We start from the raw sequence: 72,089 nt of genomic DNA, 5'->3' as shown, positions 1-72,089 counted from the left end.
GCCCCAAGCCTTTTCTGATCATCTGACGATGTCTGGTCGGCCATCCTGCCTCAGCCCCTGCTACAACCAGATCCCGTACGCATACGAATAGCCCCAGGGGGCCGGAGCCCCAAGCCTTTTCTGATCATCTGACGATGTCTGGTCGGCCATCCTGCCTCAGCCCCTGCTACAACCAGATCCCGTACGCATACGAGTACCCCCAGGGGTCCGGAGCCCCAAGCCTTTTCTGATCATCTGACGATGTCTGGTCGGCCATTCTGCCTCAGCCCCTGCTACAACCAGATCCCGTACGCATACGAGTACCCCCAGGGGTCGGAGCCCCAAGCCTTTTCTGATCATCTGACGATGTCAGGTGGGCCATCCTGCCTCAGCCCCTGCTACAACCAGATCCCGTACGCATACGAGTAGCCCCAGGGGTCCGGAGCCCCAAGCCTTTTCTGATCATCTGACGATGTCTGGTCGGCCATCCTGCCTCAGCCCCTGCTACAACCAGATCCCGTACGCATACGAGTAGCCCCAGGGGTCCGGAGCCCCAAGCCTTTTCTGATCATCTGCCGATGACAGGTGGGCCATCCTGCCTCAGCCCCTGCTACAACCAGATCCCGTACGCATACGAGTAGCCCCAGGGGTCCGGAGCCCCAAGCCTTTTCTGATCATCTGACGATGTCTGGTGGGCCATCCTGCCTCAGCCCCTGCTACAACCAGATCCCGTACGCATACGAGTAGCCCCAGGAGCCCGGAGCCTCAAGCCCTTCCTATATCAGCAGCGGAAACCCGTACTTCACCCTAGCCTATTTTTACTATACCATCACTGGTTAACGGATGACATACTTTTAAACCAGGCATGAGCAAGATGTTACCTCGTCACCACCCCTTCACTTCTCCCTCTACAAATATTCTACCTGTCCGCATGTGCCTACAGTAAGCAAAGGTAGTCCAGGTACCATGTCGTTCTAATCAAGGGGGTGTAAAGTGGTGGAATATGGGAAAAAATTATAGGTGTCTTTTCAATTTCCAAGAAGCATGGGAACAAGAGTACTTTGTTATTATGAATAAGTGCAAAGCTCAAAGCCTCAATTGGACGGAGTTACGCAATAATAGACCAACCGACAATTTTAAAGAAAAGAGAGAGAGATATTTGTACAAATCTGTTGATGGCAGGCTAACTTAAGGGGAGGCAGAGGTGAATATTTCAAAATCCACAAAATTTATCCGATTTGTTTGAAATTGATCATAGATACTAAGTATGTTATTAGTAATGGACATACCAAGTTTCAACTTTCTAAGTATAATAGTTCTGTAAATATTAATAATTTTATAAAACTTTATATCGTTTGATATAAAATGCTCCATGCATCATATTGTAAGAGATTTTCAATATTTCCTTTTATTTGTATGTTCAGAGAAGGTATATAAATAATTATAAGTATTAGTTTATTATGGGAATAATATAGTAATACAGTTATCTTGGTTTTAATTTCATACCTTTAAGGGCACAAAATCAAAAACTAACATCGGAATATCAAAATAAAGATAATAAAAATGCAAAAAAAAAACAAATTTTAATTTTTTCTTCAGTTTTGTTCGAAAATTTCACCTCCGCCCCCCCTTAACTCGGAAAAATCAAGAATGCGATATCTGAATTTTGCTGCTATTTATAAGAAAAAATTCGTTTATAGCATAACATTCATTTATTTATTTTGCTCTGAAATATTAATTCAACTGCTGGTCTCTTATTAAAAACCGGTTAAGCTTTATTGGTATTATTTGTGCTATTTTTTTTGTAATAGTATGAATGTTATAATACTTCTTGCATAAAATGTTTTATAAAAAAAACAGATTTATTTCAATAGCCAATATCTCGAAACAGGTTCTATCTATCTGCCTGCGTGCCTGCGTGCCTGTCTGCTTTCATATAACACGCGGAGCAAGTCCCCTGCAATCGGCAAGCAGTAGAGTAGAGCATGAAATTCGAGGAATATTATGGACAGGAAAATGTGGATCATACAGGAATGGGTATTAAGAGTTACTAATTTATTATAAAAATGAATCTGAAAGAACGTTAAAACAAATTAATTTTATATCCTAGAATATATGTATTAAATAAATAAATAAATAGACAGACAGACAGACAGACAGATAGATAGATAGATAGATAGATAGATAGATAGATAGATAGATAGATAGATAGATAGATAGATAGATAGATAGATAGATAGATAGATAGATAGATAGATAGATAGATAGATATTGAATGAATGAATGAATGAATGAATGAATGAATGAATGAATGAATGAATGAATGAATGAATGAATAAATAAATAAGTAAATAAATAAATAAATAAATAATTAAATTAAATATAATTAAAATAAATAAATAAAATAATCAGTATTACCTTAAACGGAAAACGGCTTTAGTGCGTCCAATACCTAAAGTAAACACACCTACATCTCCTAAAGACTATCGGCCAATCTGCATTCTTCCCGTTCTGTCAAAGGCTCTTGAACGTATTCTCCATAAGCAATTAAGCAAATATCTGATTGAATATAATATTATCGACCCCTTCCAATCTGGATTCAGAAGCGGGCATAGCACTTCCACTGCTTTATTGAATTTAACTGAAGATATACGAGAGACTATGGATAAACGACTAGCAACAATATTAATTTTATTGGATTATAGCAAAGCATTTGACTCTGTTGACATGGAGTTACTATTAACTAAACTTCGAGTGTTAAATTTTTCTGACAGCGTTATCACCTGGATGCACTCCTACCTCACTGGCCGCCAGCAGCGTGTTGTCTTTAATAATCGGTTCTCCTTCTGGCAGAGAGTAGAGTCAGGATTTCCCCAGGGTTCGGTATTGGGTCCATTGCTTTTCTGTCTCTATATTAACGATATCGCCAAGTCATTTAAATATTGCAGATATCATATTTATGCAGATGACGTTCAATTATACATTTCCGCCAATCCTGATAGACTAAGTGACTGCATTAATAGACTCAATAAAGATCTCGAATCCGTTTCATCTTGGTCTCAACAATTCGGACTTAACTTAAATACAGATAAATCACAGGCTATCTTATTTTCGAATAAAAGATTAATCCCCGATATTAATAAGCTGAACTTTCCTCCCGTGACTCTGAATAAAGCGATCATTCCATTCAGTTCAACTGTAAAAAACCTGGGAGTTCATTTTGAATCTAACCTTACCTGGGACACTTATATCAAACACACATGCAAGAAAGTATTTTCCACTCTTCTCTCATTAAAAAGATTGTACCACTATGCAGCTAAATTAAAGCAGACGCTTGTACAGACTCTTATTATGCCTCATTTCGATTATTGTGACGCTTTATTCAGTGATCTCGGGGTGGATTTATCCCAGAAACTGCAAAGTGTTCATAATGCGTGTGTTCGTTTCATTTGTAATGTCCGCTACTACGATCACATTTCGCCTTCTTTCGATAAATTATTGTGGCTCAGGTTAAATGAGAGGAGAAAGTTACATTCCCTTTCTCTCTTATACCGAATTTTGCACACCTCTACTCCCTCTTACTTATCTGTCCGATTCCACAATCTTTCTCGGTATCATAACTTAAATACTCGGTCACAATATGACAACACGCTAGAAATACCACTGCACACATCATCTCTTTATTCTTCATCTTTCACTGTTGCTACTTCTCGTCACTGGAATTCTCTGTCGCCTGAAGTCAAGGGCTGCCGAACTTAATTTCCTTTAAATGTAAATTAGAAAAGTATCTTATGATGAGTTGCCAGACCTAACGTGTTGGAAATGTGTTCCACTGTATTTATTATTTTTTTCTTATTTTTATTATCTAAATCGTGTTTATTTATCACTTAATGCCAATATGTATTCCACTGTGTTGTTGTTTTTTATTATCAATCTATTTTTGTGTACATTTTATTCCATTGTCGGTTTCTGATTTAATTATGTAAGTCCCACTTAATTGTAATCTAATATTAATATGTATACTAATGTGTTTATTTTTATTTTTACTGTCTACATTTTTCTTTTTTTATTGAATTATCGGCTTCTGTTTTTATGTGATTCGCATTTGATTGTAACAAATTAATATGTACTTCACTATGTTTATTTTTATTTTATGAGGTAAATTTTATGTAACTACCTCTTTTGATCTCATTATGTAATCAGTATGTAATTACTTAATTCTGATCAAGTTTTATTATCAACTGTGTAAGCAAGTTTTAATCCTGGTTGAGTGTAAGAGAAGGCCTTAAGGCCTTAACTCTGCCAGGTTAAATAAAGCCATTATTATTATTATTATTATTATTATTATTATTATTATTATTAAATTCTCCAGCAATATCCTCAATATATGTGGCATTTTCTAGGCGTTGAGTAATATTTAACTTGTCAAAAATACTTAGGCATGAACGTTTTCTGACATGATGCCTTACCGGTATGCGGGGGTTTGGATTTTCGTCACAACAACATACCACATTGTACTGTTTTGTTGCTTTCTTTAGATTAAACGCATTTTACTAAATCGGCGGAGCAGTGTATGTTTTTCTTGTCATTAATCACTATGTAGAAAGAAGGACAATACTCAAACGATGCTTACTTACGTGTGCCGTATTTTTTTTTTTTTTTTTTTTTTTAGAGGAATGTAAATGTGCCAGATAACTGGGGTGGACGCTTCTGGGCTCGAACTGGCTGCAAATTCGATGGCTCTGGACGAGGACATTGTGTCACTGGAGACTGTGGTGACAAACTGCATTGCACTGTAGGACACATGCCCCCAGCCTCCTTGGCGGAAATCATGTTTCAGCTTGTAAATGGACTCGACTTCTATAGCGTCAGTTTAGCAGAAGGTTTCAACGTTGCCATCCAGGTAAAGTTGTCGTAAGATACAAACTAAGGTTAAGGAATAACTATTAAGTAAACTGGACTGATCGACTAGAATGTGACTTTCCTTTGATCTTAAACCAGCCGTGGCGAAAATGTGACTCACGAGCACATTGTGGCTCGCAATGATAGCTATGAATTTCCCTTGCTTCCTATCTCTCATTACCCCCACCCTCTCACTCACTGGAGTCAAACTCCGTTCCATTTGTATTTGTCTCTGACCTGCGAGTGGCGTATCGTCGCAATGTCTCTCTCGAAACCATGTACCTATACAAAAAGGAAAGTTTTAAGTAGGATGGGAGGACGCATTTTTTGCTGACAATAGGATGAGAATATGAAATGTATGATTTGTTAACAAGTATTACGACGAAAACGGTTGTATAACATAAAACGGCATTATGAGTTACTACATGTTACTGATGAAACATTAAAAGGTTAAGTGTTGTTGTTATTATTATTATTACCTATCATTATTATTATTATTATTATTATTATTATTATTATTATTATTATTATTATTATCATCATCATCATTATTATCATCTCTGTACGTCGATCGTTTTTCAACAGATGTACGAACAATGCGGTTAGATCTTCAATTTAAACTCACAGATATATGGCCGTGTGCACCATTCTCGATCATCTAGCCCGTTTATCAGAAATCATGGAAACATGGTTAATTCTTGACAATGATCAAGTTACAGATGCGGTGCACCGACATTTTCCCTCGATCAACTCAGTCCCGTCAGCTGACGATACGCTCGCTTGAGAAGAATCATCTGAGCGCTAGGTTACCGCGTATAAAACAGCACTCTGTCAATTATCGCTTCGTTTTTGTTTGTCGGAGTGCTTTCAAACATCCTCGCAGTTTTCAAATAACAAGTTTCAATAATCATGGAAGAAAAAAAGAAAATAGTACCGAACTTCTCACAGTTCGAAGTGGAAATTCTTTTAGAACTCGTCAGCAATTATGCATCCATATTACAGAATAAAAGTACTGACGGAAGTTCTCTAAGAGAAAAGAGGCTACTTGGTTGGATTTAACCTCCCAATTCACATGAGTTATACGTGTTTACATAATTCCACATAATTTGTAACGTAATTTATACAGTGGTTATTTCATATTATTGATATTAATTTGGAAAATTTCAGTATACGGATACCGCACTGACAATTATCTTGAAATAGGCTACTAAAAAGAGCAGATTTGTATGTGTTTGTCGAATGCTCATCATATTGCTTAGGAAAATACACATTTCAGTGCCAATAATTTATTTGGGAAAATTTCAGTATACGGATACCTCACTGGCAATTATCTTGAAATAGGCTACCAAAAAGAGCAGATTTGTATGCGTTTGTCGAATTCTCACCATCTTGCTTACGAAAAGACACATTTCAGTGCCAATAATTTATTTGCGAAAATTTCAGTATACGGATACCTCGCTAACAATTATATAAAAAAAAAAAAGCAATTCGTCTGTGTTTGTCGAATACGCATCATCATGCATACGAAAAGGAAGCTTTTAGTGCCAATTTATTTTGTGTGCACAAGGTTGGAATTTTGGAGTAAGAGGGAAAGGAAAGTATCCTTGTTCTGAAATTTATCCATTTATTTTGTGTTCACAAGGTTGGAATTTTGGAGTCAGAGGGAAAGGAAGGTATCTGTGTAATTTCTCTTAATTCAAGCGTAATTAGCCTAATTGTCCAAAACGTCATGTAGGTCCTAATAGTTTCAAACGACAAATCTATAGTTAATAAGTGATAATCTCGCATTCTACAAAATGGTCATTTAGTTTTGCTATATTATTACCGGCATAGAATAACTACTTTATTATTATGTTAACAAAATTGGACAATTAGGCCTATATAATATTTTGTCCTCAAGTAAAGTCCCGATCTTCCAAAGCAGAAACATATATAAAACATTAGTCTATTTTTAGAAAAAAAAACATTTCCATTATTCATCTACAAACTTACTCTTTCTACAATAACACCAATTCTGTTATTTCCGCAGTGATTTGCGTGTTCAAGATGCATCATTTCATCTTCAATTCATCAAGTACGTCAAATCGTGCCGCCATTTTGGTTTTCTCGACTTGACCATGTTCAATTCAAGATAATCAGTGCCACACCCGTGATCAAATTTGATCATCATCAACTCGCTTGTTTAACTTTGATCGAGATTGATACTCCGCAAATTGGCGTTGAAGATGGTCAACTGCCGACTTAACTATGGTCAAATTTTAATCGAGAATGGTGCACACGGGCATTACAATGTGATGTTAAACGAAAGCTAGATATAAGGACTTGACAAATTTTCAAACTTTCAAATCTTTGCCAAAAAATAAATATCCGAAACTTCGTTCTTTCGCTTGCTCTTTTGAAGCCATGTTCGCTGTAACTTACGTTTGTGAAAAATTATTTTCAACAATGAAAATAGTAAAAACCAAATTTAGATCACGACTGACAGACAAATACCTTCGTGATCAACTACGACTGGCAGTAAGTGACATAATTCCTGATTTTGAAACTCTGTCGCAGAAGACAATTACGTTTAGGTTGTGATAATGTGTCCTATGTTTTCTTGTACATTTCGTTCTTCGTTACACGTGCTAAACATTAGTTTGTAAGCTTGTACTGTATAAAATTTTATTCAAGTGCTTGACGTAAAGAAAATGAAAACCCGTTAATAAGTCAGACAGTTGCTTCACTTCTCCTTCGGGTGTCCGCCTTCCTCCATAGGTGCTATGCACGTTGCAGCTTACACAGTGGCTCGGCGCACAATGGCATTTTCGCCACGGCTGTCTTAAACTAATGGCACAAGCGGTGGTGTCCTACTGCGTAGTACCTTAACGGTATAGGACTCCAATATAACACAACACAGGATATCACGTTGACAATGTAAAACACCCCATTATGGATTCGAAATAACGTCCGTGGTTTCTTTTTATTTCGGGTCTACGGCAGCTTAAGTCATAAAAGCAATTATTGTTAATTACGTAGCAAACGTGTAGATGTTGCCTATTGCATTTCCTATTGAAGTAGCCCATATAAATCTGTGTAACATGTCTTCGTATAAGAAAATATTTTTATATGCTCATCCCATAATCAATGTAAGGAGGAAATTCCAATCCACTTTATACGAATCACTATATCTTGGTAAAGTAAATCTCATATGGCTGATAGCAAGCTTGCAGGTCATAATGTCCATCGTAGAAAATTCATTACATTAATGTCCAGTCGATATTAATCTTCTTTCTTAGCGTCGACACCCGCTTAAATAGCAGACAAATTATACCAGATTTTATACTAACACAATTTTTATCGGGTCATGGGAAATTTGGGTCTTATCTAGAACGATTTAAATTACATAAGGACAATGACTATTTATGTATCTATGAGGAACATCAAACTGTGGATCATCTTTTGTTTCATTGTTCAGTGTTCGAAAACAATAGATTTATTTTGGTCGGACATTTAAATTTTTGTAATATATGACAAACCACTATTCAATGTGTTCACAAAAAACGTGCTGTTATAAAGAGTTTTGTAATGTTGTATTTAAGAACTTGTAAATAATTCAAATTATTGTAGTAGATATAAGTGTTAATTGTAAGTAGCAAGACTAGGTTACCCATGTCAATATAATTTTATATGTAATATATTTACGAACTTGTAAATAATTCAAATTAATGTAGTAGATATAAGTGTTAATTTTAAGTAGCAAGAATGGGTTATCCACGTCAATGTAATTTATGTCATATATTTAAGAACTTGTAAATAATTCAAATTAATGTAGTAGATATAAGTGTTAATTTTAAGTAGCAAGACTAGGTTACCCACGTCAATGTAATTTTATATGTAATATATTTAAGAACTTGGAAATAATTCAAATTAATGAAGTAGATATAAGTGGTAATTTTAAGTAGCAAGATTAGATTACTCACGTCAATGTAATTTTATATGTAATATACTTAAGAACTTGTAAATAATTCAAATTAATGAAGTAGATATAAGTGTTAATTTTAAGTAGCAAGACTAGGTTACCCACGTCAATGTAATTTTATATGTAATATATTTAAGAACTTGTCAATAATTCAAATTAATGTAGTAGATATAAGTGTTAATTTTAAGTAGCAAGACTAGGTTACCCACGTCAATGTAATTTTATATGTAATATATTTAAGAACTTCTAAATAATTCAAATTAATGTAGTAGATATAAGTGTTAATTTTAAGTAGCAAGACTAGGTTACCCACATCAATGTAATTTTATATATAATATATTTAAGAACTTGAAAATAATTCAAATTAATGTAGTAGATATAAGTGTTAATTTTGAGTAGCAAGACTAGGTTACCCACATCAGTGTAGTTTTATATGTCATATATTTAAGAACTTGTAAATAATTCAAATTAATGTAGTAGATATAAGTGTTAATTTTAAGAAGCAAAACTAGGTTACCCACGTCATTGTAATTTTATATATAATATATTTAAGAACTTGTAAATAATTCAAATTAATGTAGTAGATATAAGTGTTAATTTTAAGTAGCAAGACTAGGTTACCCACGTCAATGTAATTTTATATATAATATATTTAATAACTTGTAAATAATTGAAATTAATGTCGTAGATATAAGTGTTAATTTTAAGTAGCAAGACTAGGTTACCCATGTCAATGTAATTTTATATGCCATATATTTAAGAACTTGTAAATGATTCAAATTAATACAGTAGATATAAGAGTTAATTTTAAGTATCAAGACTAGGTTACCCACGTCAATGTAATTTTATATGTAATATATTTAACAACTTGTAAATAATTCAAATTAATGTAGTAGATATAAGTGTTAATTTTAAGTAGCAAGACTGGGTTACCCGCGTTAATGTAATTTTATATGTAATATATTTAACAACTTGTAAATTATTCAAATTAATGTAGTAGATATAAGTGTTAATTTCAAGTAGCAAGACTAGGTTACAAACGTCAATGTAATTTTATATGTAATATATTTAAGAACTTCTAAATAATTCAAATTAATGTAGTAGATATAAGTGTTAATTTTAAGTAGCAAGACTAGGTTACCCACGTCAATGTAATTTTATATGTAATATATTTAATAACTTGCAAATAATTCAAATTATTGTAGTAGATATGTGTTAATTTTAAATAGCAAGACTGCGTTACCCACGTCAATGTAATTTTATGTGTAATATATTTAAGAACTTGTAAATAATTCAAATTAATGTAGTAGATATAAGTGTTAATTTTAAGTAGCAAGACTAGGTTACCTACCTCAATGTAATTTTATATGTAATATATTTAAGAACTTGTAAATAATTCAAATTAATGTAGTAGATATAAGTGTTAATTTTAAGAAGCAAAACTAGGTTACCCACGTCAATGTAATTTTATATATAAAATATTTAATAACTTATAAATAATTCAAATTAATGTAGTAGATATAAGTGTTAATTTTAAGTAGCAAGACTAGGTTACCCACATCAATGTAATTTTATATATAATATATTTAAGAACTTGAAAATAATTCAAATTAATGTAGTAGATATAAGTGTTAATTTTGAGTAGCAAGACTAGGTTACCCACATCAGTGTAGTTTTATATGTCATATATTTAAGAACTTGTAAATAATTCAAATTAATGTAGTAGATATAAGTGTTAATTTTAAGATCTAAACTAGGTTACCCACGTCATTGTAATTTTATATATAATATATTTAAGAACTTGTAAATAATTCAAATTAATGTAGTAGATATAAGTGTTAATTTTAAGTAGCAAGACTAGGTTACCCACGTCAATGTAATTTTATATATAATATATTTAATAACTTGTAAATAATTGAAATTAATGTCGTAGATATAAGTGTTAATTTTAAGTAGCAAGACTAGGTTACCCACGTCAATGTAATTTTATATGCCATATATTTAAGAACTTGTAAATGATTCAAATTAATACAGTAGATATAAGTGTTAATTTTAAGTATCAAGACTAGGTTACCCACGTCAATGTAATTTTATATGTAATATATTTAACAACTTGTAAATAATTCAAATTAATGTAGTAGATATAAGTGTTAATTTTAAGTAGCAAGACTGGGTTACCCGCGTTAATGTAATATTATATGTAATATATTTAACAACTTGTAAATTATTCAAATTAATGTAGTAGATATAAGTGTTAATTTCAAGTAGCAAGACTAGGTTACCCACGTCAATGTAATTTTATATATAATATATTTAATAACTTGTAAATAATTGAAATTAATGTCGTAGATGTAAGTGTTAATTTTAAGTAGCAAGACTAGGTTACCCACGTCAATGTAATTTTATATGCCATATATTTAAGAACTTGTAAATGATCCAAATTAATACAGTAGATATAAGTGTTAATTTTAAGTATCAAGACTAGGTTACCCACGTCATTGTAATTTTATATGTAATATATTTAACAACTTGTAAATAATTCAAATTAATGTAGTAGATATAAGTGTTAATTTTAAGTAGCAAGACTGGGTTACCCGCGTTAATGTAATTTTATATGTAATATATTTAACAACTTGTAAATTATTCAAATTAATGTATAGATATAAGTGTTAATTTCAAGTAGCAAGACTAGGTTACCCACGTCAATGTAATTTTATATGTAATATATTTAAGAACTTGTAAATAATTCAAATTAATGTAGTAGATATAAGTGTTAATTTTAAGTAGCAAGACTAGGTTACCCACGTCAATGTAATTTTATATGTAATATATTTAATAACTTGCAAATAATTCAAATTATTGTAGTAGATATGTGTTAATTTTAAATAGCAAGACTGCGTTACCCACGTCAATGTAATTTTATGTGTAATATATTTAAGAACTTGTAAATAATTCAAATTAATGTAGTAGATATAAGTGTTAATTTTAAGTAGCAAGACTAGGTTACCTACCTCAATGTAATTTTATATGTAATATATTTAACAACTTGTAAATAATTCAAATTAATGTAGTAGATATAAGTGTTAATTTTAAGTAGCAAGACTAGGTTACCCACATCAATGTAATTTTATATATAATATATTTAAGAACTTGAAAATAATTCAAATTAATGTAGTAGATATAAGTGTTAATTTTAAGTAGCAAGATTAGGTTACCCACGTCAATGTAGTTTTATATGTCATATATTTAAGAACTTGTAAATAATTCAAATTAATGTAGTAGATATAAGTGTTAATTTTAAGTAGCAAGACTAGGTTACCCACGTCAATGTAATTTTATATATAATATATTTAAGAACTTGTAAATAACTCAAATTAATTTAGTAGATATAAGTGTTAATTTTAAGCAGCAAGACTAGGTTACCCACGTCAATGTAATTTTATATATAATATATTTAATAACTTGTAAATAATTCAAATTAATGTCGTAGATATAAGTGTTAATTTTAAGTAGCAAGACTAGGTTACCCACGTCAATGTAATTTTATATGCCATATATTTAAGAACTTGTAAATGATTCAAATTAATATAGTAGATATAAGTGTTAATTTTAAGTAGCAAGACTAGGTTACCCACGTCAATGTAATTTTATATGTAATATATTTAAGAACGTGTAAATAATTCAAATTAATGTAGTAGATATAAGTGTTACCCGCGTCAAGAGAATTCTCATTATAATAATATAAACTCAGGCTATAACTGTAACCTTAATGTACTTTCGGGTGAAATAGGGTTCAAGAAATTGTATATTCAAATAATATTAGGTCCAATGACAAAAATGTCCACACTAAATATATGTCCAAAGACAAAAATGTCCAAACTAAAAATGTGTCAAAATGTCCACGCAATAATATCCATCAATGTCCATCTGTTGAATCAATTCGATATTAGTACAATTATTAGAAAATTAAATTATTTTAATAGCATGGAATTTTTACTATAAGTATTTAAGAGGTAGCTGCATATTTCTATGCATTTATTTTTTAACGAATTCTACCAGCTTATTTTATTAATTTTTTTTATGAATTATAGGAAAAATAATATTTTAAAAAATTCAAACAATTTTTGCAAAGCGAATAAATTAGATATTTCATAAAATGAATGCATAGAAATGTTTCTCTGTTTTGGGAATGTAACCAAAAAAAAAAAAAAAAAAAACGAAGCTTAAAAATTGAGAGAGAATATCATCGAAATGATAGCCGTCCAAATCTTGGATTTAAAATATCATCCTAATAGCATCCTAATCAATTCAAATGAACAAAAAAGAAAATGTAAATTAATGTTAAAAAATAAATAATGATATTTTAAAAAAGAATATCCTGCGACAAGAGTTTGTAGCTATCAAAACGATAAAAATTTATTGAAAATAAATAATATACATTGAATATTATAAAGATGAATAGAGATGGTGGGTTTGAAAATATTTCTAAAAAGAATACAAAAAATCAAAAGTCAAAAACATTTGAGGGTTCAAAATTTGGATTTTATTAGTCCTTTACATAGTAACCATCTTCTCAAAATTTGGTTGAATAAAATGATTAGGAAAAGCGTTGTCCTTTTTAGTGGAGTATCCTCTTAAGACACGCAACAACTGTACCAATATTAATCTAAAAGCACATACTTCCTACAACCACTTTTGTTAACATTATGTATTAGTCGTAGTGACATAAAAGAAATCGAAATCTTACGAAATTTTGAACACAATAAATAATTCACAAGCCACATAAAAATTTAAGTCGCCATGGCTAGTTGGAATTTGTCTATCCCTTACTTTTACAATAAGTAAAAAGGATTTATACACTTTAGATATAATTAAAGGTTGGAACTAACTAAAAAGATAAACGTCAGCACAAATTTGAAATAAAAGAAAAATGTGTGTATGTATGTATGTATGTATGTATGTATGTATGTATGTATGTATGTATGTATGTATGTATGTATGTATGTATGTATGTATGTATGTATGTATGTATGTATGTATGTATGTATGTATGTATGTATGTATGTATGTATGTATGTATGTATGTATGTATTTATTTATTCACACTGCAATGGGTATATACCCGGCGGCAGTGGTAACTAATTACACTCAATAAAGACAATAATAAACACAATTAATAAAAATACAATTAATAATAATACTAATCATTAATACTAACAATAATAATTAATAATAATAATAATAATAATAATAATAATAATAATAATAACAATAACAGGGAATATCCTAAATTAAATGAAGCACGATCAGTTAAAATAACATTTGAAGTAAATCTAATTTGTACCTTAAACCTATGTTCGAACTAAAACCCACGAATATATGTTCATATCTGCACAAGTACCTTTCAACACTACACTCATTTCGCTGTCAACTCACTCACTGCACTGGAGCTACGACACATTTCACTGATTCTATCCTGATTTCACTAACACTTCAAAAACATTTCACTGTTCAAATACTTTGCACTGCCACTATAAACTATAAAGCTTCACTGACAGGAACACGTTTCACTTACACAACACACTTCACTGACACAACATAATTCTTCACTGATACAACACTTCAATAACAAAATATCAATTACACCCTTTAAATACTGTGTATAATTATCGTCTATTAGTAAAGTCCTTAAGCCTATTTTTAAATACATTTTTGGTTGTTGGTAAAGCCTTTAGTAAGTCTGCAGGTAAAACATTCCAGTCCCTGATAGTACGATTGAGAAAAGAAAACTTTCCAGTGTCCGTCCTCTGTCTTCTTTCCCTCAATTTATAAGAGTGGTCGTTCCTTGAAGAGTAATTTGGCGGCTGCAACCTATTTTTTGTTTCTCTCCAGGCAGGTTCACCTCTGTATGTTTTGAACAGTGCCCATAATCGAATTCGCGTTCTCCTGTCCGTGAGTGTGTCCCATTTTAATGGTGAATTTTTCCGACAATACTTAAGAGCCAGTTTTTGAATCTTTTCCAGTGTCTTAATATGTTCTAATCTGTAAGGATCCCAACATGCAGCACCATATTCCATTACTGGACGTACTAGTGATTTATATGCAATCTTTTTGGATTTATCAGAGCCTTTTCTTAGTACCCTCATCACAAAGTGTAACGCTCTCCATGCTTTTCCCGCTGTGTCTGTAACGTGTTCCCCCCAGCCGAGATCGCTACTAAATGTTATTCCGAGGTATTTACATTTGTTAACTTCCGGAATGGTTTCACCCCCTAACGTATACGATGCGATTATTTTATTTCTTTTCCTTGTAAAGCTGATGGCTTTGCTGCGTGCTTTACGAGTCTCTATACCAGTGGTGGGCAAAATGAACGCAACCCACAAGACAGGATTTAAATGGCAACTATTTACTGTGGGAGGGGTTGCAGTCTACAGTGCAGTGACGGATTTACAGATAGTTGCGCCAATACACTTCTTCCTGCCATATGTAATTAGAAGAGTTCATTCACGTAATATTTAATTAATCATTTTTCAAAGCAATTTCTTCGAAATTGGGATTTATATCTGTGTATGCTATTTTCTGTTGTGCACGGAGATGAGCATCACTTAAGCGGGATCTGTAACTGGACTTCATAAATTTCATTTTAGAAAACAGCTGTTCGCATTGATAGGTTGATGAATACATACTCATTATTTTTTAAGCAAACTATCTGAGCAGTGGATATGTATTATTGGACAGCTTTTTTAAAATTTTAACCCCCAGCAAACCTTCACATTCTGTTTTCAATAAAATATAATTTTGCAAATCCAGTACCGGTACCTCTAACTGAAATTCTGGGATAACATTTTAAATTTCATCATGAAAAGGAGTGACAAAAATATTTAAATCTTTCTCCATCCTTTGAAGATCACTGAATCTGTGTTCTTTGAACTCGTATAACAGGTGATCTATTTTAAGGATGTACTTATTTAAGTTAGCGTCCTGAATATTTGTAGCTGATCCTAAACATGAGAAATGAAAGAACCGCTATTCTTGTAAGTGTGATATCCTCTCGGTTCAGTTGTTTCTGCGAAAGACATTGTATCACTAATGAAGCTCCGAAGTACAGCAGTCCAGTATAATCCGCCACGACATTTTCGTGGGATGGGGAAGGGGGTAAGGTTGATGCTTTGCTGAGATCTGACGTCACTGCGGCAATGCCGCAGGAATGCCCGCCACTGCTCTATACATTACAATCAATGATTGTGAAGTGTTTCAAATGAAAAATTTCTCTTTCTTTCTGATAAAATACATTTTCTTCTTTCCTAATGAAGTGCTTGCTACCAGGTTCTCCTATTATAACACAACACTGATCTCCAGGTGTCTAGCTTTGTTTTATTTTCGCATGTTCGCTGATGCCGCCGGTCTATACTCCGTACATACTACACCAGGGTTGGGCAGAATTATGCACTCTGTGCTTGCACGGTGTACTACGAGAGAAGTGTGCTTATAGAGTGCACGAAAACCGGTTTATTTCAGTTGCGGTACGTACTGTATGTTTCAAAAGAAAATGTTATTCTACCAAACTAAATAAGAACACAAAATAATGAAACACTTTCTTAAACACAAAACAAAACATGTCTGTTGCACATTAATTCATAATACTCAGTTTCTCAAGATTTGGAGAAATTGTATTAGCACAAACTATGCGATGAACTGCCGTTAAAAGCCCATCATTTCTTGTTTGAGATTTGTTTATTTTCGTAATAGAAAATAACTGTTCACATCTATAAGTGGAACCAAATAAACACAAAACTTTCTCACACAGCTTATGCAGATTGGGAAAGCATCCTCTTGGGAATCCGTCATAAAACTGCATAAGACTCGACCTTGAATCATATTTCGCTCGCATCTCTCGATCACATCGCAGGTCAATCAATTCACGCTTTGATGAAGGGGGGACGTTATCAATAATCAGTTGGAATCAGAAAATTTAGCAAAAATACGCAAATCCATTTCTAGACAATCTAAATCATGGAACCTTGATGTAAATTCCTCTAATAGACCGGATAGAATACATGCGTACATTTCTAAATTTTCATTGTTAAAAATTCTATGCGCTTAGATAAGGAAGGGAAATGATATATTTCACCCTTGTGCATTCGACGTATCCATAACAGCAATTTCTCCTTAAAAGCTGCAATTCTATCTGCAAATTGTGTATTAAGAATTTCTTTTCCCTGAAGTCCTAAATTTAGCTCATTTAAAAGCTGTAAGATCTGTTATAGCTGCTGGCACACTACAGCGCTCGCACTTGGAATTCCCCGTGCGCACGGAGGGCAAATGCACTCAAACGCCCATCGCTGCACTACACTGTTTGCGAGTTGCTTGGATGTAACCAAACGCAGGAATGTACTCATAATCTGCGGCAATATGGTTTAATAACACATATTGCTTACTACCGGGAATTCGTTTTATTTTAGTACGCTTTGAATAATATTTTTGAAACCCAGCTTGAGTTTAATTTTCGGAAACCTTAATGATCTGTCACAATTTCGTAGAGAAGAGTTTCTGAAATTTGTGGGAAATGCAAGGAAACGGCTGAAATTGTGAATGGTCTGTCCTCATGAATTTTAGCCTCCAACTAGAGAGCAAGAATTGTGGCCACAAACGGACTCGCCTAATCCGAGACTCATCATAAGAGCCTTTTTGTTTGAAAATTAATTTATGCTCGACCATGCCGAAATGTAGTAATTATACACCTGGTAGCAGTCCTTTAATGCATGTCATTAAAGTACACCTACTCATTAAAGGTCAGGTCTTTCAGCCAACGACGACTCAGGTTACAACTGTTCAGCCAATGACAGGTCAGCTTTCTACCGTTATAAAACCGCAAGTATCGATTATTCTCGGATATGCAATCGAAAGAGAATTAGCGAAAAGTCACGGAGGCTGGAAATCCAATACTGTCGCAGAAGGTTATGTTCTGTTACTATAATAATTAGCGTTAATTGTAAATAATATTCAAATAAATTCAATTTGTCATCTCGTTTTTCAATGTCCAATTCAATAATCAAAGTTATACCAAGTTTAACGGATTACACAAGGTCAATGACATTATTGTTCCTCGGAAAAAATCAATACTTTCGCGTCTGCGCACATCTCACAATTCACGACCTAGAACAAGGACACTTCCGATCTTGTCAGATACAAATAAAATGTATCTGAATAATTTCAAGTTAGAAATATGGTCGAGCATAAAAAGTCGTATGAAACTCGCCTATAATGGTAATTAAGAAGTTCGTATGAAAATTATGAAACTCGCTTGCGCTCGTTTCATAAACATCCATACTCGCTTCTTAATTACTATCATTATAGGCTCGTTGCATAATGTACTATTATGTGTACAGAACTAGCCTATAACTCCAATTGAAACTTTTTATAAGCATGAATTTTAATACATGAAAAGATTTTCTCAAGTCAAGTTTAGCACTATCATTATCCTACTGTAGTAGCTACAGAAATAAAGGGAAGAAATTGGGACACAAATTACATAGGAAAAAATGTCGAATTTTAGGAAATTCCTTCTTTTTTTACCATAAATTAAGCGTTCAGAGTCATAGTGGGCCAAGCGCCATTTATTAAAAACGGAGAAAGTAAGGGTTAAAGTTAAGTGAATACCATAGTTTAACGAAGATTGACATATGATTTAGTTTTAATGTGTATACTTTATATTACTTGCTATATGTTTCCATTGAATTATGGTAATAACTTCATTTTAACCCCTGTTTTCTACGGTTTTAGTAAATGGCGCTTGGCCCACTATGGTTCTGAATCCTTCAATTAATTTAAAATTCAGGCAGTTCTGCATTTGACAAAATAGCGTTCACCCAGAGAGCTGTGAAATAGACTAGTCCATTGTCTTTAGCTCTTGTATGAATCTTATATTTTAGTTGGTTATTTAACGACGTTGTATCAACTACTAGGTTATTTAGCGTCGATGGTATTGATGATAACGAGATGATGTTTGGCTAGATGAGGCCCAGGATTCGCCATACATTACCTGACATTAGCCTAACGACTGGGGTAAAGCTCGGGAAAAAGCCCAAACACGTAATCAACCCAAGTGCAATTCCGGATCGGGAGGCAAGTGCCTTAGCCGACTGAGCTAGACTGGTGACCATGAATCTTACTAATGAAATGACAATTAAGAGAATAGTCATTATTATGAAAATCATTTCGTATATTGGAAGTATTCCAATAAATCAATCCAGCGTTGTGACTGAGGGGTTAGCAAGTCTAACTCCGAACCCAGCGGTCCCGGGTTCGATTGGTTCGATTCCCGGTCAGGACGAGTTGCCTGGGTGAGGTCTTTTCGGGGTTATTCCCTCACTCCTATCGATGAATATCAGGTAACTTTATCAGGCGATTGGAACCCCACTCATCTTCCCCACTTCCTTTCCTCCCCCATCATCCTTTCCTCATCATCCCGTTTCTGGTTTTTCAGATCACTCTACAGGCGGCCTCCCAAAACTACTGGCTCTCTCGACCGGCATCCGTGGAATGTAGCTAATCGACGTTGGATGGCTTCTGCAACGAGCACCCGAGGCGGACCTACTCGGGGGAGGAGTTTCGCCTCGGACCGACAGGGGGGGGTCTTGTGGGAAGTTGCCGAAGCAGGAATGGTATATGGATTTCTGTCGGCTCTAGGGACCGGTCGTTAGACAGTCATGTGGTTGGGTTGGTGCGCGTAGGGGATCTATGGAATGCAACTCATTTCATATCGAGGGTTAGCGCAATAGATCTCAACAGATCGCAGTGCTGGGCCATCCGTGCCCCCCTCAGTTAAATTCCATTTCATCCAGTAAATCATGTAATAATTTGTTTCTTATCTTAACAATATCATATCTGTATGAACCAACCCATCTAGCGATTTATCAGTCATCCTGACGATTTTCTCTTTTCTTGAAGACAACGAAGAACATTTGTATGAACTACTACTGTGCAGGCTCTCAAAAATATTTCTTCAACAATAGTTCCTTGAAGAAAATACATTAACAGCTGATCTCTCTATGAGTAAGTGCTGCAAACTTTAGGGAAACAAAAAGTACCCGTTATCTAGCCAAGACAACTTAGATTCAATGTCCATAAAATTTGTAAAGTATTTTCCTTTTCAAAATAAAACATAATATTTCAATTTAATAATAATAATAATAATAATAATAATAATAATAACAATAATAATAATAATAATAATAATAATAATAATAATAATAATAATAATAATAATAATAATAATAATTTATTTAATGTGGCAGAGCTAAGGCCAGTAGCAGAGCCTTCTTCAGTTACAAGCCGGAGCCATACGTCGGCAACACTGTAATTAACTGTCAACCAGAGACCTACTATCCAGAACACGTGTTTGTGCTAGTGGCGATTTTCAATGTAAATTAATGTTACAATATACTGTAAGTGTGTGTCGATGGAATTATGTTCGCGGTCGTACCAAACGTTAATTGTTGAAGTATTATAAACTAAGTGCGTGTTGGCGATAAAAACAAGACAATAAATGAAAATATGGCTGCAGTCTTTAGCAATTTTTACGGTTATTATTAATGACAAAGTGATTGACAATTCTTTTAAATATTAAAATAATATTGTATAAACTACATTTTTATAGTTTTACTTGTGGTTTGTGGTGTATCAGAATTCTAGCCAAATTTTTGTGCCGCCTGCTATATCAAAAAAAGTTACGCTGTTGATTTTCAAGTTCATTGTAAACAGTTGTTTTATGATCCCATAAATGATGCAATTTTGTTGAAGATTCGGAATGCCTGCTATACGTTAGAACTACCTATAATGTGTAGATGCATACACTCACTTTGTTGTTTTCAAGGTTTTTTTATTAATATTATTTCTTTTGTAATAAATTAGGGTACCTAAATTAGTTATAAATATGTTTCTTTTCACTTCGTATTTAGACTACAGGATTTAAAGTTCACTGAGTTTACGCTGATTGGCACATAGGCTACTTAATAGATAATGATGTGTGTTATTTAAAATTATATTTTAGAAAATTTATAACAAATAATTTAGGATAACAGTATTGTTATGGTGACTGGCGAGGTTCAAACTAAAACTGGCTTCCTGGGCATCTGAATTATTTATAGAAAAGCACGACAGATAATCACATGAAATTAAAATGTATATGATATCGTAGACCTTTCACGTCAGAGGTGAAACAACATAAGGCGGCAAAATATTGTCACTTTACTAGCCACATAATGGTTAATTGATTGGAATAGGGTACTGCGAAAGTACGTCGTTATTTTATTTAGGTTTGGTACAAATAACATTTCTTTAAGTATTTATTTATTTTCCCTTGTACCATCAATAAAAAAAACGTATGCTTTTAATTTTTTAAGTCATAAGTGGCTGTGTATGCAAGTGCTTACGCGGTATTCTGAAACTCAAATAAAATACCTTTTTCGATTCTGTAATAAATTACGTACATCAGTACACTGAATATTGGTCATATGCACATAGTTTTGTATCACTTAATGTCGAAAATGTACATGTGACAACGAAATCAAAGCACTAAAACGTCAAACGTCATGCCTTTATTTTGCCTCCGCCCGCCTCCACTCTGCGTTGCCAAACCTACCCGTGCTCCGGTTGTAATTGAAGATGGCTCTGCCAGTAGTCCTTCTCTTCCGCCCAGCCAGACTCTAATTCTAATTGAAATTCAGAGCGTTAACTATGTCTTACACTATTAATAAACAAATGTTTCTGAAAAAGACTTTTTCATTGGAATTCCCAGTTTGCCTGGACGGTTGCAATATGATGGCATACTGATGGATTTGCGACAGTAGTTTCGCATATTTATTTGAGAAAAATATTATGTAAAATTTGAGCGTAACACGCTTAATGAAGAAGTTTATAAGGTTAGGTTATTTATATGACACCGATTTCCTATACTTGTTTAGAAAACTGAACTTCCTCCTGTTTTCAGATGAAGCCAAGCAATGGACGTGGATACCAGCACAGATGTGGCATAGCCGGTTGTGTGAAGAACTTGAATCCTTCATGTCCTAACAACTTGCAAGTCCGTAAAGGCAAAGAAATAGTGGCTTGCGATAACGCATGCAACGCTTTCAATACTGATGCAGATTGTTGTCGAGGAGATTTCAACTCTAATGAAAAGTGCCAACCTAGTGATACTACCAAATTCTTCAAGAGCAAGTGTCCCAATGCTTACAGTTATGCCTATGACGACACGAGCTGCGTTTTCGATTGCGAGAACACAGATTATGACATTATCTTCGGATAACTACTGGGTGTTCATTTCAAAGTGTGTCATGACGTCATTGTTGTGAGTCAGGGATTTGAAGCGAGTTTTAGCTTTTATGTCAGAGAAGGTGCCTATTATTCAAGGCGTTCAATTTGAACTTGAGAACATGTACAGTTGAACGTCGTAGCAACAGATGGCGGTCTGTACGGTCTGTGTGCTACCATAACCTCTTTCGAACTGTGTTTTGCGCCGGCAAGTCGTACGCAGGGTATTTGTTATCATCGGTTGCGTACGGAAACATTCCACAACAAAAATCAAATGCTCCGTGTCAATGTTGACCGTCGAAGTTAATGTCAACAAATACGTAAGTAATCGTCTTAACCCTCTCCCCATAAAGAAAAAACTCACCTCAGTACGTGTTTCCAAACAGTTCACATTCCTGCCACTACTGGCGTTACCGTACGTTTTGGTAAGTACTCTTCAGAATGAACGCTGTACTTGCTAGGCAACTTCTCTGGCACATAGGTAATACGCCTCTGCGGAAGTGTAGGAAGATTTAATTCTCTAGGCTCATCGGCTAGCCACATGACGGTATACAGCGAGCCATGACACACTTTCAACTGAACACTCAGTATAAGAATTGCTGATAATATAGTGCGGATAAGAAATAAGTGTAGTAGTATATACCCACTTATTTTTTCTTTAGTTTTATATTTTATTTATAGTCGGTTTAACTCCTAGGTCTTATCGCAGCGGTGACCAAACTGAGTATCGTGATTACATCGTGTAATCAAAGACATTCATACTGGTAAGAGACATTGCTCTCTGTGTCGCTCACGTACTGAAGGTAAGCAGTGTCGATACCTTGCCGCTCTACAAACCCTCTGTCTCTAGCAGGAACAGAAGGTTTCGTACAGTATGGGAAAAGGAATTTATTCGCTGTTCTGTCGGAGATAATGTAATATGTTGCTTTGCTCAACGGTTCAATTGGTAGTAGTAAGTTAATATAGAAACGACATTACAGGGCATTACGCTGAACACACAGGCATAACAGGTATTATTATTATTTTTTATTTTTATTTTTATTAGTATTATTCATCAGCAAGGGTTATCATAATTCTTATATACGTGCCTGATTATATAAGCCGTTCAGAGCAAAAGTGTGTAAATCAAAATTGGATAATGAGGTTTTAAGTAAAAATTCTGTAAAATGCAGCGCAAAGTAGCAATTAATATGGCCTTTTTGCTATCCACTGACTACTAATAGTTTAAATAAATTGAATATTAATGACTATTTTGCGCTGTATTTTACAGAATGTTTACTTTAACCCTCATTGCCCATTTTTGACTTACACCAATTCTGTTCTGAACGGCTCATATAGGCCTACATCTTCCCAATTACTAGATTACGCTATATCTCCATTTTAATTTTTTTTAATCTTTTGATTGTTATTATTATCAGTTATTTACTAGTTATTGATTTAATAATAATAATAATAATAATAATAATAATAATAATAATAATAATAATAATGGTATTGCTAATAACAATACTGATAGAATTACCAGTAGCAGTAGTAGTAATAATTAATCAATTTATTTATTTATTTACTAATATTTAATGTGCTGTACAACAGCCTGGGGGCAATAACAGTTCAGCACAAGATAAAAGTTAGCACAAGATTTACAGTGTACAAGGAATAACAAATAATTACTAAAATTACAGACAAATACAAATAAACAATAGTGACAAAATGAATAGATAACAAAAATCAGTGCATACAAATAAGTATTAAAATTAGTACAATGAGATAATTAAAATAATGGCAATTAAATAAAATGAATTACAAATGAATTAATGAAATCATATAAATTAATAATAATAATAATAATAATAATAATAATAACAATAATAATAATACTTTCTTACAAATGGCTTTTAAGGAATCCGCAGGTTCATTGCCGCCCTCACATAAGCCCTCCATCGGTCCCTATCCTATGCAAGATTAATCCAGTCTCTATCATTACATCCCACCTCCCTCAAATGCATTTTTCTATTATCCTTCCATCTACGTCTCGGCCTCCAAAAAGGTCTTTTTCCCTCCGGCCTCCCAACTAACACTCTATATGCATTTCTGGATTCGCTCATACGTGCTACATGCCCTGCCCATCTCAAACGTTTGGATTTAATGTTCCTAATTATGTCAGTCGAAGAATATAATGTGTGCGGTTCTTCGTTGTGTGACTTTCTCCATTCTCCTGTAACTTCATCCCTCTTAGCCCCAAATATTTTCCTAAGAACCTTATTCTCAAACACCCTTAATCTCTCTTCCTCTCTCAAAGTGAGAGTCCAAGTTTCACAACCATACAGAACAACCGATAATATAACTGTTTTATAATTCCTAACTTTCAGATTTTTTGACAGCAGACTAATAATAATAATAATAATAATAATAATAATAATAATAATAATAATAATAATATAGAGAAACTGATTGAATATTACGTGCTAGTGTAGTAAGTAATGAGACGAGCTATGAAACTTCAAGAATTGAAGTCCGCCATAAATCATTGTCATGAAGAGAAAGATGACATAAATAAAATGTAAGGAAGCCAGCTATCTATTGGCGAACGATATAGCTCGTTCTTTTAAGCCTTCCACCGGAGGAGAGTTTTTTAAAAGCGTAATGATCAAGTTGACTAAAATAATTTGTCCAATGAAAGTTGTTAATTAATTTTGAAGAACTGCGCTTTTTCGACTAAATATCCAGAAGAGAATTCAGGAGATTTCTGATTGTGTTCATGAGGAATATTTAAAAAAAAAAAAGCAAGACAATTTGTATATAGGCCTATATTTTATTGGTTGTTGATGACAGTGGTGACATTACTGATACAGCAAAGCTTTCGATTTTTATTAGTGCACGAACCACCACTGGTTGTAGTTTTCATACCAAGTACCTCTCCCCCCTCTCTTACCTTTATAGACTGTCTCTGGCGTGTAATCACTGCCGTTCGAGTTTTGGTCATCGCTGCCATACCACAACTGTCTGTAGTTTTACTCTTGCTGTTGCACTGTCTATTATTTCTTGCTAATTGGGGTCCAATCATTTTTATTTAACTGAAATTTTGCTACGTTTAATCGATGTAAACCACGAAAGAAACATTCGACCAGGTTGATGGCACTGGAGATTGAACCCAGGACCTCCCGGGTGCGAGTGGTAATTGAGCCATCTCACTAGGTAAGTTCTTGTTCTCTAGACGACTAGGCATCAACCAAAGACTTAATAGTGCTATATTACTTCGTCCCATAGACTTTGTGATCTAATCGTCACAAACATTTTAAATATATATTTGACTATTACACTCTTATTACGTCATACTACTTTTGACCAATAAAACGGTACGAAAGGACGTATTTCAACCAATCATGGCTGCTTATCGCACAGTTTTATCGCGTCCCTAGCATTTGTTTAATTTTATCGCGTCCCTAGCATTTGTTTCTTTGTTTGCCAACATTTGAAACTGCGCTGGTCTGGACGTCAAAAATATATATAAAATGACAAACCACTCCAGTCGATGCACAGCAGTTTCAAATATGACTCGCATTGGCATTCAAGAACAAGAATTAATAAAAATCACTGATCATACCTATGCATCTTCTGAAATCCGATTTACAAATAAATGAAGAGCACCATTCGGAAATCCTGAATAAGTTGAATACACCATGTAGGCCTAAATCAACGAGTTCCACTTCTATTATGCACACGTTCAATATAACATCAATTGAACCACCAACCACATTCAAATTTGAAAATTGTACATTCAATAATTATTCCTTTTAAAATTATTCATGTTTATTTTTTATGTCATCGTCGTTAATTAAAACTTTTCTAACACTTGTGTATATTAGTTAGGTTATGTTATAGCTTCTGCTCTGAGAGGATAAAAAGAACTTCTGCTATATGATATTATGGATAGTCACGTATCAGAGATTGTTTAATATTAAGATTTATTGAATAGTAATCATTACAGTGTCTGTATAAAGACACTACTGCCATCTAGCATGCATCTAGCGTAATATTTGTAATGTTGAGATGGTACAATAATACATTTGAAGACAGTTGTGTTTTCGTAAGTCAATTAATATTTTATTGTATTGGAGTACCTACTTCGTTACTTCTAATCTTTATATACTTTCTTCTAATCGTGTAGTAGTCAATTAAATCCCACTCGAGTTTTGATTTTCTCTAGATAAATCAAAACGTCTAGTGAGATTACTGTTGATAAAAGCTAAGTTCCATATAACGTTTTCTTATTACCTCTTATCGGCGTTTTCCTCCCATGGGAGAGAGAGCAGTCGGAATTCCCCACTAAACACGTATTCTACGGCTTGTTATAATGCCGGTAAGCCGGTAAGTTGTAAGTTGCGCACTTAAATAAATAAACAAACATAAAATAAATAAATAAATAAATAAATAAATAAATAAATAAATAAATAAATACATAGAAACTTTCACGCTAGTAATAATAACTTCTACATATATTCAAATAAGTTACATAGTATTTCTTCAAGGTGAGTAATTTAATAATTATATATAATACCTAATAACATAAATTATACAGGATAATTCACGAGGATTTACCGTCACTTACGGAGCTTATTTCCGAAAACAGCCTGAACAAAAATGTCATATAAACATTTGTCCTAATCGCAGTATTTTTAAAGTTACGTTAATTTGAAATTGTTAGTAAAAAGCATTTTTCTTTAGTTTTACTGGTAAAAGAATATTACAAAAAAGAGAATAAACTATCCTGAAGTATTATTTCTTTAATTGGCTAGTATTCTGAAGCTAAAAATATGTTGCTAATTGCCTTATACAGATTTTACTTTTCAATTTTTAACTAAAATGACATCATTCTTTCGCAATTATCACAAAAATTGTCACAAATCATACGACTTTAGGAACTTGATTCTTTACAGTTTAATTATGCATCCTAATGTACAGTCTTAAAGAATGTATAAGAATGGCATGATTTGTAACAATTGTTGTGATAAATCTGCAAGAAAGTGTAATTTTGTATTTCAAAAAATTCTGTACGAAGCAACTATGGAATTCACAACGCATTTTTACCTTCAGAATATTAGCTAATTAAATAAATGATACTCCTGAATAGTTCATTCTTTATCTTTAATATTCTTTTACCCTTAAACTTAAGAATAATGGTATTTTACAAACAACTTCCAGTTAGTGTAATTCTGAAAATATTGAGATTAGGGCAAATGTTTACATGACATTTTTTGCTCAGAATGTCTTCGGAAATAAGCTCCATAAGGGATAGTAAATCCTCGCGAATTACTCTGTATAATAATCACGCCTCATGTATTGATGTTAATTGTTGCTCTGCCTTCATGTAATCGGAAGATAAAAGTTATTGTTAAAGATAGGTCCTAAGAAAGAAAGTAATTTTTTTCCGAAAATACTATTATGTTCTATAATATAATATATTGTAAACATGATACACATTAACTGTAAATACTCTATATATATATATATATATATATATATATATATATATAATTCGTGGCGCTACAGCCCGTGAAGGGCCTAGACCGACCAGCCGGCTGCTGGCCTCACGCCCACATGCCGAAGCAGAGGTGGACGATCATCCACAGAATGGAGTTATCGTGTGGTTAGCACGATGATCCCCCCAGCCGTTATAGCTGGTATTCGCAACCGGATTTCGCTACCTATCGTAGCTCCCCAAGTGCATCACTATGTGGGTGAGCACCGGTCCCATACACTGGCCGAAATTTCATGAGAAAATTTCTTCCCCCATGAGGACTTGAACCAGCGCGCATTCCGTAACACGAGTCCTAGGCAGGTTGCCTTAGACCGCGACGCCACGGCGCGGGACATATATATATATATATATATATATATAATATATTCAACTAATTCATTTAACAAAATCAACTCCGTTACGGTGAACAAAAGCATTATATTCTGAGCTTATGAAATTCATATCTTTTACTACAATTGCAAGTAATTTTTTTTTAAGCTAAGAAAATATTCTTCCTACCTCACATGACGTTACAGGTACAAAATAATAATAATAATAACAAAAATCAATACAGAAATTGTCAATACTTATTTTTACGCAATATATACAAATAATTCGTTTATCAAAACCTATCCCGTTTCAGTGAACGAAAACATATATTCTGAGGTTACGAAATGCAGAACTTTTACGAACATCACATAAAATTTGTTTAAACTAAGAGAATGTTTTTTTCTACGTCATATGACGTATTTATAATACATTACATCATTATTATTTAATGACCCCATGCGTACCTGCTTGCAATTCGACCTTGCTTACGCATCCACGTGACGTAATTGATGTAGCTACCAGAAGAAACTACTCGATCCGCTGTACGTTTGCGAAGGAAAATGCGCTGCCTGGTAATAACATACAATTATATTAAGACTGCAAAATATAATCGTCATTATCATTACCATCTTCATTACCTGTTTTAAAGATTTGAACCTGCAGGCTCTCACCGCCCATTGAAAGTTAAAAAATAACGCTTAAAAGATCCCAGGTGAAATTAAAGTAGTCCATGGAGATTGATTATATTGCGAAATTCATTTCGAAACTCACAAGGAGCAATCCCTTCCTCTTTCCATGTAGTACAAAGGTAAAAGGGAATGAAGCTGAGAAGGAAGAGCTGGTTACTAGAAAAGCGTAGTGGCAGTAGGGTAGAAAGGGGTGGAAAATCTGTGGTGCGAGATGCAGGGGTTGGACCGATTAAGGCAATCTAATTTCACGATCTCATTATTAAATTTGAGAAACGAAAATTCAATTTTCACACACGAACTCGCGCCGTTTCCCACTCGCCCGGCCGCTACTATATTGCTGATGGCATGTAACATTATAACATCGGACCATGGGTAGCGTTCCTGGGGTTAAATGGACCGCTTAAGTGCACCAGCGTTCCTAGTTCACCGCATATAGTTCCAATACAGACACTCGGATTTCAAGCATACAGGGTGTTGCTAAATATTGCTTCATTGTCTTGTATCTGCACATGATTGAACATAGTGAAGTTATTCAAATTGAGATTATAAGTATGGTGTTTGTTTTTCTACTATATTTCAACCCTGGAAGTGCTCTGGCTCTCAGCAAAAATGTTTTCCCCCTGGAACTAAAACTCAGACAAACATAATAATAACATCATTGTTTCAGAATAACATCATTGTATAGAGCACATCTAGGTCAGAAAGCATGGGTAGACATAACGGCTCGGTTAGAAAAGCCAACGTACTATGGTAGGAACGATCATGATTTTAAAATCAAATGTAGGAAACAGAAAACGGATGTAGGTAAATTCTCATTTTTAAATAGAACTATAAATGATTGGAATGACCTACCTGCAGCGGTCTTTGAGGGCTGTCCTTCCTTAAGGAGATTCAAGAATAATTTAAAAAGTTGTGTATAAAGTGCAAATTAAAATTAAGGTGACATTCAACATTTAATGTTTTAAGGTGACATGTATTTATCTAGCCTGACGAGTTTACTTCCTTGGTTTGAATTGTAAATTATTTAAAAATAGAGTGTAAGAAGGCCTTAGACTAGAAATGTTTAGTTTAAATGTAGTTCTGTTTATAAGTATGCATAAGGATGTAATTATTTGATTTATTTGAACTGTTGTATCAGTGAAGCGAGGTGAGTCAGTGAAGTTATGGTTTTACAGTGCAGTGAACAGTTCCGATCAGTGATAATTTATAGCGTCAATGAAATATGTTCTATAGTGTCAGTGAAATGTGTTACAGAGTGTTAGTGAAATGTGTGCTAAAGTGTCAGTGAAATGCATCATAGTGCCACTACAGGGAATGAGATGAGAGTAAAGTGAAAGACTATTGAAACTTATGTAGGGCCTATACATAATTATGTAGGTTGTATTGTAAAATTAGGTATTTTATTTTATGTTTTATTATTATTGTGTTAAATTGTATTGTGTATTATTATTGTATTGTGTATAAAATTGTATATGTGTTGTAAAATTGTATTATGTATTGTAAATTTTATTGTGTATTGCTTATTTGCTTATCATTTTATTGTGTATTGTTAATATTGTATATACCACTGCCACCGGGTGCTTGCCCACTTGCAGTGTAAATAAATACATACATACAAATAAATATTATGTCCAGACAGTGTATGAGGGATGGCTTAAGCAAAAGTGAAGTTGTTTCGTATTGTCGGACCATCGGATCTGTGCCCCTTGAGCGCTGTCGTCGTTCTTGAAAAAGTTAACGCCTGTACTCACTCCATTCCACCCGCTTTCCTCCCACCACGTCAAACAGCAGACTACGAACCTTGCCGAATAGGGATGTTGCCAAACTTCCGTCAAACGTTGTCATAAATAACTGGTCCTCCATGCTACAATATTATTTATTTCAATAAATACATCTTGTATTTCTACATTTTTTAAACCTAAATCGCATGTCTCGAGTCACTTTCCGTAGCGTTTCTTTCCAACCTTGGAAATTATTGCTTCTCTCGCAACCTTCAATAATTTCAGTAATTTCTTCAATGTCGAACTTCTTTCTGCACGGTATTAAATTCTTGTATCTTTTTTCTTAAAATATACATCGGTTCATATGATCTACAAAAATTAAAGGTTCCCTTGATCTGTTCTTCCCTTGTGATTCTAACTTTTCATCTCCTGCACAGACTCCTTCTCTCCTGATTTTCTTTATTAGGCGCTATGACCTGCCTATATAAATTAAATAACATATTGTATTAGTATTAATTAAGTAAGTAATTTGAATACGTAATCAATTGAAATAAAATAAGCCTCACCAATGATCGCAGCTGCTTTTATCGTTGCCTAATTTATAGGAAAGAACTGTTTGTTTCTCTTCATCGCAAAATGCTATTACTTGCTTATTTTTTTACCACTCCGTCACAGTCTAATACATATTAAGACTGTGACTCCGTGCTGCAGTATTCATGTTGAGTTGACAACATTGGACTGCAAGTGCAAATAAACAGTCCCGCAAGAAGGCTCAAAATTGTGAATAGTGGGGGAGAGAAAGGGAGAGAGATAGAAAAGACAGAGATAGGAATGCAGGGAGAGAAATGAATTACTGAGGCTGAGAAGGAATTAGGGTTCAGTTCGCATATCTTACGGCGGCACAGATCCGATGGTCCGACAATATCAGAGTATGTGGCACGTGCCGCGTCGACCGTCTTTTGTGTACCTGGCGAGTACAGCAGCGTACAGAACGAAGGAACCCCGGTCCGTTCATAGTAATATTGCAACGCAATGTGTACAGTTGTGATATCCATGCTCAATTATTTAGTACGCGTTGAATATGTTGTGCTGATCCATTCATAATGTCGAAGGCAAGACGTTCAATTCGCTCAGAGATACGAAATGCAATTAAGAAGTATGAGAGTGACATTTTATGTATTAACGAAGGCAATATCGTGTGTAATGTATCTAAAATTGAAATAAAAACCAGAACAACTCAGGCGATAGAGAAACATTGCAACAATACATTGCACAGGAAATGCGTTGAAATGAAATCTGAGGAACCATCCACATCATCATCATCATCATCATCATCATCATCATCATCATCATCATCATCATCATCATCATCATCATCATTTAGTTTTACTGGTCTAAACGAAAAGTTTTGTAAAGACATACGCAACATGATGCTCAATGTAAATATTCCTCTAAAGAACTTGAGTGATCCCCATTTTAGAGATTTTCTTCAGAAATTCTCTCGATACAAAAACTGTTAAGCGTTAGGCGAAGACGACTCAACTTCGACAACTTACGAGAATATATCGTCGTTTACTGCAACGCTGGTAATTGCATCAATGATGACGAGGACTGAACGTGCAAGTTATGTACAGTTACGGAAGAAAAAACTGGCCGATGAACAGCAAAACTCGTAATGTTACTTATGCCGGTTTTGTTGTGATTATCACAGTACAGAGTACTGTTTACTCGAAGTTGCTGGACTAGGAGAGAAAGGCTTTCGTACTGTTTCTGTTCACATTCTATAAGGTTGAAACTCTCGTGTTTTTGTCGATGTACAGAAATTTGTTATTTAATTGTTTTTACCAGTACGAAGAATGTTATTGATTTCATTATCAACTCCTCTCTTTACTCTATAGACATACGGTACTTCGTTTATTTATGGTTTATTTTTACTTTAATATCTTCCTGGAAAAACATACGACGAAGAGTAAACAAAATTGAGATAGATACAATATATACGAACTTAATGGTAAGATGATATAGACGTGAACAGTTAGTTAAAGTAGAATAAATATAAATTGATTAAGGTAATCCAATATAAATTATATAAGTGAACATTCAGTTAAATTGAAATAAATAAATACCTATAAATTACTTTCGGTAAACAATTAGTAATGTGGGAAGAGAAACACAAATAGATTTGTTATTTAGAAATAATTTTTGTGCAATTTAGGAAAACCTTTGATTATTATATAAGTGATTCTAGTGTTTACTAGAACCTATTTATTTATTCTATTATTAAAGCTACAGGGTGCTATTCATAGACATTTCGCTAGCCCGGGCTACGAGCGTGCTAAACAGGATTCATATCATATCATATCATATCATATCATATCATATCATATCATATCATATCATATCATATCATATCATATCATATCATATCATATATCATACCATATATCATATCATATCATATCATATCATATCATATCATATCATATCATATCATATCATATCATATCATATCATATCATATCATATCATATAATAAGTTATGTTTTATTTAACGACGCTCGCAACTGCAGAGGTTATATCAGCGTCCCCGGATGTGCCGGAATTTTGTCCCGCAGGAGTTCTTTTACATGCCAGTAAATCTACTGACATGAGCCTGTCGCATTTAAGCACACTTACATGCCATCGACCTGGCCCGGGATCGAACCCGCAACCTTGGGCATAGAAGGCCAGCGCTATACCAACTCGCCAACCAGGTCGACCATATATCATATCATATCATATCATATCATATCATATCATATCATATCATATCATATCATATCATATCATATATCATATCATATCGCTGACATTGGTTTATGAATACGAAAAACGTAAGTTCGCTGATCATCCACCGAAAGCCCGCGCTAAGAATGTCTTTGAATACGGCCCACATTGTTTATTTTTGTTCTAAAAAAGAAAATAAAAATACATTCCTGAAGTAAAATAATTAATACTGAATGTTCTTTATATCACAAATTAAAATGTTCTTCTACCTAGTAGTTCTAGTTATATACAACAGTTTTCTTCTGGACTTTATAACCTGTCCATAAACCGTTGACATTGATCACTGCATCCATTCTTCTACTTACAGAATTAACAAGGCTTTGGATATAGACCTAAACATCTGCAATGAGATTCCACAATTCATCTTCAATCCTAGGACACCGACTCTGTAGTTACACATTAACATTGCGTTGCACTTCCGTACACACACTTTCTATGGAATTTAAGTCAGGACTTCTTGGCACCCATGGAACCTCTCGACATCGTCCCTGTGAATGTTGAACCACCGCTGCACGGCGACGCATGTGTGTACCGAAGACAAGTCATGTTGGAATTTTATTTTGTTTTCGGGCTTAAACACACGAATACTAGGTAGCATCACATTTTCCAGTTTATTGGTGTACTGATGCTCATTCATATGCCCATGAATCCTCCATAGTGCACCGCCACCATAACCAGAAATCCGTACCACACCGACACGGACAAACGACCACTGCGTTGTCTCTGGACCACATATTCAGGGTCAAATCTCTTGGAATGTTTAGGTCGATATAAGTGCACTGGCCTGCTATAGTTCATAAACACATCATCCAAAAAGATGACCTCTTTCCATGGATAGTTGTATGAATTCGACAAAATGTGACACGATCAATTCGATGGTCTTCAGTCAGAACTTCCTTCACCGCTGTTCTTCTCAGCACAACGTTGGCACTATTGAGCCTTTTACTAGCGTTCTGTTGGAAGCAGAAAATTCCCTGCCGGCCACATATTTTAGAAGTATAAAATGAAAGCTCCTCGAACGTTCTATTAACATAAGATCTTGTTGTGGTGTTGATGCCTTGGGTCTTCAACTACCAGCTTTACGAATTATATAACCTCGCTTTTGATAGTGCGCCCACCACCTGGACGCTGTTCTAGTCGCAATAGCGTTCTCCAGCTCGAGCCGTGCTAAATCAGCCTTCCTCGATCAGTGCAATTACTTTGGCTTTGACGTCCATATCTATGGAACTGAAATACTAATGATGATTTTCGTAGTGGTTGTGGCTATTTATAGACAAATTCTGTTAGTAGGCCTGGAAAGGGTCACGTGCCTAGGACTCTAGAAAAAACACGAAATATACAGTAGTCATAAACCATAAACGTAGTATGTCTGTAGAGTGAAGAGAGACGAACAGAGGGGATGCAAATAACATTAACAACATTCCTCATACCCGCAATGGCAAAACCAATGGCAAAACAACTTTCTGTATGTTGACTAAAACACAACAAACGTTGCAAATATACGCATAGGCTCAGTGCCGGACTCAGGCCTAGGTAACTTAGACAGTTGCCTAGGGCGGCAATTTCCAGGGGACGGCATTTTCTCTCTCTCTTTCTCTCCCTTTTTCATTTTTATTTTAGAATGAAATTTATTTTTAAAACACATGTTGGTAAATCTTTTCTGAAGTTTCTTCTTGAACACCTTGTGGAAGTCAGATATTGTTTTGTTATCACATTGTCGCGGCCGTGGCAAGAGTGAAAGGAAAGTGTGCAGCTGCATAGTTATATTGTAATGCCGGTATCACATTATTATACTATGAAACTGCTTAAATTTAACTGCTTGTATGAACAAGAATGCAGTGTTGAAAATCAAATTGCATATTGTTGTTTATTAGCTATTTATCGCTATGAATAGTAACCACAACTCTCAGTTACATTCACAATATAATAGCCTATATCAGCGTTTCTCAAACTATGGTCCTTGGACCACCTGTGTCCCCGAGGTCTGCCCTTATGGTTCTTCAAAAAGGACAGAAGAAAAAATCAAATTCAAACGAATTGCGTATCACACTATAGCTGAAAATCTCAGAGTTTGGAAATGACACATGACAGTCACCTTTCACTTTTACTCCCAGTACTGACATTTTATGAAATTTATTACCCTACCTGTCTACCGAATTCCCACTCTACTCTCAGCAAAAAAGAGGGATTTAAAGCACTATGAACATGATGTTTCTCGCCATCTTTTCCCTGCACATCAGCTGACGACATGTGGCTAAGTACATTGGAATATCTTCCAGATATATTCTCAAAACTAAACGAACTAAATCTCTCTCTACAAGGTAATTCTTTGACTGTATAAGATAAAAGTGTTCGGGAGGATACTTGGTTTGTGGGTCAGATCCGTAAAACAGAGGTTTTTTCACTATTTCCAACCTTAGAGTCTTCTTTGATTGAAAATGATTTCGTTATTGGAAAGAAAATTATGCAATGACATACGTTCGCATCTCGAAACTCTGAGGTCACAATTTGAAACTTATTTTCCATGTAAATATGACGAATTTTCATGGTTTCGCGATCTCTTGATATTGAAAATAACAAACTTTCGTTGAGTGAAAGAGAACAGTTAATTGAACTCTCGACTTAAAATGAAATTCCAAGCAGAAAGTATGGTTAATTTCTGAACCTCAACACAAGTGAAAAGAGAATATATTGAACTGTACAGTGGTGCTTTACAGATTATAATTCAGTTTGCTTTTACGTATCTGTGTGAGAAAGGGTTTTCATCATTAACTCTAATAAAAAACAAAGTACGGAAATCGACTCTATGTATGTAACGATCTCTGGCTTAAGCTTACCAGCATATATCAAAATATAGAACAACTGCGCAAGAATCGGCAGGCTTATCCATCTCATTAATGAGAATACCAACATATATATATATATATATATATATATTTATTTATTTATTTATTTTGTTTAGTTAATAAGTCAAACATTGTCCAAACTCTAATATCTTGATTTATTAAAAATCTAAAATGAATTTTTTTCTATTAACATTAACTTAATTAGTTAATACTAATACATACTAGGTTCAAAAAGTTCCCGGAATTTGCTAATATCATAGAAACAACGTACCTTAAACACTATTCTACAACATTCCCTTCAAAATAGTTGCCTTCCGCAACAACACACTTTTGCCAACGCGTGTAGAGTTCCTGGAAGCAGGCCTGGAAGCCATTTTGTGAAACCGTCTTAGTGCTCTCGTCGCGTTTGCGATAACCTCTTCAGCATTGAATCTCCGTCCTTTCAGATGACTTTTCAGACGGGGAAACAGAAAGTAATCAGGTGGTGAGAGATCAGGAGAGTATGGTGGGTGATCCAAAGCACTTATGTTGTGCCTGGCAAGAAAATTCTTAGAATAATTGCGCGATGAGCAGGTGCATTGTCATGCATAAGGAACCAGTTGTTTTCTACCCACTTTTCTGGACGTTTCCTTCTCACTGCGTCCCGGAGGCGACGGAGGATTTCTACGTATAATTCTTTCGTTACAGTACGACCTTCTGGAATGAACTCATGGTGGATGAGACCCTGAGAGTCGAAGAAAACTTCCAACATAACTTTGCCTTTGGAAGTGTCCCTAGGAAATTTTTGCTTCCGAGGAGATGTTTTCGATTTCCACTCACATGACTGTCGTTTAGGGACTGGGTCGTACAAGTAGCACCAAGTTTCATCACCAGCAATAATTTTGTTTAAGAAATCACCATCTTCATCAGCCATACTAATCATGTCCCCAGCAAGAGTCATTCTTGTTTCTTTCTGTTCTGCCGACAACATTTTCGGAACTAACTTCTGAGACACGTAATGCATGTTGAGATGCTTGTGAAGAACATTGTGTACACTTCCGACTGATATTCCGACCTCTGCTGCTATCTCTTTTATGGTTTTACGTCGGTCGTCCCTCACAACATTACGCACACGCTGAGCGATTGCTTCATTTGTTGCAGTTGTTGGTCGGCCGCTGCGTACGTCATCTTTGATGCTATCGCGGCCACCAGAAAAGCGTTTATGCCAGGCGTACACTTGAGTTTTTTCCATTGCTGCTTCGCCATATGCTCTTCCAACAATCTTATGTCTCTGCAGGAGTTTTGTGTAACAAAACACAGAACTTGATGTTTGTACGTTGCTCTGTGGACATAATTACAAAATGCGACGAACAAACAAAACACTATGATAAACAATTGCCTACAACTCAAAACCAACAATCGCCATTATCAACAAACTTTAAGGAAATGACATCATGAATGTTACCAACAAAACAAATGTATAATATCCCCTGTTATATATTAATATGAAAAATGGTAGTAAAATTCCGGGAACTTTTTGAACCCAGTAGTATAAAGTTAACGAAGTAAATTAATTTTAATTAATTAATTCAGTTTAAAATATACTGATATTAAAATATGCTTTGCTTTCAAAGGGAACAAGAGTAAGGTGGTCCTCGGAACTATTCTGACTTAAAAGTGGTCCCCACTTCAAAAAGGTTTAAGAAACACTGGACTATATCAACAACAATACTATTTAATCACTTTTCAGTATGTTCATTATATAATTCGATTTGAAAGGTTTATTCTGTAAAGAGTTGGAGTTTATTTTTCAATTTATTTTATACTCCTGTCGAAGCAAGAAATACTCGTAAAAATTATGCACCAACAGAAACCATGCTTCAAAAAAACCACAGCCTGCCTTTCAAAAATAAATTTTGTTTCAACATTGAATAAGTTTGAGTATTACGTTTCTTTGGTTCGAGTCTGATATGCTTCGTCAGATCGACTTTGATAATACCATTATTGCTTTCTCTGTGAAGAAAGTCCGAAGAAAGTCTTTATAATTCACAAGTAAGATGCATGTATTTTGATTTCAGTAATTTACTGTTTTCTGAAGTGGACCTGGTTGGCGAGTTGGTATAGCGCTGGCCTTCTATGCCCAAGGTTGCGGGTTCGATCCCGGGCCAGGTCGATGGCATTTAAGTGTGCTTAAATGCGACAGGCTCATGTCATTAGATTTACTGGCATGTAAAAGAACTCCTGCGGGACAAAATTCCGGCACATCCGGCGACGCTGATATAACCTCTGCAGTTGCGAGCGTCGTTAAATAAATCATAACATTTAACATTTTGTTTTCTGAATTGTAACAATTCATTTAAAAATAACTTTAACTGAACGTCACCTGTATAATAGCTGTGCATAAACTGTTTGTGGGATTTGGGGACGGCAAAATCTAGCACAGCCTAAGAGCGGCACTATAGGTCTACCTAACTCCGGCTCTGCATAACCTACAGAATACTGTGGAATATAAATAACACCATTCCGAAAGCCAGTCTCTCTAAGGGACGAAGTGAAAAGCGTTAATGTATCCCATGAAGTTATATCTATTCACTACATTATACACCAACAGAAATCATGTGCAAAACAAATCAAAATGGTGTTACAGAAGTAGTCCAGTTGGAAAAACCACCAACACAATTATATCGAAAAGTCTCGCTCATTGTCAGTTTAAGTCTTTCTTGATGAATGCAATAGCGAGTAAGGCGATCTGTCATATTAGGGGAGAGTCGGGTAGTATCGGACATCGGGTAGTATCGGACAGTGCGTTTCTTTCATCTACCGCCATATGGTAGAACCTGAATGACATGGTTATGCTTCTCTATGCGACATCACAGAAATGTAACCATGTCAATCAGGTACTATCATCGTGTAGTAGATGAAAGAAACTCACTGTCCGGTATTACCCGATGTCCGATACTACCCGACTCTCCCCTATAGTAAAGTACGGTGACTTAGTCGTGGCAAATTATTGAATAGGTTCTTTGAACTGAGGGAGGAAACATCATCGTTCACGGAGGAAGAAGAAAAGTCTGTATCATAAGTGAAGAATGAAAAAATGGATTTGTGAACTTGCCTTCTTAATGGAATTATCTGAATGCTTTAAATTGTTTTCTACATGGTAACAACAAGATTATTACACAGTTATATGACAGAGTGAAGGCGTTTAATATAAACCACCTTTAATTATGGAACGTTAGCTTAACTAAAAGGATGAGTTACAACACATTTTTCAATATTAACAACGATATGGGCATACTAGTTTCTTAAGACTTTGGATTTCGAAGAATATATTCACACATCATGACGATCTGCACCAGAAATTTGATTCGAGATTTAAAGACTAGGAAAATTATCAATTTGATTATCAATTAGTATTTGTAATTAGAACTTATTGCTTTATTTTACGGTAGTGAATTGAAGGATAAAAATCAAAACAAAAGAAGTTATCTGACTTTTATATGAACTTTCCATGTCTTAGATTTCCCCGATTGTACAGACATCCTTTTTCGGATTCACGTAGGTCATCTGTGCGAACAGTAATTTTTTTCCTACGATGAAGATAAACAAGCCATGTCATGGAAGCCAATTATCGGAACACAACTTAAAATGTGCTGTCACATTATGCACTATACAAGCAATAGTTCCAATCGTTGAGAAATTGCTGAGGAAAAAGAGAATTAAACAAATCCCGAAAAATCAGTGCTAATGCCAGTGTTGAGTGGACTGAATGGAGTTAAATTTCTGCATTATTATTCCTAGGATTTTTATGTGTTTTGTTCAACATTTTCCTTAACAGAAGCAGTTTACACATTTACAGTAATTGTCATGCATTACCCGAATAATTAACATGAAATGTGTATTACATTTCTAAAAGTAATTATAAATTTATTAACTTCTAACTTTGTTGAAAATAGGCTACAATGTTTTTTTTTTCAAATTGCTTAAGATAGTTAATTTAGTTATTTCTATTCAGCCCGTATCTTTTTTCATCAGAAAACAATCATAAACCTATGCAGTAAATTCATATTTTGGTCCCGCCGCTGAACGTCTTACCTGCCCTGCTACGACTTTCCGCGGGCGAGCGGGCAAGGCTTGATGACGACACAGTGCTCTGAGTTGGGGACCAATGCTCTATACTGTGATAATCACAACAAAACCGGCATAAGTAACATTACGAGTTTTGCTGCACATCGGCCAGTTTTTTCTTCCGTGACTGTACTACAGTACGTTATTTTTCTTTTCCTTCTGACTGTACGGATATACAGTAGCATGTTGACGTCGTCTGTTTACGTTTAAAACCTGTTGAGCCAATGATCTAAATGAAAAAGTGTAACATAGGCTAGTAAATGTGCAACTACATTCAACGATAAGTCATCCCGCATCCACTGTCTAATTATGTCTATTGTCTTAATAGACGCCTGAAGACCTCTCGCCTTCCCCGGATTACGGAAAGCAGAGATTCTAGAAAGAAGAGGACAACTTGAAAACTTCGTCATGAATGTAGAATTATCAGAATCTGGCGGCGAAGGGACTACACAATAATTTATATATATAGCTGAATCCATAAAAGAAGAAAACGATAGTTTCTTACTTTGGAAATGCTGATATATTTTCAAAATTAAGGAAACTAAATCCGTTAACATATAGTTTTTAAGCTGAGATCAAGGAATACATATGGAGTGATCTGGATAGAATACAATACTAAAGTTCAAAATAATAAGTAGCCATCAATGTCGAATCACGGGTACGAGTAGTTCTCAAATCAGTCTCAGCTGGTGAATCCAGTAGCCCTGCAGTCATCCAGATAAGAAATTTGTCATCTTTATTATTTCTACGGTATTGCCTATATGACTTCTTTCATGAAGCCAGCTGTCACTAATCTTTGTTCGATGGTAAACGGACTCTGGTCACCTATGTTTGTTTGTAACTGCACGGTTACCAAGGTAGCATGGTATACTATATTTTATTTCATGGAGTGCAGTTTCATAGAAATGACTTTGCCGACAGACCTTCTACTGCCCCCTACTAATTGTTTGTCATAAATAAATGTCTTCCTTACTGTGACGGAAATTTTGTCTTCTTCTGTCAGTAACCAATCATAATCCTCGTTCAGAAGAATTGGCAGGCTTCCGTCAAATCCACGCGAAGGCAGAGTTGCCGCATCTTTTCCGAATTCCAAGAATCTCGTCAGTCTCACTGTCTCATTTCGAGGGTCACCAGGATTGTGGCAACTGTGCAATGTTCGGACGAGGAGACAGGATGGAATTGTCAGAAGTGATTATGTAGGAAGTCATAAATCTGTAAGTGGGTGTTCAAAGGAGCCACCGAACTGCACTCTTTGAAATAAAATGGAGTATACCAAAGTAAATCTGGGGGTGCCAACATTCACAAAGTAAGTGAAATAATAATACATAGGGAGTACGCCCACTTTGTGAACACTCTGTGTAATGATATATATTTGGTTGGTTAGCGTCATTCCGGTCTAGAGGAGTACTGTGAGAATTAATCTGAGAGCTGTTTTCGTGTTCATTAATTAAAAGAAATATTTAATTTTTAACAATTGAGAAGAAAAATAATTTCAGATTTTGATGTGACTCCGGACTGTTAAAGTCGCCACTGTGGGCACTACTGTCTTCGCGCTACGAGTTGGCGCGGAGAGTAGATAGGCGGGACGGGGGAATTTTACGCTACACTCTGACCTGAAAACTTCGGTCCGCTTACTTGGCTACAAGGGAACGGAGTCAGACATGAAAGATTCCGTATCTTCGGTGTTGTCGCTATGACTATCATCACATTTTTCAAAATTGCAGGAGTGTGATCCGTCCATGACAATCGTCTGTTTATGTTCCAGCCGTGTATATTAATTCGAATCTCTCAACAAAGCCATTAGCTCCACCACCCCCATCCTGATGGACAACAATGAGGGTTCTGGACACATTTATGGTAGTCAAAACTCCCGTAACATTTTTATCGTGCCAGCACTTGGGAAACGTTAAATTGGTAGAACTATCTATCCGCATTTCGTCCAGATACAAAATCGGTTTTTCCACTTTCCTAAGCTTTCTTATTTGCCGTAGATATCTTCACGTATTCTAATTTACAGTGTTTTCCTATTTTTTTTCCTGCACACTTCTTCCACCTGAAATCCTTTTTCTTCAATATTCGACTTAATGTTGTCTTTCATTTCAAATCAATTTTCTCTTGTAAAAGGGTAGAAGTTTGTTGCAGCTTGGTACTATTTTTTTTACTTGTTATTTAACGACACTGTAATAGCTACTAGCTTCTTCAGTGTCGATTGAATTGATGATGGCGAGATGGTATTTGGCGAAATGAAACCAAGGATTCGCCATAGATTATCTGACATTCGCTTGGGAAAACCTCGGAAAAAACTCAACCAGGTAGTCAGCGCAAGCGGGAATCGAACTCACTCCCGAGCGCAACTGCAGATCAGCAGGCATACGCGCTACCTCCTGAGCTACGCCGGTGGCCCTCTTTCTTTTTCAAATAAAAATTCTCAATTATATCTTTTTTGTCAATCTCCCGTCGAAGTCATCTCCATTTGCGTTTCGCTAGTTTGGACGTTTCCGTTTTTTTTTCTCCCTCAGGTGTCGACAACGCACTTTCTTCTGTGCAGTCTTTCATTTCATTCCTTATACGCTGTATTGTTCTTGTGGATAGATTAGAGTACTTTTCTACCTTTGCTGTAGGTTTCGTAAGAGGAATGCAAAGGCACTGTTGTTCTTTTTCTTCATCGCAGAATTATTTTGTACTTCTAATAATATTCCTTTCTTCGCTATAGATTGCCAATCCTTGTTTCCTCTTTGTCGACATATTTACAATAAACAAAAAACTGCTATAAACCTAAATAACAGTATACAATAACATAAATTCTATTAACTATATTATTATTAACACGAAAAGCAAAGGATAACTAAAGCAATACAAAGATTTGCGGTATACTGAAAACAATTGTCTTGTTGAAACTAATAAAACACTACAATAAAAACCGCACTATTATTTTCACAAAGTCGCAAAGACTCACAGACACATGTAGTAGATGTTTGTGAAACAGGAATATTGCAGTGAACAGCGCGCTGCGCATGCGCGACTGTTTCCCCTCCGCCCCGTCTAAGTACTTCAGCCGCCTTCTCCTGGCGTGACAACAGTACTTACAACATCGACGGCGTGTTATTTGTAGTTCATATGATAGAGAACTAAATTATCACTTTGATGAAAAAAGATAAATAATTAAGACTAGTTAAACATCAGAATAGGAGAGTCGTAATAATTAGATAGGAAGAATCTTTAAGCACACTTAAATAGAAAGTGTTTCATTGCTTCTTTTTACGTAGCGGTGTTTTAAATCTGGCGAAATCTATCTCTTTGATCTTTTAGGAGAAATCGAGCTGATTTTGATAAGATTCCATACTTAATATACAATTTCTAAGTTGCGAATACAATTAGACTAAAAATATTGGGTTCTCCTTTCCTTAACATTTGCTAGGTAATTGGAAAATTAGGAGGAAAGGAGAAAGAGGAGAACAAATTTAGAATAAATTGCAGGATTGTGATAGTAGGAGCGAGTGGGAGAAAATTGGAGCAGAACTACCAACAGAGAATGCATCTCATTGAAGACAAATGAAATTCTTTCGCACATAGCCATAACACTAGACTACTAAAAGAGGTCTGAGCTTTTCGAAATTGTACATCGAAGAGGAAGGGATAAGGGTATCTCAAATTTAATGCCGTCGGATAGTTTCTTCGAGGGAAAAAGTTGGTGGTGATGAGAAGTTAGGGTTGGGAATGAAGGAACTGCTTTCCAAGAAACGTACGAAATATTTCCAAGTAGCCATTTGTTTTCCTGACGTAGAAGCTTTTGGTGGGAGGTATTATTTTCGTACTTATACAAGTGAGGTCTAAAGGGCCGTAGCGCCTCTGACTTTCAATGCCAATAGTCTCCACTTGATTTTCTTCACTAACTGCTTATCTCGTTTAGTTCCTTTCTTGACTTCGTATATATATTAAAATCTATTTTCAGATACCTTTATAAACCAGACATCTCTAATTAGATACTATTTGAAGATTCTCTGCTCCATTGAATTAGAATTTGTTAAAATAGACTCTCTATTATGGGGATCACAACTTTAACACTATTTTGATTTTTAATATTATTTTATTCAATTAAATCAAGCATTAATTATGATCCGACATATATACAGGATGTTTCGTAAAGGTACTCGTCCGCGGTGTAACTTAAATTGCATGATCATATTAGTTGTTCAATAAAAGCTGCGCATTTCGTTTGCGCATAATCCTATAACAGCACGGAATTTAACATATTTTAGTTGTGCAACTTGAAAAATGGTATGGCTACAAAAAAGGTGCATTTAATGTTTACACACGTCATTTATGTGGCGCAATTTTATTTATTAGTGGAGTGCTGCGTTTTGTTACATAAATCTTCCGAGCAACGCGTAAATATATGAACAGTGTAAATATATGAAGGGTTCAGAGCCATAGTGGGCCAAGCACCATTTATTAAAAACATAGAAAGCAAGGGTTAAAGTTAAATGAATACCATACTTTAATGAAGATTGACATACCATTTAGTTTGAATGTGTATACTTTATATTGCTTGCTATATGTTCCCATTGAATTATTGTTTTCTACGGTTTTAGTAAATGGTGCTTGGTCCACTATGGTTCTGAACCCTTCATATACGGAATAGGCCTATAGCGCAGTGTGCAACTTCAGGTCTGCTGCTGTTAAGTGAACCATGTCAAAACAAAACAAAGCTAGACGGTTGGAAATGAGTGTTCCAATAGGACAATTTTGAAGCGGGCACTTCGTTAGGAAAGAAGAAAACGTATTTTATCAGAAAGAAGGAGAAAATTTTCTTTCGAAACATTTAAATGTATAGAGATTCGCAAAGCAAGTAGTCAGTGTAAATAATTTTGGTTTTATTGTGATTTACTGTAGTATTGTAATTTACACCATTCGTTTATATATTTACTTATAGTAGTGTATGTACATAGACTGTGTCCATTTACAACGTTCACGAGTATAAGAAGTAGGCTTATTCGTAGTTAATTTCTGTATTTTGGCATTGGAGACTGTAACACATAGAGATAGAAACTACCTACTAACATTTCTGAATGAATAGAAGTTGAAACATCAGGGCCAAATTTTATTATATATATTTCAATATTAACTCACTTTTAATTGTGAATATTCAAATTTCAAGTTATCTGGTTGAGGATTTTTCTGGGGTTTTTCCTCAACTCAATATGAGCAAATGCTGGGTAACTTTCGGTGCTGGACCCCGGACTCATTTCACCGGCATTATCACCTTCATCTCAATCAGATGCTAAATAACCTTAGATGTTGATAAAGCGTCGTAAAATAACCTACTAAAAAATCAAATTTCAATTTTTTTCAATAAATTATCATACTCTTTACTACCTCTAAACTCATTTCGCATTGATAAAATATATCTATTTATTTTTAAAGGAGAATTTAAACATTAAAAAAATATGAGCAAGTGCTGGGTAACTTTCGGTGTTGGACCCCGGACTCATTTCACCGGCATTATCACCTTCATCTCATTCAGACGCTAAATAACCTAAGCTGTTGATAAAGCGTCGTAAAATAACCTACTAAAAACATTAAAAACTCTGGAAATAGGCATAATAATGAGCACTGACTTTTACTTTTTGAGTAAAAACTATATTGCGAAACAAAAAAGTAGGTCTATCTAAAATCTAGATTCGTTTTACTTATTGTGAGAATAATCTTCTTTTGTGCGAGATCGTGCGTATTTGCTTGGTTTCCGCACAAAACCAATCCGCGGAAAATATAAAATTCCACATTCAGTATTCTCAACCTAACACACATAACAATTTCCTTCTTCTTACCGCTTAAGTGACATACTGATTTTACTGCTTTAGGCTTTTAACATATTATTTTTAGAGACGTTCAGTATAGTAATAATTATAAATTGGAAACTTACCACAGCAATTTCACCTAAATTGCAATGTTAATTATTGTTTTTAAATATTTGCAAAAATTAAGTAAACTCTAAATCATTACATAAACTTACCGTTTGTTTTAAGTTCGCATTTACAGACTGGGGGAAAAAAGACAGACGTATATCACGGCCTGCTGGAGTATAGTAAACACAGAAAACATTTTAAAGCAACAATGTTGAAGATAGATATTTTTGTTTTGCAAATTTGCCGTCATTGAACAGAAACCAAGATGGAGATTTCATTGCAACTAACTAGAAATTCCTCTTTCAGGTATGTAATAAACGATATTCGCACAAAATAATGTACGACACACGAGCGGTATGTTTTCTTTCAATTCTCGGAAATTAAAAAAGCTCAACTACGTTTCGCTTTTTCAAACTTTTCCTCGAACATGAAAACTTCAATATACCGTACAGCTCTTGTAACGCATATTACTATTTTACATAAGATGGCTTTAAATAAATATTTTGTTTGTTATTAAGTACACATGACAGAATATTTTTTACGTAAGTAAAATTCTCATTCTTTAGTGCCTATACTGTCCTATACGAATAAACAGATGTAACGCCTGAAACGGAGCTGGGAGACGAGTCAGAGCCTTTCTTTGCAGGCGAAGCTATATAGTGTGATTCGGGTGTGGGTCAGTTGCCTTCCGCGGTCAATTTCCACAGCCCAATTCCCTCCCGGGTAAATTTTATTTAGAAATACAAGTAGCCGTCTTCGATTGTTATTACTGCACACGGAGTAATATTATTTTGTGAACGCATTGTGATTGATTTTGTTTCTGCATGCGCTGTTCACTTCTAGCGCAATAGTTCAGTGCTTGCTTTGTAGCAGTGTTCACATATAGTGTAATAGTTGTTATGTGGTTGTATTGGGTTAGTTACTACTATGACTGAAAATTTTAAGTGACAAGGGAAAGAATTTCATTTTATATAATGGATTTTAAATTCAGTTTTCCGAAGACATTGAAGGATGGTGTACAAAGATGGACATGCATTAAAAAAACGTTAAGTGCTTCATTGAAATTGGTTCAAATACTGAAATAATGATTGAACGAAATATTAAGCATAACCATGAATACAATAATTCCGATATCCTGAACCGGAACTGTGTTAAACGCAAAGCCACGGAGGCTATGTCAAAAAGACATGAGTGGAAGTCTGCGAATATTTTTATAACAAGATGAAACAAACACGATAGGCCTTCCAACTCCACCATACTCGACAAACTTGAATAGAACATAGCGCCTATAATGCAAGACTATTAGACATATAGACGATAATAAGATGAGTGAATAGTTTTGATTTTTACCGTATTAGATACTTCGATTCGGAAGCAGTTTTGGATACTACAGACGTGGACAAATTATTACACTATAGTACATTATGCAACGAGCCTATAATGATAGTAATTAAGAATCGAGTATGGATATTTATGAAACGAGCGCAAGCGAGTTTCATAATTTTCATACGAGCTTCTTAATTACTATTATAGGCGAGTTTCATACGACTTTTTATGCTCGACCATATTTCTAACTTGAAATTACCGGTATTCAGATGTATACATTTTATTTGTATCTGACAAGATCGGAAGTGACCTTGTTCTAGGTCGTGAATTGTGAGATGTGCGCAGACGCGAAAGTATTGATTTTTTTCCGAGGAACAATAATGTCATTGACCTTGACGTAGTCCCGTTAAACTTGATAATATTATAATATTATAACCTTGATTATTGAATTCGACATTGAAAAACGAGATGACAAATTGAATTTATTTGAATATTATTTACAATTAACGCTAATTATTATAGTAACAGAACATAATCTTCTGCGAGAGTATTGGATTTCCAGCCTCCGTGACTTTTCGCTAATTGTCTTTCGATTGCATATCCGAGAATAATCGATACTTGCGGTTTTATAACGGTACAAAACTGACTTGTCATTGGCTGAACACATGTAAGCTGAGTTATCATTGGCTGAACACATGTAAGCTGAGTTATCATTGGCTGAAGACCTGTACTTTAATGAGTAGGTGTACTTTAATGACATGCATTAAAGGACTGCTACCAGGTGTATAATTACTACATTTCGGCATAGTCGAGCATAAAATTAATTACATATATGTGCAAGAAAGCTGTATTTATCGGCAGAAATAATTAATAAAAATGTATTTTGCACAGAAATAATGAGTCTTGTGATTACTAATATTTTGTGAATATCCCCTTATTCTTTATTAACACGTTGATTTTGTCAGGGATGCTGAAAACCAAAGTTTGACACTTTCTTTGAATATCAGCATCATTTAGCCAGACATCAGACAGTGCTTAAATGAGTCCATGTTTCGTCGTAAGCCTCTTTTTGTTCACTTTCTTCTTCAGTATAGATCACAAATTTTCAATTTCGTTCATGTCCGGTCTTCTTGCAGGCCATGGGAGAACAGACTGTTAAATATCTTCTGCAGTATATAATTAAAACACCAGTAGTACCAACACAGCCAGACAAAATATACTTAACAATTGGAAAAATATATCAGAAGATGTAAACCATCATATTTACAACAATAGAGACTCTGTGAATTATACTGATAGTTGATATAACGAATTATATTATGTTTTCAAGAAAAACGTTTTAGTCTAATAATTTGTCCACGTCTGTATGTTATTAAGGAAAAATGTTTAATTATGCCCTCTATCACATGTGAAAGTTAGCAATAATTATTATGAAAGTCTTTCTGCATGACCGAGAAAGCACAACGGACACGAAATATCACAAAGATGTTGATTTTCCGTAGAGTCGAAAGAATGTTTGTGAGAGTTGACTCAGCCGTCTACAGCAATGCCAATTGTATTAACGAAACTGGATTATATTCATGTCTCCAGAATATATTAAAAAGCACTCAATTTAAGATCGCATTCACAAACTAAAGAATTAAAATTAAGGACATAAAATCAGAAAGCAGCACATAAGAAAATTATGAAAATAAGAATACTTTGATGATTGCTATCAACGGCGTTCGAACATAGGTCACCGTAAGCCTGTGCTGTGTCAGTTGAAATAGAAAGATGCCTTAGTCAGAATTAGTTTCTCATCACAACAAAGTCGAAGGATATAGTCACGAAGCTTGAGTTGTGAGGGTGCTAGGAACAATAGACTGTGCAGGTACTATTTCGCATTGTCTGTAATGAGGCGATATTAACGATCCTAGTGGTTAGCAACTATCTATGGATGCGTGTTTACTACGTATTGAGCTTCGTGACTGTATATACTAGGCTGTGGTTGTGTCACAAAATTTGAGATCTGTTAACGGAGTCTTATTTGTGGCTTACAAACCTAAGGTTCTGGAAAGATTTCCTCTGAATTCTCCAGTTTCGCTCCTTCATCACATCGCCACTCTAAATCTCAATATTCATTAAGTAGTTAAGATATTAATACATTTTTAAGTTAAACAACAAAAATTAAAGTAATGAAAAAGTAGAAAGTTTTGAAAAAGCATCGGTAAACAAGATAATGTGTGTTGATATGGGGTCACGATACAGAGTGGAAGTGATATAATTCTTCACATTGAAAGGAGGGATAGATTACATGAAAATAAACGAAAAAATCTGTTACACGTATAGCGATTAAGTATATGGTTAATTAAATAATTGCATCGAAAGATTAAACTCGCTGGCAACATCACAATGCCAAAGATTCCACACGAAACCATTGAACTCATCAGACGTCAGATGTAAACAAAAGGTTACGTATACTGCACAATCAAGCGACTGCTTCTGCCTGGGTTTTTCTCGACCAAATATAAAATCTCCTCTTCCCTGTCAGCAATTTCATCTGGTCGTTGCGAAATGTTGCAATTACGCTGCCCGTGTCACGGACCAGCTAGCAGGCAGTGATGAATGTCTCTGAAGTATGTAGCTACTATCCTACCGGAAACTTTTGTGCATACAAGCGTTGAGCGGCACGCGAGTTGCATTTTGTCTCTCCCTAAATTAAAATTATTTTCAGACATTCCGAATTAGAAAATCTCGACATTGCGATAGACTAAGTTGAATACAATACAAGATTCACTTAAGGTCGGAAGACTTCAACACCCACTTCCATTGGATATTCACGTAATACTACTACTATTACTACTACTACTACTACTAGTAGTAGTAGGAGTAGTAGTAGTAGTAGTAGTAGTAGTAGTAGTAGTAGTAGTTTTATTTTGCCTGGCAGAGATAAGGCCATAAGGCCTTCTCTTCCATTCAACCAGCTTTAAAAAATATGCATGCAAAATTGTAAATTTAAATGTATATATTCTTATTGCATTGTAGATATAAGACAAATTGTATTATATACTTCTTAATTTCAATTCCGGAATCCGCCCCTGAGCACGAGTTCTACTCTTTCAGGGACGAGCTGAAGTTTTTCTGTTTATATTATAATTTATGTTACAATTATAGCAAAATAAATAAATGAATGAATAAATTTTGAATAAATAAATAAATAAAACGAAATTCAAAATTATGTGTTAGATTACAAAACAACACAAAATAATATATCTTAGAGATTACGTAAAATATAGTAGAAAATTACAAATAGTCTAGATCAGTTACAGAATATAATACTGGAACAAGACGACATATTGTCCCCTACCCCTATCTTGCATTGTAGATGTGAGACAAATTGTATTATATACTTCTTAATTTCAATTCAGGAATCCGCCCCTGGGCACGAGTTCTACTCTTTCAGGGGCGAGCTAAAGTTTTTTCTGTTTATATTATAATTTATGTTACAATTATAGCAAAATAAATGAATGAATGAATAAGTTTTGAATAAATAAATAAATAAATAAATAAATAAAACGAAATGTAAAATTATGTGTTAGATTACAAAACAACACAAAAGAATATATCTTAGAGATTACTTAAAATATAGTAGAAAATTACAAATAGTCTAGATCAGTTACAGAATATAATACTGGAACAAGACGACATATTGTCCCCGACCCCTATCGAAATAAAGTCGAGAACAGCTGTTCAGTGTTGTAACATCTAGTCTTGTTAGCCAGGCAACAAACATGCAATAATTTTTATTTAATTTACACGAAAACCGTCCATTCTATCGAAATACGACGAAGGAAAAACAATCTTTATTACATTCTCTATTAGCATTAAGAGAAATGAAGATCCTATGCATAGTAATTATCCACAACAGCGACGGTAAACTATTCGAAAATAAAAGAAAAGTTTTTTTTTCGAATACTTTAAACTTTCCACCGAAATGGTATTAGGTTTTTCTTGTTATTTTCATTATGATCAATTCGCTCTGCAAATCTGCAGGGTTATTTCACTTCCGCTCTATATAGCCATAATTTTGTGAAAGATTTTAGCCAATTGCCACACTCGGGCCAATTTTTGTGTGTGTGTGAGTCTGAGGTATTGTGGTGAGTCTGTCAGTGGGTGATGGAGTGCTGGCTGGGGATGGTTTTCGCGTTCAGCATGAAAAATGATGACGCACTGATTGAATGATGATGGAGAGTAAAAATCACAAGCTCAGAGATAGAACAAACCCCATGGGAACACTCAGCTCCCCCCTCATATCCGATCTTATCTTGGCCAACAATATATGATCGACAATTTTTCAGATGAAAGGAAGTTACTTTACTGAGGACTTCGTGTAACGCTAGCTACATATCGGAATTGTTTATCTGTTAGGCCTAACATTCGTTGGAAAATTAAGCCTGTACCTGCTGCAAACCTAGTATTTCATCTATATGTAATATTTTGTTTGTGATGCATTATCTTTTAAGGGGATTGGCTGTTGTGTATTAGCGAAGAAATTTTGCTATTACTCATAAGCTTTTGAACAACAACAATTTCAATATTCTAGATCATACCTGCATAAACAGCGCTCAACGAACGCGCGCGCGATCCTTCGGAGCGGGAGAGCTGTGTTTACCGCTCGCCGAAAGGGACAGGAAGATACGTCAGAATGACATAGACTTGCTGTAGGTAGAGGAGAGGGAAACGACCACTCACTTGTCAGTTATCTAGTGGAGTGCAGTGTGTAGGCCTATTCTCAGTAACTGTTTCACGTTGCTTACCTGCTGCTACAGTACAGTATGGAGGAATCTAAAAGACGGAACATAACATTTAACATTTAACGATTTACAGCTCGAGCTTACTGATCTTCAATGTGACCTAAAAGCTAAAGATCGTTTGAATAATACTACTAGCCTGGTTGAGTTTTACAAGACTAAACATTAGCAATAATATCCACGACTACAGAGGCTGGGTGTAAAAATGATTGCTATGTTTGGCTCAACATTTATATTTGTGAACAACTGTTTTCTATAATCAACTTTAATAAAGGCAGGCATCGAACATCTGTAACTGATGTTTCATTATGATGAGTAGGCTACTGTTCCTTTCAGCTGCCAACAGCATACAACCTCGTTTTGATGTACTGATAAATAAAAATATAACAAAATGATATTGTACATTTAAGTAGCTATAGAATTTCTATTATTTCTGTAAAATAAATATTTCTTTATTAATTAATAATAGTCCAATATAGTTTTGCAAACACTTAACGGGAATTCATTTCATAAACACTCGTAATAGTACTTACTTTTGTGTATATTTTGTACGAGATCACCCCTTCTTCCAGTCCACCCTTATACAGAGCGCAGCTAATATCTGCATTCCGCTCATGAGCTGTGAGCCGGCTCGGAGAGCGCAAACCTTGTGCAGGCCTATTGTAGATTATCTCAACGGCACTCCCGCTTCCCCTGACCACGAACTAGTGAAGAACGTTAGTTGCTGAAATAAATAACTATATCTATAACCAGATTTTTTCCTTTCTACCTCGTCGCAACTTCATCCAACACACTTCGGCCCAGCTTGTCCCTTCACTCCCGTTTCCTCTCTCTCCACGTGTGATCACAGCGCAGCAGAGGGACGTCAACGGAGACCGGCGCACGACATATGCATTAACCCCATATATATGCATAGATTATACAGTTTTTTTTTTCCGATCTCAGATAACGATTTTGGAATGACGTCATGTGTGTCAGGAGTCGCACGACAACTGAACTGTGGTCAGAGGTGAAAGACCAGTAGTTAGTGATTTCATATTCAGAGTGCACGGTGTATCACAGCATCAATGCCCAAGAAAATCGAGCCTTTTTGGGAGGGGTATATTAAGAACCTTTCCTATACCAAGTATAGTTAAGTGAAAATAGATATAATAGAAGCCAGCATAAAACGAGATTACGTTATTTCTAAGAAAGACCTCTTCTGTGTACTTAATAAGACTGGTAAAGCTCAGATAGGATTAATTTGTATCATCTTCTGGGGTAACGTGGCTTGTGACGAGGGGTGGGTTTTCTTGCTTTTTTCCCTCTGGAATTAATCTCATCCGAGCGTTGCGAGTCGTATTAAGTACACAGAAGATGTTTTTCTTGGAAATAACAAAACCACGTTTTCTGCAGGCTCCTATGATTTTCATTTAAGGGGAGGCAGAGGTGAATATTTCAAAATCCACAAAATTTATCCGATTTGTTTGAAATTGATCATGGATACTAAGTATGTTATTAGTAATGGACATACGAAGTTTCAACTTTCTAAGTACAATAGTTCTGTAAATATTAATAATTTTATAAAACTTTATATCGTTTGATATAAAATGCTCCATGCACCATATTGTAAGAAATTTTCAATATTTCTTTTTTTTATATGTTCAGAGAAGGTATATAAATAATGTTAAGTATTGGTTTATTATGGGGATAATATAGTAATACAGTTATCTTGGTTTTAATTTCATACTTTTAAGGGCACAAAATCAAAAACTAACATCGGAATATCAAAATAAAGATAATAAAAATAGAAAAAAACAAATTTTAATTTTTTCTTCAGTTTTGTTCGAAAATTTCACCTCTACCTCCCCTTAACGATACTTGGCATCGGGGAAAGGTTTTTAATGTACCCCTCCCAAAAAGGCTCTATTTCCTTGGGCATTGGTGTTCTGAGATACAGTGCATTCTGACTATAAAATCACTAACTACTGGTCTGTCACCTCTGACCACAGTTCCGTTGTCGTGTGACTCCTGACGCACATGACGTCATTCAAAAATCGTTATCAGAGATCGGAAACAACCCTGTATATGCACCTTTGGTTACAAATAACTTATAATGCACTTATACATATCATGGTAGCATTTGATTTGCAACTAAGAAATAAAACATGCAAATATGCTGAAATCCACCTCCTATTTATCACCGTTATATTATGATGTCCAACAAAAAACAACATATCTGTCCAGTTTTCAGAAGAGCAGAGTTATGTTCGTTATGTATGCATACTGTATCCATGTGCTTGTCGTGTAATGTGAGTGAGGGTACATCTAAAAGTTTTGTCCTTACCAATAAATTAAGATTTCTTAAATAAATGTACACCTGTTTTCAGCCTATCCGTTGGGCAATGAGACATCTTATGAAATGAAAATTTGAAATTAAGAACTGTATAATTAGGAACGTGTGGTGAGAGTTGTAATATTGCAATGTGAGTGACTGTCGAATGACCACACATCGGTGGGATATTAATTGACTTTGAGATACTAAATATAGATACAATCCATCAGTGGTTGACAAAATGTCGCTTACACAGAAACATAGATAGCTAAAAGCCCCTGCTTAGTGTAATACATGCTAAGAACTGCATGCCAGAGAAAATTTTGAAATCATTTTTTTCCACGATCATGTTTTTTGTTTTATTTCCAGCTATTGTTGTTAGGGCTTGAAAGTTATAATTCTCACACTGAAACCTGTTACTATGGAAACCATTCTTTATAACATAAAACTATACTGAAATATACCTATTACAGTGCACTTATTGTTACTTAGTTATCAAGTTTTGCAAAAGCTTTGGAATAATATTCATCTAAATTTCCAACAGTAATCTCACTAGAGATTTTATTTTATCTAGAAAAAATCAAAACTCGAGTAGAATTTAATTGCCTATTACACGATTAGAAGAAAGTATATAAAAATTAGAAGAAATACATTACTCTAATACGATAAAATCTTAATTGACTTACGAAAAATGCTAAATTGTTTTCAAATGTATTTTGTACCATCCCCTCATTACAAATATTACGCTAGATGGCAGTGGTGTGTTATAATGAGCTGTTCTTTTGTTACCAGTTACGGCAACTATATTATCTTCATTGAACTCTATAGACGATTACTAGTCAAAGAGGCCTGTTGATTCAGTTTCATTTTTATTAAAACAGTAAAGTTGCATTGCATTATACAATCTCTGATACGTGACTATCCATAATCTCATACAGGAGAAGCTGTAACATTACCTAAATAATATAAACAAGGTAAAAGTTTTAATTAAGGATGATGAAAACACATGAGTCTTTTCAAAATGTATAATTATTGAAAGAACAATGTTTGTAAACAAAGAGACAAATACTATGGAGGTGATGCTAGGGAGGTGATAAAATTGTACGATTAGCAGCCAGGATTGGTTGAAATACGTCGTTCCGTACCTTTTTATTGATCAAAAGTAGTATGTCGTAGTAAAAGTGTAATAATCAATACAAAATATATTGCATTTGCAATTTAAAAATATGATCGTACAAAAAATGTTGTACAATACACGTTTATAAAGTGTATTATAAATTCTGGGAAATTGAAAAACTCGTTCTGCTCGTTTTACATACTTTTCCTCGATTTTGTAAAAAGCCCTTCCCAACCTTGTATCACAGTCACGAAGCTTGAGTTGTAAGGGTGCTAGGAACAATAGGCTGTGCCGGTACTATTTCGCGTTGTCTGTAATTAGGCGATATTAGCGATCCTAGTGGGTAGCAACTATCTTTGGATGCATATTTACTACGTATAGAGCTTCCTGACTGTATATACTAGATATTAGACAGTGCTTGTAACATAATGTACTGTTATCTCCATAACAAATCTTTACATCTATATTTCGAGTATTGACAAAGTTAAAGCGATCATGTAGGATTGTTGAGAGTTCTGCGTAGAACCATATCCTAAAGGACTAATTTTATTTATCCATACTTCGAATGAGATAGACTTAATATTTCCGCTTATACAGTGGGAAAAACCATTCTCCACATTAAATTGGATATAATATATATTATTCCTCGTACTCTAGGAGTAACAGAGTCCCCGTACATGCGCGCTATCGTATACTCTCTTCGCATCCATGCAGCATTTTAATTGTTCCACAGTCGTTTATACATTTTAATTTTCTTTAGCAACAAATTTATAGATTCTCAAATCTCGTGATATTACACACAGAGCGGACCGCTTTAACCTTCTGCTGGTCTAATAAAACAAGCTTCCATTTACATATCTTGAACATCCCCCCTCCCAGCAAGTATATGGTGAAATATTCCAAAAGTAATCTTCTCTCTTATGTGTTGTCGCACCTGCGACTAACATTATGAGATTTGCGCTAATGAAAGTGGATTCCATACCTGCGGTGAATACGAAGTACGTATCATTCGACACATTTATATGTAAACTCTGGGCAGTGAATCTTCATAATTAGAGCATTGGATTCAATGAAAGTTTCAAACATACGTGCATATTTATCGATAGATAGTTGAAACCTTTTTTAGATTGTAAATATTTAAATATAATAATAATAATAATAATAATAGTAATAATAATAATAATAAAATAATATATTATTATTACTATCATTAATCATAATTTTCTGCCCAAGGGCAGGTCTTTCACTGCAAACTCAGCATTCTACAATCTTTCCTATTTCCCGCCTTTCTCTTACAAGCAAACATTCTGATGGGGGCAGGTAAGAGAGTTATTTTTTTTTCTTTCACCATGTTAATAATGTCAAAAGAAGTGCTTATAAAAATTTCGGCCACTAGACCGTAAAAATAAATTCGCCAGGGGTCACTAATAGAAAGAAAACACAATTTCATGGAAAAATTGATTGAAAGAGACACAGAATTTTTTTTAGCTATTTTTCAACATATTCTCCACCAGAATTGAGACATTTGTCATATCATAGGACCGACAGAGAGGGTCCACATCTGTGGAGTAACGGTTAGCGCGTCTGGCCGCCAAACCAGTTGGCCCGGGTTCGAATCCCGATCGAGGCAAGTTACCAGGTTAAGGTTTTTCCGGGGTTTTCCCTCAACCCAATATGAACAAATGCTGGGTAACTATCGGTGCTGGACCCCGGACTCATTTCACCGGCATTATCATCTTCATCTCATTCAGACGCTAAATAACCTTAGATGTTGATACAGCGTCGTAAAATAACCTACTAAAAACTCGAGAGAGACAGAGAGAGAGAGAGAGAGAGATACAAACGGCTGTCAAACGCTGGTTCCGATCCCAGGCGGCTGACTTCTACGACACAGAGATACAAAAATTGATCCCATGTTATGACAAATGCCTCAGTTCCCGTGGGGATATGTTGACAAATAGCGAAACAATTGCTGTATCTATTTCAATAAATGTTTGCATGCAATTGTACTTTCTTATTGTAAATGGACCCAGGGAAAATCACTTTCTGGACGGCCTTGTAATTGCAGTCGAGTGGCCAAGATTTGTAGGAGCACTTCTTTTGACATTATTAACATGGTGGAAGGAAAAAAATTAACTTTTTTATCTGTCGCCATCAGAATGTTTGCTTGTTAGTCTCCGCCTACGATTTATGTATTTTAATGTTTCCGTCTTTCATGGCATGTCATGATTAGGCGGCGGATTCATATGCACCAAAACTGGCAAAATATGTATGCACATATACACTTAAAAGCCAGGATATATGCACTAAAAATAATAAAATATGCACTGTTAAAATTGAAGAAAAAAGTATTTTATATTAAGCAATTTATTATTATTGATGGTTTTTCTGTTATACAAAAGAATACTGAGATATCATTAGTTATTAAGGGGAGATTAACTGCTCTATGTCGCCTCTGTTAAATATCCTTATTTAATCATCTATTACCTACATGCCTGCAGAACTGTAGCTCTTGAGAGCGCCAGATATACTCCCCTTTCTTACCCCACCCACCTTTTCTACCAGCGTGTTCATGACGGACGGACAGACGGACGGACGGACAAACAAACAAACAAACAAATAATGCGTGTAATGCAGTTTAAAGAGAACTGGAACATGGCAAAATCTAAACCCGTGAAGGAATACTACTTCCAAAGGAAATGGGAATATGATTATTTTGTTCTTGAAGACGAAAGAATTGCTTGTTTACTGTGTCCCATCCAATTTATTTCCACACGTCATTTCAATATTAAACCACATTTCAACAAAGTCCATATTAAGAGTTATGGAATGTACAAACTTTCGGGTAAGTTCATTATTACGAACTGTATATTGATTATTTATTTATAGACTGTAAAAATAAAGACGTCACTCGTTGTGTTCATTTTGAATTGAAATTAATAGCGACTTTCAAGGTTCTTTACTTAAATGCTATAAATTTATGTTTCCGTAGGTGGTGATAGGAGGAAAGTTTTCGAAAATCTAAAACAGGTTAGGAGCTAAGAAATCTCAAAGAAACTACCGACAGGAAATCTAGCATAGTTGTAAACCTTGAAACGAGATAACGCATTATAAATACAATGAATTTATTACAATCCTTTTTGAAAATTACATGCCGCCACTGATGGACCTTTGACGACAAGAGAAGGTAAATAACCCTACGCGGAAGTCGATCATCCCCAATAGAAGTGGAGAGAGGCTGACGTCATATTTCCCCTCCTTACGAGTTCTGCAGGCCTGAGCTATTATCTTAGCAACTAATGAAGATACCGTATTGAAATTTTTACAGAATAGAGATACAAGATTTCTAAGCAAGATGACTTTGATTTCTCGTGAAATACAGGTTGTAAAAATATATTTAATTTTTTTAGGTAAAGTTGATTTCATTTTGTTACTTTTTATGTGAAATACTTGTTATGATCAAACTAATAGATATAGCCTACACCACTTAATGTGCGCCAAAAGATTCAGATTTTTTTCTACAACTTGTATTTCTTGATAAATCAAGGTCAGGTTTCTTACAAACATTATATCCTTATTCTGTAAAAATGTCAGTATGATATCATGAGTTAATTCCTGAGATAACGGGTTATTAAATAAGCAAATTTAACGTTAGCGCACTGGCTGTATAGGGTACTTAATCTTCCTTTAAAGTTGCGTATTCTTCAACCCACTGCTTAAGCAGTGCAATTCTGGCACATTTTTCGCTTGGCATCGTTTAAAAAACAAATTCAAAATTAATAATTTTTTTGGAGCTAAACTGTTCTAAAATACAATGCACTCTACACACTGTTGAAGTCCCTCTGATTTATCAACAGTAATCTCACTAGAGGTTTTGATTTATCTAGAGAAGATCAAAACTCGAGCTGGATTTAATTGACTGTTACACGATTAGAAGAAAGTATATAAAGATTAGAAGAAATAAAGTACTCTAATACAATAAAAAATTATTTCACTTATTGAAGTTCTATAACACTAATGTTAGCTTCATCAAAAAGTTTGAACGGAGCCGCCATTTTCAGTTGACTGTCTATGCTATAAACAAATAACGATCACAAAGCATGATTTATAGTACCGTAAAGAATTTGCAGTTTGAAATATTGGCAAAAACAAAAAGAAACAAATGGTAGGGTAGTGATAAAAACAAATGCTAGGGAAGCGATAAAATAAAACAAATGCTAGGGAAGCGATAAAATTGTGCTATAAGCGGCCATGATTGGTTGAAAGAAGTCCTTTCGTACCGTTTTATTGGTCAAAAGTAGTATGATGTAGTAAAAGTGTAATAATCACCATAATAAAATGAAATAGTATGATTTACCACGTCGACAAGAAGAAAACAGATAAGTGCATCATGCTTATATTATTGTTGAGAGGTGACAAAATTCGAGCTTAGCAAGCTCAAAGAAGTCTATCAACACTTTTTGTATAAAATGTTTGATATGAAGGATTCAGAAACAGTGGGCCAAGCGCCATTTACTAAAATCGTAGAAAACAAGGGTTAAAATGAAGTTATTGCCATAATTTAATGGAAACATATAGTAAGTAATATAAAGTATGCACATTAAAACTAAATGATATATCAATCTTCATTAAACTATAGTATTCACTGAACTTTAACCCTTGCTTTCTCCGTTTCTAATAAATGGCGCTTGGCCCACTATGGCTCTGAACTCTTCATATGATCAAATTTCCATGCCGATCATATTGTAGCCTTCTCGTAACTAATGCCAAAATCTTATACACGTACAAAGCAGACCATAAGGCGGCTTCTTGTTCTTTTAATCTCAACTTTCATCCACAGTAACATTTAAATTTGATTTATTTGCACAGTCAGAAATGTAGTTGATTGCCACGGAAATTGTCCACAATGCTTCATCGATTCATCGATAACGTACACTGTCTGTATATTGTCAGATTTCAATAAATACAATAGAACTACAGTAATGTGTTCCAATGTCTGCGTTTCTTCTGTATTCCATTTTTTTTTTCGATATTTCGTATTCTGAATCTTTGTTTAAGCACCACATTGCTAAAAATAACAAAATATGTTTTTATATGTGTTAAAAACTGAAATATGCATTAAACCTTAAATATGCACATATATACGCTATAAAATCTTGACTTTTGGTTGCAAATGACTTGAAGTGCATTTATATAATGGTAGCATATGATTTACAACTGAGGAGTAAAACATGCAAATATGCTAAAATCCGCCCTCTAGTGACGATATCCTTCCAAAATCTGTCACTGGCGTACTGAAGCAGTTTACAGCTGATCTACATCAACAGTTAGCCCCTTTAAGGGTTGGAGCGACACGGATTATTATTATTATTATTATTATTATTATTATTATTATTACATTTTATTATCACCACTGCATGGCGTGTCCTCAGGTTGCGGATAGAGGAGACGGCCTCCAGATATGGAGGGTAGCTGCGAATATATTGAATAAGCAGTCGCGGACAGCCGATAAGGGGTGGTCCTCCAACTTGGGCGTTGGGCGAAGGGATAACAACCTATCACAATAAAAGCAGCTTGTTACGAAACCACAACGAAGAACTGCACGCATTGTATTCTTCACCTGACATAATTAGAAATATTAAATCCAGACGTTTGAATGGGCAGAGCATGTAGCACGTATGGGCGAATCTAGAAATGCATATAGAGTGCTAGTTGGGAGGCCGGAGGAAAAAAGACCATTGGGGAAGCCGACATGTAGATGGGAGAATAATATAAAATTGGATTTGAGGGAGGTGGGGTATGATGATAGAGACCGGATTAATCTTGCTCAGAATAAGGACCAGAACAAGCCACTTGTAAGTAATTAAGGAATCAAATAATTTGTAGAAAGTCCACCGCTGTGGTCTCGTGGTAGTGTGTTCGCTCCCGAACCCAGCGGGCCGGGGGTCGATTCCCCGCTTGGGACGAGTTGTTTGGGTGAGGTTTACTCGGGGTTTTTCCCACATTCCTATGGATATTCATCAGGTAAATTTATCAGGCGTATGTAACCCCACTCATTCTCGCCACTTCCTTACCCCCCTCATCATTCTGGTTGTCTTTATTGGTTTTCAGATCGCGCCTGCGGAGGTCCTCCGAAGCTCCTGACGCTCTCGGTCGGCCTCAATGGATATGCCAAAGCATGTTAGTTGGTGACCCAGCAGCGAAACCCACTCCCCTCCCGACGGGAGGGGTGGCCTACACCTCAGACCGTTGGCCAGACGGGAGGGGTGGCGTACACCTCAGATCGTTTGAGGGGAGAATGTGGGGAGGCTGTTGGTATGGAATGGTACACGGACTTAGAGGGATGGCGGGACTGGTTGTTAGGGTGTTAGAGGTTAGGTCGGTTATGCGTGGGTGCGGTCGTTGGGCTACAACTCATCCCAGGGGCGCACAATAGACCTCAGGTCGCGGTGCATAGGGATGTTCCCCTCCCGGCCTCATAGAAAGAGAGAGATAAGTTGTAGGAAAATCATATTAAATGAGTAGATAATGTGTTATATTTAAGGACACTTCATCTGTAATGTGCTTTGGTATAGAAATTCAACATGGATGAGAAATGGCCAACATATTTCGCCTGGAGTCCTCTATCAGTTTCTTTTACGTGCTTTACTTCCCCCTCGGAGAAGCTATACTACAATCTAGTATATACAGTCATGAAGCTCAATACGTAGTAAATATGCATCCATAGATAGTTGCTAACCACTAGGATCGCTACTACAGACAATGCGAAATAGTACCTGCAAAGTCTATTGTTTCTAGTACCCTCAAGGACTCAAGCTTCGTGACTGTATATACTAGATTGTGGCTATACTGAGAGCTTTTACTATCCATCACTCTTCGTCGGACCTGCGAACCTCGGAGGAAACGGTTGACATGGTACATAATCACAAGACTATAATTGCAATGGAATGGTGATGATAATGACTGCCAGTCTTATGTCTTTATTCCAGCAGTAATTTGCTTCACTGTAACATTTAAACCTTGTTTAAGCTCACTACGATGTCAACATAGCGGGAGAGTCATTACTTTTGGCACCCAACTGTGAAGTTACTGCGTACCAGTTGATGTAATATCCGAAATCAATATCAACTTTACGGGCAACTAAATATTGCTACGTAAAATTGAGAAGGATTAAAAACAGAAACCACAGAATTATACAAATGAATAGTATTGGCAAAATTGAAGAGGACTGGAAATATAAAACCGCATAATTAAAATAGGAAAGTACCACACATCAACAAAATAAATACTAGTTTGAAATGAACCAAAATAACGCTCCCATCCCAACGTTATATCGATATACCGTTTTTGAGGATTTTTAACAGTACGTAGTTTAGCCATGTTTCGTACATAGATGTTTCAGAATTCGGAATATTCGTTCATTCAAAGTTTTCTGCCCGAGGGTAGATCTTTCACTGCAAATCTAACATTCTCCGGTCTTTCCTATTTTCTGCCTTCCTTTCTCCGCATATGATCATATATCTTAATGTCGTCCATCATCTGGTATCTTCTTCTACCCCGAATTAATTTCTTTTCCTCTTCCTGACCATGTTTGCACTTTTTCTTGAGAAAGGTAAACATGGTAGCTTCCCGTTGCTTTCCGCACACCTCTCCGCTTTCGCATCTTCATTTTGCCATAACTTCACTATTAACATTACAAATAAACAACGGAGGGAAATCAATACGCATCTTTTTTATGAGAAAGCCCTGGTAACTTTGCACCACTGTCATCTTATGTATGCATGTATTTATTTATTTACACTGCAAGTGGGCAAACACCCGGTGGCAGGGATACAAACAATAATATAAACAATACACAATAAAAGTAAACAATAGACAATAAAATTATGCAATACACAATACAATTAGATACTTAGAATACACAATACAATAATATACACAATAATTACAATTAATAATAATACATAAAATAACCTAATTAATAAGTGAACCTAATTTTACATTACAACCTACATATGTATAGGCCCTACATAAGTTTCACATTGGTACTGATAACAATCTTTCACTTTACTCTCATCTCACTCACTGTACTGGCACTATGACACATTTCACTGAAACTTAGAACACATTTCACTGACACTAAATAACACTTTTCACTGACACTATAGAACACATTTCTTTGACACTATAAATTATCACTGATCGAAACTATTCACTGCATTGTAAAGTCATAACTTCACTGATACAACAGTTCAAATAAGACAAACAATTACACCCTCATTCATACTTATAAACTAAACATTTAAACTAAACATTTCTAGTCTAAGACCTCTTACAAGCTATTTTTAAATAATTTACAATTCAAATAAAGGGAGTAACTCGTCAGACTAAATAAATACATGTCAACTTAAAATATAAATGTCACCTTAGTTTTAATTTACATTTCATACACAATTTTTTTAGTTATTCTTGAATCTCCTTAAGGAAGGACAGCCCTTAAAGACGCTATAGTAGCGGTGGTGGTCTTAATAACACTCCACAATCTTCTGTGGATCTAGCCCTGTTGATATGTAATGCCCCTTGGCAATTTGCACCATTCTAGTGAAATATCACATTTTTTTTTTAATTTTGGCATTTAGCATCTTTCTATTGTTAAGTATCCCATTATAATATTCCAGGTGGCCCGGGTTCGAATCTCGGTCGAGGCAAGTTACCTGGTTGAGGTTTTTTCCGGGGTTTTCCCTCAACCCAATACGAGCAAATGCTGGGTAACTTTCGGTGCTGGACCCCGGACTCATTTCACCGGCATTATATACCTTCATATCATTCAGACGCTAAATAACCTAGATGTTGATACTGCGTCGTAAAATAACCCAATAAAAAATTATAATATTAGAGTTCAAGTTCCCAAACCAGCGCCGCGAGTAGTAAATGGACTTGTTAAATGTCCGGTATGTTTTAAACATTTGCATAGTGTCTGTACATCAAATAACAGGTACGTACTGTTTTAAAATCGTCGCAAGGGGAATAAATTCTTTTCTCTGTTCTTCTATATTACCACATGTATGCAGTCCGTTCCGAAAGACAGCTGCTTGTCAGCGCACTAAATTCTGAAACGTCACAAACCCGTTTCAACTCATTGACATGACTCTCTTCCTTGCGTGTTAATAGGGCTGCCTACCTTCTCTCGACATTTCTCAGTGTGCTCTTCTTTTGCACGTACGTCCATTAGTCAGGAGCTTGGAAACGAGGTTATCCGGAGTCCACTTCAAATGTGCGAGATCTTGTATGCTATTAATAATTCAGCTCTCCTTTTGTTACTTTCTACATCCTATCTACTTTCATTTTTTTAGGAACTGTAATGTACCTCGGAGGCGTACACTCGGACGAACGGTTAGTGTCGATTTTCTACTCGCGTTGAAATACCATGGAATTCTATAGTACAGGGTGATACGTTTAAGGAGAGTTCCTTTTCATCGGATGCAAAGTAATGGTAAAAATAACCTATCTTCAAGTACTCTTAAATACTATTATTTATCAGAGTTCTTTCATTTTTTTAGTGATGTGTGTACACATATTAAGCCTTAAAATGCAAAAAGAATGGTTACTCTAGACTAGAGTAAATCTTTCCCGTTAAAATAATTTTTGAATGTGAACATTTTTTTTAATTCACTACATGCATGTGGTTAGGTGCACTCTATTCACTTACTATAGTACATATTGAATTAAAATTTTAGGCACTTACTGCTAATAGATACTTAAACACACCGTACCAAAATTATTAATACAGAGTGTTTCCGAGCTAGTGTTACAAATTTTCAGGGATGATGGGGAAGGGCACATGTATCAATTTGAGATAAGGAACCCTGGTCCGGAAATGACTGAATCGAAAGTTATAAGCAAAAATAGTTGTGTGGAAATGGAATTATAATTTGGCACCACGTGCCCTCCTTCCCTTAACCTTTGGAACAGTCGTGGGAAGATGGTATGGGCCGGATGTCTCCTACGTGGGTACTTGTACCGATAAATTCTGTGAGCTTCTCTACTGTTCCCATTGACTCATCCGTATTCGAAAATCATGTCTACATATTCCGCTCTCGTGTACTCCTCCATTTCACTAGGACTGATGGACTGGACACTGCAACTTGTACACATACACTGCTGTCTACAGATAGGACCGACCATGTCCGTTACACATTACGCTATCTGCATTGCTTTAGTGTAGTTCCCTGTCCCCATCCCTCAGACAGCGCACTGAATGGAATACTATAAGTAGACAACGTAAACAACGCCAGATGAATACAGTATGTGTAAGATGTAGAGATAAATACACATAAATAAGGTGTACAGAGGAATAACATTATTTCATTTCCAGACAACTATTTTTGCTTGTAACTTTTGACTCGGTCATTTCCGGACCAGAGTTTCTTATCTCAAATTGATACATGTGCCCTTCGCCATGATCCCTGAAAGTTTGTAACACCACCTCGGAAACACCCTGTATAAAAATACGTATTACAGTATTTCGTGCACGACATTTGTAAGTTAATATACAGGCGGTTCGGGTTCGAGTCCCGGTCAGGCCTGGTAATTCTCATTGAAAAATCCATAGTGACACTTGGTGCGGCCAAGATCGTAGTTGGGGTTTTTCTCGGGGTTCTCTCGTTTCCCCATATTAGGCATCTTTATCATTCCGTCAACATATCTCTCCATTCCGGCATCATTCCATAGCATCCCCCAACGCCGGGGGGGGGGGACTGGCCTAGGGATGAATGAGGTGGCTTGTTCGAACCATAGTGCAGTCATCAGGGATGGATTTGGGAATGCGCCTAGTTTGAGGGTTAGTGCAATAGATCGTAAAAGGTCACAGTGCTGGGTCATAGTGCCCCTTCTCGAAAATTCCATTTTATTCCATTCCATTGCCCTATTCAATGGAACTAATTATGTCTCCAGGATACATCAGGAGCGACCCCAGGTTTTCATCTCAGTAGGAATAAGAGCAAAACACTTTCTCGATATCCGTAGTGTTAAACTTCACGAGCAACATTCCGTGCTGATTAGGGCTGGGGACGGAGCGGTTCTGTTCGGAGCAGTTACTGTGACGTCATTACTCGGTTGAACCGAGTACAGTACCGAGTACAAATTTGTGGCGGCAGATTTAAAATTTAGATAGATTGAGTCGATTTTAGAACGTACTTTGAAAGTGGAACCAAGCGTGTTTTAAAAGCGTTGTAGTAAAGCGCTTTCGCTTTGCCAATTGACGAGAAAAAAGTGCTTCTCTTCATTGCAAAATGGCGGTTACAAATTTCATTTGCGTGATTACAACTATTTGCGGAGTTATTTTGTATGAAATGCCTATTTAACTTTCAGTGTTGTTATATATGACAGACGAAATAAAATTGATAAAATAGTTTATAATTCTAACGGCTAATAAATTAACATGTGATGTAAACGTTAAACGCTGCAGCTAATTAAAAAAGAAGATAGAATGAAACGGGCTCCATGAAGCGCTGCCTAAAACACTTAAAAATAACACACAGAATGATTTACTATTACGGAAAGTGGATAAAATAATCAATAAAACGTGGAATCTTAAACTGAAGAACATAATGTTTATTTATTTTATAACATTACTAGGCTTCAATACAACCATGTTCTGTTTGGTGAAGAGTAATATTATTGATAAATTAAAGTAATTAGGAAACATAATTCGTAGAAATAAATACAAATAAAATTATGACTGATGAAGTAACATAAATCCAATAAACAGAAATAGAGGAAAAATATATTTTAATATTAATCAAACACTCTAATATGATGATGATGATGATAATAATAATAGTATATTATAACATATTATTATTATTATTATTATTATTATTATTATTATTATGTATATTAATATGTTCAGACTGTCAATGTTCATTAGGTCCACTTGACAGGTCATATAATACTAGAGGCCTTTCAGCCCGCCTTGGGGATAAGGAAATAATTTGTCATGCAGCAGAAAATATTTAAATACAACAGTAACTACGTTGTTGTCTGCTAGAATTAAGTAAAACACGTGAACTCTGTTTGAACATTTGAACTGACCGGTAACGGCTACGGTTAACCGAGTAACTTCGGTGCTCCGCTGCCAAGCACATAAACCGATAGAACCGAGTAACTCAACAGTTCTACTCGCTCCGTCCCCAGCTCTAGTGCTGATTATCACTCTTCCAATATACAGGGCTACAGTTTCGAAAACATGTAATTTACGTTCTGTGAATCTGAGGTGCATGAAAATAGTACCAATGGAAAGAGAAACTAAATAAAATTAGTTCCTTACTTTAAAGATGTTCAATGTGTCTCCCCTTAGTAACACGGCACACATCAAGCCTATACTCAAGTTCCACGTAGGTACGCGGATTTTCCGACCCCCCAGATTCTGAGGTTATGTCTGTTCACCTTGCCAGAAAGATGAAAAGTGGCTTCGTCAGAAAACACCACGGAACGAATAAATTCATCATCGTTTTCAATAGTGGCCGGGAGGAAAAAGGTCTTAAGTCAGTTTTTCGTGAAAATGAGATTTTTATATATTCTGAAAGCAGAAACAATTATCTACAATCTGGTAAAACGGTTAAAGTCAAATAACACTCCTGACTGGATTTATAGAGCGTTATCAAATGTCCTAAGTACTATTGAATTGAGCACACACAGAATAGAGGAGTTAATAATATTTAATACTTTATTCCTTACAAACCATCACATGTTTACTTTCCATGCTTCCCTATTAAAAAGGTCTAACTTGTATTTTAGCCATTTTATCACATACTGATGCCCTTTCCTTTTAAAAATTTAAGCACCAGGGTAAACAGTCCTATAATAATTGTTCAAGACCCATTTTGCATTCCTAATAATTTACATTTCCCATTTATTTTGACATGAAATAGATCTTATTTTTAAATAGTCCTTTCTACTCGGTTTGGGTTCTGGTCTCAAAAGGGCTTAGAAATAATCAAGAAAATTGTTAAATGAGCAACATTATCTATTTTAGAGTAAATATAAACAAATAATATCCAGGAAAAACCTCGTAATTAAAAAAACTCAACAATTGACACCAATTTAAATCTTTCTACTGCTCTCATGAAAAGTATACAATTTTTACATAAGACCTTTTTCCTCCCAGCCACTATTACAGTCTGTATACTTATGCAGAAATTTCTTCGTAGCACTTTGTCCTCTGGTTTTAGACCTTGCAGCAACTGTAGTCGCTACGGATGAAATCGCAACGACTTGCCATGAATCTTGCCTTAAATCAGTGTACCATTTATGGATTGTAGACCCACTGGGTGGATCTGCACCAAACTTTGTTCGGTAATGACGTTGAACATTAATAACGACTGTTTCACATGAAAATCAGGCTTTTCTATCCTCTATAGGAGCCATTTCGCCTCAACAATGAACAAATTTGTTTATATGCGTTATTATGAGACAGTGTTACCAACTAGAATAACAACTAATTTCTTTTTGGTTTCTCTTTCCATTGGTGCTATTTTCATGCACCTCCGATTCATAGAATATACGTACATTACATGTGTTCGAAACCAGAAAGGTCTTTTGTAGGAGCCCTGTCTTGTAACAAAATCACAATACAAGGAAAGCATACATAGTTGTGAACACAATAAGTTAAAAGAGTTATTAAATGTCTTGACTTCTCAGTAGCTATGGTTTCCCTTAGTGGTCCAACTACAGGCGCCAATAGAACACAAGGAACATACACTACCAGTCAAAAATTTTCCATCACCTATCACAACTATGGATTTGTGATTAAAACAGGGACTTCGTTTTGAATATTCTATGACATCATAATGCTAGAGAGAGAAAATATTTATTTTGTTGGGCTATTTGTTTTTCCGATGTGCTTGTACAGGGACATCATTCTATTTTTACTTCAATTTTTATTGTACCTGAATTTTTTAATGTTCTTCACTCCCACCCCTTCTACTAATGAAGTTCAACCGTCCTCCACACAGATCCAAGTCCGCATATACAGTCATAGTAGCCTTCGGGTCACATTAAAGAGTACGTTCCAAAAATATGTTCGCGTTTTCCAGCGACGAAAGAGCTTTCAATATTGAATCATTTTCGCACAGGTAGTCTACTGTCGTCCATTTTCCTACGTCGTATCCCGGTTTCCCCCACCAGCTTTTATTCGCCAGCTAGTGGCTGGGCTGTCTTAGCTCATTTCTGAGAACATTAATTTCTGTTAGGAATTGGACGTCTACGTAATATTATACCCATACAACTGTTTAAAATAACTTAAATGAAAGGGCCTCGTTAAGTAATTAACTGTCACGTGATTTCCTTCCTTTCTACGACCCTACGACAAAACCACTTGGACGGATAGTAGATAGTAGGCCTATGTCTGAGTAATTTTATCTTTTCGGATCGGGCAGAAGTGAAGATTGAATTTACAGTACCTAAGCTTTAATAGAGTAGGTACAGAATTATTTCAACATGAGTTACTAGTACGAAGAACGAAACTGTTAATTGGGATTAGGTACAATAGTCTATAGTGCGATAATATGCACATTAGAACTGAAGCCTGTATCGAAATGAACGGGCACCATTTTCAAAAATGTGTTTAAATATCCACATTATGATTATTTTTCAATTTAACTTCATTCTCTATATTGTACGCTAATTTGCTGTAGACAGTATAATATACACTGCATGATGAATACGTCCACATGGACAGCTCACTTCGTGAGTAAAAACACTCATTATTAATACTGTATTGTATTTTGATTAAACAAAATCCTAATGAAAATGATCAAACTCAAAAGCGCAATATTGCCTAGTTTACGTGAATGGATGAACTACTTTTCTTCCCTCCTATACCTATTAAAGTGATTTCTTTGTATATTACGCCAGTATCATCGAACTCCGGTCGTGGAAGGGGGTAGCAAACGGCGTTGATCCAGAGGTATAGGCAAGTTAATATTAAAAATGTTAGTGAAAATAAAATGATGTCCCTGTAAATTGATATAAAGTATGTAGTTGTTTTCATAGCTGATCGAAAACTTTTAACCGGTAGTGTACTCTACAGCAAAACTACGTTGAGATTTTACAAATAGAAACCAAGATAAAGGCTTAAAAGATCTAAATATTTGGATTGTATTGATCAGATTGTTGTGCGGTGTTCGGAGTGTTGCATTTATGTTGCCGGAACTGTACGTCCTCCAGTTCGCTTGCTGCTAATATCGATCTGTATGTTTCGGCAGTGGGCCATCCGAGCGGGGCTGTACGGGTGTGGCGGGAGGGACATGAGAGCTGGAGGAAGACAGGTGTTTGTAAACAACTGCAAGAGTGCTCGCACCATTCTTACATTTTATGTGGGCTTAATGCCCCTTTATTCCAGTAAAACTGAAATCAGGACGGAGATGTACACAATACTCTGCTGCCTTGTAAACACTTCGTGTATCTAAGACAGAGGTTTTCAACCTTTTGAACACTATAGACTTCTATTCCAAGCAATACGTTTTTTGTAAATTGCTTCAGAATTTTTTCTAGCGTTAATTGTAGGATAATGAGGTTAGATTTGTGGTTATTTAAACTTAACGCTATACTGGAGAATTAGCACGGTCGCTTTGAACCGTGCCGTTACGTTTACCACCAAATTTAAGTAAATACACAATGTCACCAACATAAGAACATGACGTTGGTGTGTGGCGTAGTTGGCGGGAGGAATTTTTTCTTTCTCTGTCTACCTCCTTCGTTCTGAACATTATTGAGAGATAGCACCACTGTTAGCGACAATGTGTATTTGCGTAAATATTGCGAGTAAATTATGACGAGTGCCTTAGATGAGAGGCTCGGGACAGAAACAGTTTTGCTGTAGCGCATGCGCGAACCTCTCATGCAGTGGGAGCGTGATCCTTACTTGAATTTATTTTTGCGTGTACTTGCAGATTAAATGATTGAGATCCCTTCTTGCTCCGGTTACAGGCCTTGCATTTACGAAGGTTATGTTATGTTAGGTTAGGTTAGCTTAGATTAGCTTAGCTTAGGTTAGGTTAGGTTAGGTTAGGTTAGGTTAGCTTTGGTTAGGTTAGATTAGCTTTGGTTAGGTTAGGTTAGTTTTGGTTAGGTTAGCTTAGCTTTGGTTAGGTTAGGTTAGGTTAGGTTAGCTTTGGTTAGGTTAGGTTAGGTTAGCTTTGGTTAGGTTAGGTTAGCTTTGGTTAGGTTAGCTTGATTTCATTCGTCCATGTAGTAGTTAAAATTATATAATATGACAGTTTTTGATTCGTAATATTGTTAATAAATAATAGGCCTATAATGTAAGCGGTGAATAATTTCATGGTCCCTGATTTTTTTTCGTAAAAGGCTAGGTATTTTTCTATAGGCCAGAAATAAAACAGCAACGCTGTCATAATTACGTACTTTACGCATTGGCGAACA

The sequence above is a fragment of the Periplaneta americana genome, chromosome 11 (assembly GCF_040183065.1).
Source record: "Periplaneta americana isolate PAMFEO1 chromosome 11, P.americana_PAMFEO1_priV1, whole genome shotgun sequence".
NCBI lineage: Eukaryota > Metazoa > Arthropoda > Insecta > Blattodea > Blattidae > Periplaneta > Periplaneta americana.
Note: the sequence above shows the minus strand (reverse complement) of the source record.